The sequence below is a fragment of the Heterocephalus glaber genome, unplaced genomic scaffold (assembly GCF_053883595.1).
Source record: "Heterocephalus glaber isolate CG9 unplaced genomic scaffold, H.glaber_assembly_v1.0 deba00000281, whole genome shotgun sequence".
Classification (NCBI taxonomy): Eukaryota; Metazoa; Chordata; class Mammalia; order Rodentia; family Bathyergidae; genus Heterocephalus; species Heterocephalus glaber.
The window spans coordinates 30,572,068-30,631,246 of NW_028258139.1; the positions used below are offsets into that span (position 1 = coordinate 30,572,068).

General features: G+C 40.1%; 1 protein-coding gene across 5 annotated transcripts; it reads right to left on the reverse strand.

Moving 5' to 3' along the window:
* Positions 1 to 5,220: 5,220 nt before the first annotated feature.
* Fam91a1 (family with sequence similarity 91 member A1) lies at positions 5,221 to 55,155 on the reverse strand. 5 transcript variants are annotated; one of them, XR_015441618.1, is made up of 25 exons: positions 54,852 to 55,154; positions 43,711 to 43,795; positions 42,569 to 42,720; positions 40,957 to 41,014; positions 40,202 to 40,269; positions 39,464 to 39,577; positions 37,909 to 37,999; positions 37,452 to 37,514; positions 35,122 to 35,228; positions 34,381 to 34,419; positions 33,788 to 33,900; positions 33,259 to 33,374; positions 32,183 to 32,295; positions 31,448 to 31,534; positions 29,470 to 29,602; positions 26,531 to 26,679; positions 25,175 to 25,309; positions 24,803 to 24,916; positions 22,145 to 22,217; positions 19,328 to 19,477; positions 17,362 to 17,466; positions 16,731 to 16,854; positions 15,033 to 15,102; positions 9,681 to 13,003; positions 5,221 to 8,624 (listed from the first exon to the last, which is right to left on the reverse strand). XR_015441618.1 is itself a non-coding variant. In XM_004837990.4 (24 exons), the coding sequence occupies exons 1-24, from the start codon at positions 54,921 to 54,923 to the stop codon at positions 12,818 to 12,820; spliced, it is 2,517 nt and encodes an 838-aa protein (XP_004838047.1). In that variant the 5' UTR covers positions 54,924 to 55,154; the 3' UTR covers positions 5,221 to 12,817. The 5 variants fall into 5 exon arrangements, 3 of the variants coding, with proteins under 3 accessions (XP_004838047.1, XP_021108051.1, XP_087044315.1); XR_015441623.1 differs by having other exon boundaries at positions 5,221 to 13,003; positions 16,731 to 17,107; positions 54,852 to 55,155; XM_004837990.4 differs by having other exon boundaries at positions 5,221 to 13,003.
* Between the last annotated feature and the right edge of the window lie 4,024 nt (positions 55,156 to 59,179).

The following is a 59,179-nucleotide window of genomic DNA, read 5'->3' on the forward strand; positions in this document are numbered from 1 at the left end:
TAAAATAATCTAGGGGTGGGGAAAACAGTCTGGTGTATGTGTAAGTTTGTGTACATGCAACAAGAGGGTTAAACATTGCTCCTATTCTCCCTATTTTTGCATGTTCCTTAATAGAAACGAAATTTGAGGCTGAAGGATTTCTGATGTGGAAATCTTTTAAGAACATTTTGCTCTTCTCTTCTTGGCAACTACCCACTAAAACGACAAGGAGAGTGAGAGGCAGAAACAATCACTGATAAAACTAGAGAAGTTTGTGACCCAAACCACAATACATGAAGAAGGAAAGCAGATATCTGGGACTGGCAATGGCTCTGCAAAGCAGAGGAGGGGAATCCTGCAGACACAGAGTTCATTTTGAAGAGCTTTTACTCAGCCGAATCTCACCTCTCCATCGTCCAGCCAGGACACCAAGGGGAATCAACCAGAGACAGAAGTGAGGATGGTGGATGCCTGGGTAATGTTTTAGCTTTTCCTTCTCTGGGACAAACTACCTGACACCTGCAACTTAAAGGAGGGGAGGTTTATTTGGCTCATGGTTTCGGAGTTCAGTCCATGGTCGCTGGCTCCAAGGTGGGAACATCATGGCAGAAGGGGGTGGCAAGGACAAAGCTCCTCACTTCATAGTCAGGAAGCAGAGCAGGCGAACAGTGCCAGAGAGGAAGGAAGGAGTCGGGAACGAGCTATAGACCCCAAGGTCAAACCTGCATGACCCACCCAGAGACACCCAGAAGTGGGCTTTACTAACCCTTAGGAGCCCCCAGGCTGATCAAGTTGATGATTAAACTTAACCATCAGAAATATCAATTGGAAGACCACCCGCTTCCAGCTCCCAGGTTTGATACTGTACCTATGCCTGTGCTGGAAACTGAGGTTTCTTCCCTAGGCCACTCCCTAAGCTAGGGAAAGCACAAGCACCCCACTACACCATTATCACTGACATTTGTTTGGACACCTCCAGATCCTGACAGTGGGGAGCACCCCCGTGAAATGTGATTCCCACACTCAATACATCCCACCCAGGGCCACCACCCTTCTGCTGACCCGGGAGATAGGCACTCTCACCTACATGATTGCCAGGGTGTGGAGAAAACTCCAAGGAACCCAACAGGGAAAAAGAACCCAGAGAAAACAGTAATAGTGCACAGCTGGCAGAAACTTCAAAGCTGCAATAACACACTCATGGTGATACTAGACAATACTGCATCCATACATAAACAGATGCTGGTTTTTGTTTTTTTGGTTTTTTGTTTTGCAGCACTGGGGATTGAACTCAGGACCTTGTGCTTATGAGGCAGGCACGGTGACATTGAGCTAACTCCACGGCCCTAGATGCTGTAATTTAAAAAGTACGCACTGCTGGGGATTTAGCTCAGTGGTTCCGCCGCCTGCCTCCCAAGTGCAAGGTCCCAAGTTCGATTCCTGTTACCAAAAAAAAAAACAAAAAAAACCCCCACAAAATGGTACAGTAATATAACCACGTTAACTTCAGGAATACATCTGAATATCAATATGTGAATGTAAATATTCATTCATGGGTTTTGGGGAAGAGCCAGACCTCCCATGGTGCCAGATCAGGGAACAAGATGGGTGAGGACACAGTGTAATATTCTTATGAGCTGCCTTTCTGTTGGATAGCCACAGCAGCAGCATTCACTGTATTTTTTTAACTTTATTTGTACATGTGTGTAGTACCTACCATTTACATTCTTTGTAGGAACTTGGTCCATGTACGTAATACATTTTAATTCCTTTTTTCATTCCCTTCCCTTTCTCTCCACCCCCCTCCACCAGTATCGCGATACCCTTCCCTTTGTGTATACAAGTTTCCCATAAGGTTTACACTCCCTGTGGGGAGTTGGTACATGTGCATAATGCATCCCACTTCCTTTCATCCCTTATATCTTCCCTCTCCTCCCTCTCTCTCCATGTCTTCATCCCCTTCCCCTTCCAGACCTGCCTCCCTACTTCCTATTATCATTTATTTTGCTATTTATTTTTACTCTGGGTTTCTCATATACGAGAAACCATGTGATATCTAAGCTTCTACATTCACATTTTTATCACACCTCATAAATACACTCATGTTAAGAGGACTTCCAGAACTATTTCAGTAAGTAGCAAGAATGATGGAGTGTTGGAAGGGAGGGGAGTTTTTTGAGGGGATTAATGGCAATGTGTCTTACTGATTGTGTTACTTTGCTCTCGTCGTTGAGACAAAATATCAGACACCCAAAGTTAACGGGGGAAAGGTTTACTTGACTCACAGTTAGAGGTTTCAGTCCATAATTGGCCGGCTCCAAGGCAGGGTGGCACAGGGGCAACTGTTCATGGTAGACAGAGGGTAGTGGAAGCAGCAAGGGACCTTAGCAGTGTCCTTCTGCCCCTTTCACCTTATTCAGACTGCTGAGGGCAGGCAGCACTCACACCCTTAATCCTAGCACCCTCGGGCCCAGCCCCTCCATGAATCAGTCACACACTCTACCCTCAGCCACCTTTGAAAAAGCATGGGGCTTTGGGGGGACATCTAAACACAAGCCATCACACTAATATAATATTTTAAAACAACAGTCACTGTATTTTTGATCACCATTTGTATTTTGATACCTAGTTCTTCTATCTCCTCCTCTTCTGATGGGATTATGTCCCAATATAACCATCCATGACAAACAGAAAATATTGAAAGTTAAAAATGCATTGAATACACCCACCCTAGGGAACCTCTTGGTTTAGCAACACAACACACTAGATTATTGGCTGCTTTCCCCTGTGATCTCCGTGGCTGACTCGGGGCTGCGGCTGTCCCTGCACAGCATCAAGTAAGGATCACACCACACATTGCTAGCTCAAGAAAAAACCAAAGTACAGTTTCTACTAAATGGATATCACTTTAGTGCCACCATAAGGTAAAAAACCCTGAATTAAACAAACCATTGTAAGGTGGGAGCTGTTTGTTTTCACTCATAACTTTTTCAGTTTTTGGTTTCACGCGTGTCTTCTATGACCTTCAAGTTGAGAGATTTGTGGGGACCATGAGAGGTAGAATTCAACCTAACAATCTTTTTTCTTAACTTAGTTTACTTTAATTTCATAACTATTTGAACTGTTTTACCATATACTTTTTGCTTTCCACTTGTCCTGTGTTTTTTAATTCACCCCTTCCCATACACACACACACACATTTCTTTTCTTATTTCCTCATTCCATTTTCTTTCCTCCTACTTGTTTGGAAGTTGTATCTTAATGGTACCTTTTTATTTATCATGCATAATCCAATTGACTTCTAGCCATTTCTATGGCTAATCATCTTCACCTTGTTCTTCATAGAGAGTTTTGGGGGATTCATAATTCTAGGCCAACAGTCACCAGGTACTTTGATAATATAATGCAATTGTTTTCTGAATTCATTATTGATATGCACTGGGGTCCTTATATCCCTGGATTCCTATTTTTCATTTGCTCTGAACTACTCCCAGACATTTCCTTTAAACTTCTCTCACTTCATCTTTTTCTTATTCTGATTAAACAGAATAAAAGGACAATAAGAGAATACTATGAAAAATAAATGCCCATAAATTCAAAAATCTAGATGAGATGGACCAATTCCTTGAAAGTCACAAACTACTAATACTTACTCAAGAAGAAATAGTTCTATCTACTAAAGAAATTTAATTTCTACTTTAAAACCTTCCAAAAAGGTTGGATCCAGGTGATTTCTCTAAGCAAATTCTATCAAATATACTGTATGAGGAAGAAATATAGGTCCAGACAGAACCAAATTTGCATTTAATTAGTATATCACACCAGTATTTAGCACATTCACAAGGCTCCAATCTGTATGCCCCACTGCTAGGTGGCTCTGATTTAATTTTATTGTAAAAAGACCAATAAAAGTGATTAGATATGTTTATAAAGCCAGTGGTTCAAGTCGCCCGAAGGGACAGTCACGGAGGTACTACCAGTAATTCAAGCTGGTGGTAACATGTTAAGGAACAATACTTAAGTTCATAATCTTTCTCAAAAAGTAGAAGAGGGGACAATTTCCAACTTGTAAGGCCTGAACTGCCTTATTACCAAAACTAGATCAAGATATCACAAGAAGCTGGGGATTTAGCTCAGTGGTTCTGGCATCTGCCTCACAAGCACAAGGACCCAAGTTCGATCCCCGGTACCAAAAAAAAAAGATATCACAAGAAAACTACAGACCAGTATCCCTCATGAATATTGACCAAAAAAACCCTTCAGTATTCAGAAATAAAACCTAGCAATACATAAAAAGGATGAGCCATCATGAACAGGTGGGGTTCAAACCAAGAATGCAAGGCTGATTCAACATTCAAAAATTAATCAATGTGCAGTGATCACCTAGCATGCAGGAAGCCCTGGGTTCAAGCCCTGGTGCCACAGAAAAAAACCAAACCAATTACATTTACAATGTTAACAGACTAAACAGAAAAATCTGCATGCTCATTTCAATGTGGAGTGAAAGAATTTGACAAGATCAACACCCACCATGATCAGCTCTCAGCAATCAGAAACAGAAGAGAGGCTCCTAACTACAGGTTGTCTGTTTTTTAAAAGCCTACAGTTTATACTTACTGGTATATGTCTGCTTTCAACTCCTAGTCAGTACTGTACTGGCAGTGCTAGCCAGTGTAACAGCGTAAGAGAAAGAATAAAACACAAGTAGATTGGAAGGAAGGATACAATGTCTCATTCACAGACAGCAGGACTATGTAAAAAATCCCCAAGATATAGAAGCTCACCAGTGAGTGAGTCTAGTATGGCTGAAATACACAAGTGGCAATTATACTCTTACATATCAGCAACAAACTATTTCAATTTTAAATTTTAAAAAACATTTCCAATACCATACAAAAAAATGAAGTACTTCAGTGTAAACTGAACAAAATATGTGCAGCATATGTATGCTGAAACCTGCAAAAACAGTGACAAATCACAGAAATTACAAATAAATGCAGATCTATTAAGAATAAATTTAATACAATTTTGATCAAAATCCTTGCAAACTTCTGCATATATACAAGCTGATTCTAAAACTTATATGGAAAGACAAAGGGACTAAAAGAGCCAAAATCTATTCTGAAAAAGAACAAAGTTGAGACTTCACACTACCCAATCTCATGTGGCCTTGAAAAGGGGACAAACACTGCTCAGTGCAACCGAACTCGGAGCCCAGAAGTAGACCCACGTAAACACTGCTAACCGGTGCTTAAAACAGCTTTATTTAAGTATAATTTACACACAGTAGTGTCTTAGTTACTTTTCTCACTGCTGGACAAAATACCTAACACTTAAAGTTAAAGGAGGAAAGGTTTATTCTGGCTCAATCTGTAGAGGTTTCATTCCAAAATCAGCTGGCTCCAAGGCGGGGTGGCACAGCAAAGGGGCATTGCTCAGAGGGCAGGAGGCGGCAGAAGCTAAGCAGCAGCCCTCTTTCCTCCTTTATACTCCATCCAGGCTACCTGCCCGCTGGGTGGTGCCACCCACACCCAGGTGGGCCTTCCCATTATCCATACCCAGAGCTTTGCCAAACCAATCCCAATCCGCCAAACCAATCCCAATCAGTGGACTCATTTAGTAATCACACACCCTTAATCCCAGCATCACACACTTAATCCCAGCATCACATACATCTCTGAAAAGCCCCACCTATGACCACATGAGGCTTTGAGGGGACATCTAGATACAAGCCATAACAGGATAAATTCCCATGAACAGTGCAATGATTCTTCGTAAATTTAGAGGTGGATATCATCACAACCCAACTGTAGAAAAGGTCCATCACTCCAAGTAACGTTTTATGCCCCATCTGCTGTCATTCCCCATTCACACTGAGGCAACCACCAGACTACTCTGTCTCTACAGATTTGTCAAATGAGCTTTGATAATAGTGTAAAGACAATTCTATGAAGAAGGACACCTTTACAAGAAACAGTGCCATGTCGATTGGATGTCCATATGCAGAAAAATATCTCAACACACACTTCACTTGATATACAAAAATTAGCTCAAAATGATCAAAGACCTAAACATAAAATTGTAAGAACTTTACAGAAGAAAACAGGAAATATGCATGATCTTGAGTTTGGTGATGAGTTTTAAATAACAGTATAAAAACACATCCATTTAAAAAATTAATAAATTGGATTTAATCACAATTAAATATATTCTTTAGAAGACACCATATGACTACAGGACTATTAAGAAAATGAAAAGACAATCTAGACTGGGGAAAATATTGGAAAGGTGTATAACCAATAAAGGTCTCATATTCAGAACATACTGAATTCCTAAATATCAAAAACAGCCAAATTTTTAAAATATGGGCAAAAGATCTGATCAGACAATTTCAAAGAAGATACATGAATAGCAAAAAAGCAGATGAAAAGACTCTCAGTATCATTTTTCACTATGGAAACGAGTATTTCAATCACAACCAGATAACAATGCAATAGGAATTCTTATTCATTGCTGATGAGAGGCAAAATGATAGTCACTTTGGAGAACAGTTAGCAGTTTCTTACAAATATACAGTACACCTCCAAATGACTGCAATCACACTCCTAGGCATTTACCCAAGCAAAATAAATTACATTTAAAGATCTATATATGATTGTCACATGATAAACTTTGAAAACATCCTTGACACATAGGTTGGAGAACTCCGCAATACAAAGGAACGACTACCAACTTCTGTAATGTGAATGAACTTAAAATCCATTTCAGTAAGAAAGAGGCCAGACTCAAAAGGCTACATATAATACATTTATATGGTATTCTGGAAAAGCCAGAATTGTAGAATGGAGAAACAGATGAGTGGCTCCCAGGAGCGGGGTGAGGTCTGGGGGAGTCTGTGAGGCCATACACTGTCCTGTCCTGGGGGTCTGGATGCATGGTTCCATGCACTGATCAAAGCCCACCCAGCGTGCATGCTACTCTATGAATAAATAAAACAACTGTCAGGGAGCCCTAAAAGAATGGTGACCAATGAATCTGTTTTGCAAATGTGTGACCTACCTCAATGAAGGGAGTGGAAATACAAGTGACCGAGCTAAGTTACTTTCGAAAACGGTGTTCTACCCTTCCCATCAAGCAAAGTACTGAACACTGTATCTGATCAACTTTCTCACGGGAGTACAAGTTAAAATACAAGTTATGTATTCTAGACCCACTTTTTAAGTATATTACATAAGTGTAAGTCCAAGTCCAAAGCCTCCTCTGAGATTTAAGGCAAACTCTGAGCTGCAAGCCCCTGTACAAATGAAAAGAAACTTCCAACTTTCAATGGCACAAGACAGACATTTCCATTCCACAGGTTACAAACGGGGACACAAAGGAATGGGAACAAAGTCCAAAACCCAGCAGGGCAACATTAAGTCTCACAGTTCCACTTCCAGCATCATAGGCAATCTGTGGCAAATTGTGAACAATTGCGCTTTGGTGGTTGTGGCTCCCACAGCTTCTCCCTTGGGCCAGCTCTGCTCCCTCCCTGCAGTTTTCCTCAGATGATCCGATCCATGCTCCTGGCTTCTCAGACTTCCAGGGTCTCCACTGCACCTTCAGCTTCACACACTGCCTTCTCAGGGGCACACTCCCGGCCTCCAGGCCTTCTTCTGAAATCTGGGTGGAGCCTTCCTGACTCACAACTCTTGCATTCTGCATGCACATAAAACCAGCGCCACATGGATGATGCCAAGGTCTGCCACCAGCTGGAGCAGTACACAGCCTTCCCTCTCTCTTGGCTGTAGGGGTTGAGTGCCTGATCGCTGAGCACGCTGAATCCAATCCCAAGGAACAAATTCTCTAGGTGGCTGCCATTCTGGAACATGGTGCGCTGGGGCTTTCTTCTCAAAGCAAAGTCTTTCACTTTTGAAATTTTGAGACTGCAAAGGATGAAGTCCTGCTGGTTCCTGTGATGTCCTTAGGCCATCTTTTCTATTCTCCTTTTCCTTCTCAGCAATCAAGATCTCCTCTGCTCTATCTTCGCAGGCCCCAATTTTATTGGAGCTTCCTTTCTGGCCAATCTCAAAACGTTCTACATCATTCTGCTGGGCTCTTTGCTCTTCAGTCTCAACATAAACCTAGCTAAAAGCCCCAAATAGCAGTCATAACACGCCCTCAACATTAGACTGTCTTGAAATTTCTTCTGTGAGATTAGTCCACTACCCTTAATCTCAGTCTCAGGCAAAGTCTCTGGACATGAGGAAAATGCAGACAAACTTCCTGCCAAGCCATAACACACATGTCTGGAATCCAGCACCCAGTGCAGTCCCTCTTCTCAGCAGAAACCTCTCGTGCCCGGCCTTAACTGGCTTTCTGGTCTTCTGAGGTCTGACCAGAATCTCCTATGCAGAACAGCCCAAGGCATTCCAGCTCTGCTTCTGTAGCTGACATCTCTGAATCTTTCCTATCTCTTCCCCTTCCCACTCTTGAGCCACATGACCAGGTAATGTCACAACAAGGACCCTACTTTGCTGGTACCAAATTTTTGTGTTAGTCACTCCTCTCTTGTTGCTGAGACAAAATACCCAACACTCAAAGTCAGACAGAAAGGGGTTTATTTGGCGTATAGTTCATAGAGGTTTCAGTCCATAACTGACCAGCTGCAAGGCAGGGTGGCAGAGGGGCCACAGTTCACAGCAGCAGTGGAAGCAACAACAACAACAAAAGCAACAAGAGCCCTCATCAGCACCCTTCTGCCCCTTTTATCTTATTCAGGTTACTTAGGGGGGTAGCGCTCATGCCCTTAATCCTAGTGCCTTCAGGCCTAACCCAATCATGAATCAATCACACACTCTATGAAAAAGCATGAGACTTTGGAGGGACATCTAATCACAAGCCATAAGAGTGTATCAACTAGCTAAAAGGAGCCAAACTTCTCACTGTCAAGAAAGAAGCCACAAATAAGCAAAGGCAGAATGAACCTTAAGGTGATGGTCAGTATAATCTCATGATTAATTTATACATATCGATACTGAAATGACTATATAGAGATGTGCACCGATATACTGGCTAACAGTTGTCTCCTAGGTCAGTCACCAAAGAGGCCTAGAAGCCATGATCCTCCATCAGCACTAAGCATACCCTGCTAAATACCATTCTCCAGTAAAAAGAACCACTGGTCCTTAGAGAAATGGCTCATTCTATGGCTACTTCCAAAAGAAGGAAGATGGTCTTAAAAAAAATTGGGGAGCCTACATCAAAGAACTCTCAATGGCAAAAGCTCAAACAATTTGCACAACACATTAAATGGCAACAGCACTGCATTTTAAACCAAAGGACAAAAATAAAAAGTAAGGAGTTCACACTAATATAAATGATCAAATAAATTTTAAAATGGGAGAAAAGGACACATTTTCTTTAAAGAAGAATTCTAAGTGCATGTAAATACTCACTCCTCTGGAAAGTGGAGCTAAATTTTCCTCCCCTTGAATGTGGGCCTGACTTAGTGACTCTCTACCCAATAGAGTATAAGGGGGCAGGGGGACAACTTACAGGGGCAAAACTCAGCAGATACCACCTTCACCAATGACAGAACAGCATGGCAACACATGTTAACATCATGTGCCCCACCATACGGTACACCGAGAAGGGCACAGTCCTCTCAGTCTATTGCGAGGAAAACTCACACTGAGGAACAGCCTATGAATTTAACTCACCTGTACTCTTCAGGGTCACGGTCATGAAAAGACGGAGATACTATCACATGGTGGAGAAGACTGGAGGCGTGGAGAACTAAGTAAGCCCAATGTGATACTCTGGCTTGGGTCCTGGAACAAAAGGATGTTAGTGGAGAAACTCGCAAAAGCCCAATGATGTCTGTAGTTTAGTAAATAATATAGTGTCCAAAATTAATTTCTGAATTTTGACAGATGGCCACTGTATATAAAAGGTGGTAACATTAGTAAATGATCAATACTGGGTATTAAGAATATCTCTGATCTTTCAACTTACCTATACAAAATTAGTACAAAATTTAAGTTATTTAGAAAAGTACAGAAAAACCATAGCACTGAAAGTGTAGCTGTATTTAAAACTAAGAAAGGAACATTCAGAGGACCATATACATCTTCTCAGCAACTTGATCAACACCAGTTTATTTGTAAACATGTTATATGTCAATAATCAAATTGACAACACTTTATACATTTCATTGTATCATGTTAACATTATAACAGAAAATAATCCACTGTACTGTTAGTTTTGATATTTTAAAATGTTTAACACAAACTGTATTGGAAACACTGACCACAAAAAGGAAATATGAATGGCAGAGAAAGGAAAACATCAAAACAATATTCCCCCCCAAAATCAAACACAAAATCATCTGATTACATGTTTAAAAAAGGACAAGGAAATCAGATAATCATATTTCTTAAATGATATGAAGGTGCACTTCTTTAGATAACCATCTGAAAGGTGAAATTGTATCCCTACTCAATTCTACACCCTTTTATCTATTTCTCTTTTTTTTCTTATTTCTAAAGAATGTTTGCCATGGTTTAAGCTATGGTAAGGGGAAAGAACAGAGAGAAGCCAAATTAAATTAGTTTAAACATCTGCAAAAAATGTATAAATTTTCCAAGAATCTTCTTTGGCAAATAACAGTGTCTATATTTTACATTTACAGTTTTGATGAATTGGCTCGACACTTTTAAGACTTAAGAGATACATCTTTACATGAGTTAATGTACAAATGAAACAAAGACACATTCAGAAAGCAAAGCACGAACATCAGCGTTTCACACTTTGCTAACAGCTCAAAAACACCAATCTTTCCTCCTTGAGAGCATAAGAGGTCTTCAGGTGGGAATCGGGTGATTACTCTTTCCTCATGGAGCATCAGAAACCAGAGTTGACCCCAGGCCTTTTCTTTACTTGGCCTGAAGTGCATGATCATTATGTTCCATTTCTTCCTCTGCTGTCTCTCAAAGGAAATAGCAGCAAATCACTCCCATATTTTAAGCTTTAAACTCACCAACAACTGAGTTCACTGCCAACAACTACAAATGTTCGATTCTTTATTAGTATACATGTCATGACAATTGGCTTAGATGGTTAATATAAGAATAAATAAACTATAGTTAATTCAAAAAAGCATAATAAAATGAGATTAAAGAGCCCTGATCAAAAGGGATACTTATAACTTTCAGCTGAAAACCTGTAAAAGTTACATACATACATAACTAATAGCACTAGGAATGTACAATATCAATTACTGGAAAAAAATGAGTGATTCACAGTCATAAGAAAGTATTTTAATATTAGTATGTACTTTTCCTTTTATAGACACACACAACATACACATGGTTTCTACCTTATATAAAACAAAGTAGAAAACTAAACGTTGCTGCATTTACCCCAAACACAGTACTGATTGTGCCCTGGGTAACCTGGTCCAAAGTATTCAGTTCTACAGATAGGCCATGGTATTAAATGCATGGTTATGTTAATAGTTTTAAGAAAGGCATACATTTCCAGAAATATGTTAAAACACAAATATTAATTCTATAAATAACAAAAATTCTCGCAAAAATGTTAGGTTATAACATTCCCAAATTTTCTAATGTTTTAAGTGTTTTAGATATGTGTTGTTTGACCAGTTAGTTTGGTTACAGTTTTAAACTAGCAAACTGATACCCTACAAGAGCTAAACTAAACGACACCACTGCGCAAACTTCCCAAGAAGGTAATCTGAAAAGTTTACAGAGTGATTTCACTTATTCTAATTAAGATTTGAGATACTAAAAGAATCAGTGACTCAAACACTTTGAAATAATTCATTTTCCATACTTCCTCCAAAACTATTAACATAAGTTTAAGATCCACACTGCTTAAGAGTATGTCTCCAAAGGAGGTTTATCATGGAAGTTTTCTGATCTGAAGACACAGCCTTAATACTTTAATATGTAACTCTAATCTAAAATCACAATCCTTGGTTTGGAAACATTAAATTCAACTTCTGCAACAATTTACTCGTAAAGCCACCAAACAAAACAAAAAAATAAACTGGGGTGAAAACATGCAGCAGCCTCAGCTATACATGAAAAATAAGTTCTATTTTCCCATAAAGACTCTATGAAAATATAAAGCCCAGAGTGAGTGACAACAGAAGTCCACATATAAACACTATCCGAAAATAGAATGTTTCCCAAAGCTCATCCCATGAGGTGTCAATGAACAGTCGCAGTCTGAGTGCAGAGTCTATAAATCTAGGTTAAGATACATGGAACTATGCTCATTTACAGACCTTCAACAATGTTTGATTGATATACATAATTTACAGACACCCAAGGAAACTCTTAATGCCCTATCACATTACCTCTTAATACTAGATGTTCACTGTTTTACAGTTTCACTACCAAGAAGCCTTTTTAGAGGAAGGATTCCATCTCTTCCCTTGATGCCCTAAAGCATAGGTCACAAAATATAAAATTAAACAAGATTTATGTCTAATAAACTAACATATAAAATCACCATTGCAATATTCATAGTGACTGCTTAGAAACATAACAGTCATCATAAAGCCTATAAAGGATATTCTTAGTTTTATAAAAGAAATGCAGATTGTCTCAAGGTAAAAAATACAGTGCTGGCTGCTAAAAAGCACTTTGTTGCAGTAAGCTGTGCAATAACGAACACACCCCAGAAAACATGAACATGTTCCCCAAACTTAGTATCAGTGAAGCAAGAACTGCACTGCAGCAGCAGGAGGCTTTTTAGTGGCTGAGACTATAAAGCTAACATCAAGAAAGGAAAAAGGCAGGATGTGAGAGCAACAAATGGTGTAATCAAATTACTGCAAATGGAGATTAGCAATACGAAGTGAGGCAAGTGACCGTCCACTCCACTCTGACAAGACGCCATCTTTAAATATTAAGTTTTTCGCAGGAAGTGGAACTCCTGTATCAGCATAAGATGACTGTGAAAACAAACTTGAAAAGCTGGGCTCTGTGTGAATATCCTGTGTTGAAGCACCTTCCTAAAAGATCAAGAAACGAGAGAAATATGGAATATTCAATTTTATCAAACCACTTAGCCAAAACAAAACTACTTAAAGTAACTTGTGAGAAATCTGGATCTTGATATCCATGGAATACAAAGCACTACAGGAGATACAAAGATCTATCTCACAAGCCCAAAATCATCAATGACAGGGAGTAATATATGCAAAAATGATAATACAAATCAGACTGTAAGAAGTGCTTTGAAATAGAACAGACTATGAGACAATGGGATAAGGAAAGGTTAATTCTTATAAGAATGAAGCTACCTCAAAGTATTTTCTAACAGGCGGCCACCTCTAAATGCCTGTCACAACACTAGGCACTGGGACAGATTCCTTCATTCAACAGCCACCTGCTAACTCTCGGCTCCAGCTGCGGTCTCGCTGACTGACCTCTGCTCTCACTCACACAGAGCCCGTCCATAACTGAACCCCACCCTGCTTCCCCAGCTGTCCCTACTGCACACAACCGGCTAATCAAGAAAGATGAGAAGAGCCGGGGCACAGCAGTGCATGTCTGTGATCCCACCAGACTGGGTGGCGGAAACAGTAGGATCATGAGTTCGAGCCCAGCCTGGGTAACTTAGCCAAACTCTGTCTCAAAAAAATTTTAAAAAGGGTTGGGGATACAGCTCAGTGCAAAGGCCCTCGGTTCAATCCCTAGGGCCAAAGAAGGTGGGGATTGTTCTTGGTTCCTCCCTTCCTCCACATCCTCAATCTTTTTCTCACATCAAATTACCATTCGTCATCAAGTTTTACCAGTCTGTCTCCAGAACACAGCCCAAATTAGTTTATTCATTCACCACCGCCAAGACCAATGGTCTCCAAAGTGGGTTGAGTATTGAGAGAATTTTAGAAACTCTCCATCTACTTACTGCATCTTTATAAAATTTTTGTGTATTTCTACAGCATACTTAATTTACTGGCACGAGAGTATGTACTATACATGGAAAAACAAACCTTTATTAGGGATACATGCAAAATTTGTATGAAAAGGTGAAACAGCTGAGCAACTGCCAGCTCTCATGCAAGTGCTTCTGCCCTCACACCTCTGCAGCCTACTCTTCAAACATTAATTCACATTTAAAACAATCAGGAGCACGGCCTCTGCCCAGCTTAACATGCAGCACAAAATGCAAATCCTTACCACACTCCAGAAGGCACTGCCTGTCATCTCGCTCCCTGGCTTCTCCCATCCCAGGGGTTTCTGCCACCTTCGCCTTCTGTCTGCTCCCTGTGCACCGAGCACTCTCCTGACCCAGGACCTCTGCTTGGAATACTCTTCCATCCTATAGGTTTCGGCTTATCTACTATTTCTCACTACTTAAGTAGGACCACCTTCAGAGTGTGTCATAGCCTGGCTCCTTCAAAGAACTTACTGAAATCTGTAATCACTTACCTATCTTAGGGTTTGTTTGGCTACACAACATTAAAAGCTCCATGAGTGTTTGCACAGCACTGTTTCCCGAGCGCCTGGATTTACCAGTGAATACTGAATTCACAATACTGAATCAGATACTCTGAATACAAATCTCCCATCCTGAAAGTTTATCTATAACTCAAGGGCTGATTAGTCTTCCCTTGCCTGCGGTGCTGTGAGAGGGTTCACTGCAGGTATGCAGAGGTGACGGCAGCCACAACCCAGCACCCCGCACGGTGCTCTGACCTCGCAGACGCTAACTTGGTCCTGCTGAGTGACGCTCTGACACCAGAGAAAGCACACGCTTCGGGCCCTAAAGACCTGGCTAGGGAAACGTGCAAGTCACTTCACATCCCAAATCAAAGGAGTTCTCATCTATAAAGTAACAGCAGTGGTTATTTCACGTCTTGCTGCTGTGGAGACTCAAAAACCTGGAAATAGGGCCGGGGATTTAGCTCAGTGGTTCTGCCGCCTGCCTCAAAAGCGCAAGATCCTAAGTTCGATCGCTGGTACCAAAAAACCTGGAAATGCTCCAAATACTATAAAGCTCTACATAAACAATATGGAGTTTTAAATCTTTGTTACCTGGAATGAATGAACAAAATTAAGGACTTGTAGAGAGAGTTTTCTGCTGGAATGTAGAAGGTTTTGAAGGCTGAAAAAAGGGGAAAAAATAATTAAATGTAATGACAAGAACTAACATCTCATAAGACTTTAGTTTTAGCAATTTAAATGCGTTTATGTGAGTATATACGTTCTGATTTGTCAGATAAAAATTTTTAAGAAATGATTTCAATTCTTTGTATTAATAAAATGTTTTCTTGTTTTAATAGGTAGTAGCATTATACAAAAAGGCAATTTTCAAATATAATTCAATATATAAACCAAAATAGAAGTTATCATTTCAAAAATACATTTAAACTGCTAATAAATACTAAGGTTAAACGAACAAAATTTTTTTTTTTGTTTTGTTTTTTTGAGGCAGGGTCTCCCTTTGTAGTTCAGGTTGGCCTTGTACTCACTATGTAGGCCAGCCTGGGCTCGACCTCTTGGTGATCCTCCTGCCTCAGCCTCCCAAGTGCTGGGATTACAGGCATGCACCACCACACCAGGATGAACAAAACTTTTAAAACGAAGGTTTAGGCACTCCGAGGGATGGGAACTATGACACAAACTTCAAATTTCCAAAGTAATTTTTTTTTTTGGTACCAGGGATCAAACTCGGGACCTTCTGATTGGCAAGGCAGGTAGCAGAACCACTGAGCTAAATCCCTGGTCCTTCCAAATTTTAAAGACAACCTAAGAAAAACTCTATTTAACACAAACCATCCTCCATACATAAAGCAGTAAAAATGACAGTGGCAATCTTTACAATCTTACAATATTTCCACTTCTGACTTACACGTTATTTTATTTTCAGAGGACAGTCATTCAAATGATCACCTTCAATTTTCTGAAGAAGCTACAGTGAGCCAATCACATGATTCACTCCTCAGTAAAATGCCCAGAAGACAGTGGGCCATGCCCTGCAAGCCGCCCCAGCACAGCTGGAGACACTCATGCTCTTTTCTCAATAACCCACAGCCCAGAGACTTTCCAGCACTGCTTCTCAGTAGCCACCCGCAAGGGCCAGAGTGCAGCATGAGATGAAACCTGGCTGTCTCTGAAAAGCAGCACCTGCTCATTTTAGAGGAGGCAGAAAGTGGGGACATTTGATAAAGTCACCATAATCCCACCACATGACACAAACATTGATATAATGTGTGCATGTGCTGGGAGAAAGAGAAAGCTTGCACGGCGGTGCACACCTGTAACACCAGCACTCCAGGAGGCTGAGGCAAGAGGATCACAGTTCAAGCCCAGCCTGGGCAGCTTAGCGAGACCCTGTCTCAGAAACTAAAAGGGGCTGGGGCTGTAAAGGCCCCGAGTTCAGTCCCCAGCACCACAAAAGGAGGGAGCCACAAGATAATCATCAATGTTTAAAGCTAGGTCCATATACCACATAAGCACACCAATTTTTCACACCCCACCAAACCTGGGTGACTAAGTAAATGTAATCATCCAAAACATGCCCCCAACATGTCTGCTGTGACCAGTTTCCGAAATTTAATTTTAAAAATACAGCAAAACCTTTAAATTAGCATTCTTTACTCAATCAACAAATATACATAAGGAAATAACTATGTTCATGTGTAGAACAAAAGAAAAGCAAGGCTGAGTAACTATTCACTGACAGCTTAGCACCAAGCAGACGAAAAGATGTTAGGGAGTCTGAGCCCGTACCTCTCTTTTCTGCAAAGGCCGTGAGTGGCGATTTTCCTGCAAACTTTGTGGTTTAATTCAGAACTGAACAGCGGAATTCCAAAGCAGAGCTCCAGCGGAGCCCACTCTGCTTCTGTTGTGGCACCTAGAAAAGGACAAACAACTTACCTCCCACTCAGACTCACTGACAGGCAGCATCTGAGCGGCACAGCTGCCGAACCTGAGGTTCCCACCCCCACCCCAGAGGCCCGACAGGGAAGGCGGGGTCTCCAGCAGGGCCCCTCACTCCCTCAGCAGAAGTGTGTCTCTGAGTGTGCACAAAGGTCTGGACAATGGGCACACAACTTTCATCCAATGTTCAAAGTAGTCATGTGCCAGAACAGGGTGCTGCCAGACATCTGCAAGATGAAGAGAATGAACCAAAATACTGGCCACCAGAGGGTGGTGGCACCTGAAGGCATTATTCTCAGACACTAATTTTATAATGCTTAAATCACTATTTTAAGTATATAACAATTTTTTTTTAGAAAATTCATATTAAAAAGTCCATTATGGATTCGAAGAACAGAGAAATAACATGCAAATAACTTAGCAGAAAAGGTAAGCCTCAGAGATTGGTCTAAAACTTTTTGAGGAATTTTTAACATCTTACCAGAGTTTTGTTTTGTTGCTGAGTCTATAGTTGCTTCCTCAATGACCATTTCAAATGACTCTGTACTTCCATTTACATCCGAGCCAGACGCCAAATCAGGTTCTCCTGATAATGAAGGGACATACACAGCATTTGGGTTCTAGTACAGCACTCAGCAGAAGCTGTTAATAACTCAGTCCTGACACTAAGGAGACTTCAGGCAACAGTGCTGATGATGAGAGGAAATGAGTAATTTGGGGCCTCAAGCAGTGGTTCTAAACCAGAGGACCAATTTTTTCCCCCAAAGACATTTAGCAATGTAGAGAAACACGTTTGGTTGTCATAAATAGAAACAAGATGCTCCTGATTTCCAGGAATCTTAAGCCTCTTACTAGATACAATCCCTACAACAAAGAACTACCTAGCTTGAAATGCAAATAGTGCTGAGGGTGAGAAACACTGGCCCAAAGGTGAAATTCAGAAAGTAGAGTATGAGTTTAGACCACGACTAAAGCCATTTCTGGCCCTGTGGGACGCAGCCTGAGCACATTACTCCTCAGAACTTTCTGTGATTCTACTTATGTTTCAACCTTAAACCTCAGATCTCCTAGAGCTTACCCACTTTCTCTACTTTCATCTTCTACTCTCCAAAAATCTTCTCTTTTGGCTAAAATGAGCTACTCTGTTTCCTAATTCCCTCTGCCTGAAAGGCTCCCACCCTCAAAAAAGAAAGCCTGAAAGGCTCCCACCCTCAAAAAAGAAAACCCTCCACAATCCTCCTAACTATTTTTCACAGCTCAGTAAACGGCCTTCTCCAGGAAGCCCCCTGGGCTGGAAGTGTGCTCTGTCCTGTCAGCACACCAAACAGTCCCCGTCAGGTTCCCCACATCTCCCTGCAGGCTGACTCACCTGTCTGCCTCCCCTACCAGGGTTTTACCCCTTGGAATAAAATGCGGTCTTACCAATTTTCTCCAGCACTTAAACAGGTATTTGTTATTTAAATGTTTGTGGAATGAATGACATGAAAATGACAGCTATGGTAGAAATGCCCTCTTCTCCAGAAAACGCTCCTGTAATATCTGACAGTCAGCTGTGAAAAGCTACCTAACACCTTTGGACAAAACTCAATGACCAGGATTAAATATCTAACTCAAAGTGAGTCAACCCAATCCATGAGGTGGCTCATGTTAATCACATTTTCTCAGGATTTCAAGTAAGAGGCTCATGGGGTAACAGTCAAGCAGTGACAGGCATCTGAACTGAAAGGTCTCCCACAGGCTCAGAGCTGGCATCACATCAACAAAAGCCACATGCAAGCAAATATTACGGCAAAGCAGAAACAATCAGTAAGCACGCAAAGGTGATCTGAAAATGGAATTAGACAAGAAAGAACGGGGCATAATAAGCCACTGTTAATGTGCAGGACAGACTGGAGAGAAGAAAAAGAAGACAGGAAAGCCAAGTAGAAAATGGGGGCAACTGTGCATGTTTCAGATAGAAGATCCAGGCTAGATCAGCAGTTATACAGAATCAAAAACTAGTACCAGGGATCAAACTCAGGACCTGGCACTTGTGAGGCAGGCACAGGGCCACTGAGCTAGACCCCCGGCCCTTGGGAAACAATAGCCAGGAGAGGCTTTTCTAACTAATTTCACAGAGCATGGAAAGCAACTGTTAAGTTCACTTTGGAAGCATTTTTACAAAGACGACCTGAGTTCTGAAACCATCACTCCACAAGGCTAACTTAATTCAAAGCCTGAAAACATGGAGGTGACAGGAAAGGCGGATGCTCAGCAGCCACTCTGTATGACAACCCGAGGTCATCACATTCCCCACGCACAACTGACATCTGCCCAATACTGTCTCATCCTTCGATAAAAAAATTAATTATAATATTCCCACAAAGGTCTACTGCTTTTTATATATTAAGACTATTTTAAACTAAAAACCAGGTATCTTATTTCAAAGAACCCAGCAGCTGGCTAACCTTTCTCATCAGAAGCATCGCTGAGTTTTCTACTTGCGAGTTGGCTGGAAGCATTCAACATGGTGACGTAGCCACAGAAATGCTGCAAATCCACCTTGTCCCTTAGTGTCTGCAATGCTTTATGAACGCCCATGCTGACCCGGCTGAACTCTGGAGCAAAGGGAGGACAACACATCAGTGAGAACTTTTATAACGCAACAGCAGCAACCTGAATACAGAGCCGCAAAGCTGGGCACAGCGGTACGCACGCCTGTAATCCCAGCACTCTGGGAGGCTGAGGCAGAAGGACTGCTGGGAATTTTCACGCTTCCTTTTTATCCTTCAGTACTGAGCAATCCAGTGAGACCTTGTCCCAAAACTTAAAAGGGGTGCGGGGGTCACTCAGTGAGAAGGCCTTGGGTTCAGTCTCTCCAGCAGTCAGGGGTGGGGTGGCTGCATATGCTTTTCTTTACTAAATAATTCTTTGAATTACTTTTATGCTTTAATCTATCAACAATGAATCCAATGAAAAAATATATGTGAATGCAAAAAAGAAAGAAACCTATTCACATCTAACATACATAGTCTTCTGCAGCCATCACCTGCTGAGAGAGTAAACTAGGCCAATCTGGCCAGGTCTCTAGGCTTCTCTTTGTGCTGGCTGCTATTCTGTTTTGCATACTTACTTGGCAGGCTTCTGTAAGGAAATGTATTAAAACTTTGAGTAGTTATTCATGTTAACACTGACACTAACAATGGGCCTGAAATCATATGCTGATAAATTACTTAGATATTAGCTAGAATTTTCATAAATATGTGAATGTGTGAGAAAGATGCTCTATATCCTAATACAAAGACACCTCTTTTTTTTTCCTTTTCTTTCCAGTGTTGGGTATTGAACTCAGGCCCTTTGCACTGACCTACATCCCCAGACCTTTATTTTTTGGTATCAAGGATCAAACTCAGGACCTTACACTTGCAAAGGCAGACACGGTGCCACTGAGTTAAATAAATCCCCGGCCACCCCAGACCTTTTCTTATTTTTTATTTTGAGAGGAGTCTCATTAAGTTACTAAGTCCCCCAGGCTGGGCTCTGCCTCCCAGAGGGGTGGGATTACAGGTGTGCACCATCACATCTGGCTTCTTTCTTATAATTCATAAATAATCTTCCAAGGCAATCAATGCCCATTAGTTCTTAATATTTTATAAAACTTAAGACCTTGCCATCACTATCCTGTACAGTATATTCAAGTAAACAATTATTTGTTCCTTAGAATTTAACAAAAAAAGGTATTAGAGGATTAAACACCAAATTAGGTTGGGGGAAGTATACATTTCTGAATAGGGGCATATTTATTCACAACAGGCAGGAAAAAATATCTTAATTTCAAACATGAGGCTTCAGCAGTCTAGCCATGTAAAAAGGAAAATGATATTTATAAAATACACTTTCCTCTACTTTGGGAAAGAAAGAAAAGTAGTGGTTAACATTTTGGATGAACAGTAACTATCTGAAATAGTTACTATTCTCTAAAATCCATTAATATGGCTCTAAACATCAGAAAAATACATTATCGTGAAGTGGTCTGTGCACTAAGCAGGAAGCAGACGTGTTATATAAATATAAGTAAATGTTAATCAAACAGTACTTTTCTTCTGCATATAAAATCAGCCCACTGTAACTGTAGGGTTCACATCCACAGAGGCAACCAACCACAGATCTAAAATATTTGAAAAAAATATGTACTGAACACACACAGACTTTTTATCATTATTCCCTAAATAATACAGTATGACAACTATTTACATAGCAGTTACATAACATGTATTAGGTATAAGTCATCTGGAGAGGATGTTTAAGCATACTGGAGGATAAATACATATAGGCTGTATGCAAATATATGCAGCTATCGTACCAATTTATGTAAGGAACTTGAGCATCTGTAGAGTTTGATATTCCCTGTGTAGGGAGACTCTTGGAACCAATTTCCATGATACCAAGGGACAACTATATAGAACTTGTTAATATTTAGAGAAAAGTTATCTTCTGTATTAGAAAAGGACAAAAGATTTGCTTCCACAGAAATTCTTTGAGCATCCTGCATCCAATGTACCACAGCTCACACCCAGTGCAGAAAATGATGACACTAACAGCACCCCCACCCCTCGTCCTCACTCTTGTGATTCGGCACAAGGCCTGTAGACACTCAAATGCCCCTAATAACAAAACTAAACTTCACGGCAAAAACAAATGCTGAAACATGAAATATATGCAAGGGCTCTGTGAGCTATAAGATAGTAATGAAAATGTTCATCAGCATTTACTTTTAAATTACATAAATTTTTTTAAAGTTGACTAAAAATTAAAATATAAGCCATTAAAACTCCAGCAGCAGCCTATGTGTACATGCATGCACATACAGATTGAGTAATCTGCAAACGACACTGAAAACTGCACTGAATACTCTGAAAAGCCTCTGAAATGGAATGTATACAACACAGAGGAAAAATATAAAATTTTCTAAGTATAAAATCTTCCCTATGGCTTATTTTCTCCCTTAACCTTCAAGTAAACAAACAATAAAAGAAGCTAAAGGCCTAAACATACAGAAAATTTAGTCTTCCATCTAGCCAAGTATCTATTCTCTTCACCTTCACAATGTTCTTTCAAAGGTGCTAAATGGGTATTGGTCTACCAGTTCTTGGGAGAAAGGCAAATAACAGAATATACCCTCTGCCAATATTCTGTAACTGTCAAGAATTTACTCCTGTCATGTTTTCCACTAAATTGTTGATATAATTAATGATAAAGTCAAATGGATACAATTCAAAAAGTACCTCCTTGTAGTTCTGTTTCATCAAATGGAAATGGTACATGGACAGTTTCTCCTATCCCATACAAACCATGTCCCTAAACATAAAGAAACAAAAGTTGAAAAGTATACAAGAAATCCACATTTCCAGTAACTGATATGCAAACAATAAATAAGGTTGTGCCACTTAATGGTACATTTTACATTAACACTCCACCAAAATGTCTTCAACAATTTTCTAGTTTTCTACAGCCAGCAACGATGAACTTACCTGTGTATTAACCTACAAGACGATGCATCTCAAATTGAGCATATGAAAAACATGGAGGCTGCCAGATAACAGGTAAGTCAGGGAAGGGTGAGCCAAGCAAAGACCGAGCGGATAAGGTCAAAGGGCCCATGACAAGGCTTAGCTGCAGCTGAGAGAGGAACGCGTAGAAGAATCCCTACAATCACACCGCACACCACAGACAGGGATGTGGAGCCCACGCATGTCCCAAGACGGCACAGAGAGTATTCAGAGATATTTGCTACAACAGGATAACGACATACACTGTAACTGGAAAAAGCCAAAACACTCACCAATACCTGCAAAGGACTGGTTAAACAAATTATGGTGCATATTTTCAACACAGCTGCATTTTACAAATAAAATGTAAAGATCTCCAACTTATAAGTGGCAACAGCATGGAGAACTTCAGTGTATAACCACTTACATTTGCATAAATGGAAACTAATAAACATGATTCTCATTTGGGGGTGAGGTGAGGAGTGGGATCTGGATACAGTCTTGGAACAATGTGGCTGTACTAGTACACGAAAAATGAAGTTTAAAGAATCTGAGTCCCACTCAACTCCCTTTTTACAAATAATTCGCTTTCATCCATCACCTTCAATTAATATTCATTTGAATTTGTTTTAAAAGGTTTGCATACATTTAATTCCAAATTTGGTTTGGGCTTACAGTTGTGTAAGAATAAGCATGGAGAATTTAATTTTGTGTTTACATGTATTTAGTACCATTATGATAGAAAATGTAACACTGCAAGAGACCTATATACCGTATTATGCAAATTCAAGACATACTGGTATATCCAAGAGAAATCATACTCATAAAACACTGTGAATATATTTCTCAAGCTCGAAGAAATGAAGGGCTGACCCAAGCCAGCGACAGGAAGGGGAAGTCAGTCACCACTGCTCCCTCCCCGCCTTCCTCTCCTCTACCACCACCACCACCAGTGCCACATCCCTCACCAGCTCTGCCTGTGCACTAGCAGCTTCCCTCAATGACCTCTTTCAGCCATTCTTTTCATCAGCCTAAGGAGACCGCTGACAGGTGAAGACATGCGGTTCATTAAAATCTCTATCGAGAAACTACTGTGCACCAGACAGTATGCTACACATACCTCACACAAACATTCTCATTTCACTCTCAAGTATACATTTCCAGCCAGGGATTTAGCTCAGTGGTTCCGCCACCTGCCTTGCAAGTGCAAGGACACGAGTTCAATCCCCGGTACCAAAAAAAAGAAAAACAAAAAACTGAATTGTGTACACTCAAGTATACATTTCCTACCTCATCATCAGGTGCTATCATTTTTGTCATTTTACAGCAGATACTGCAATCTCCATTTTTCAGATGGGAAACAAAGAAGTATCACAAAAATATCACACAGCCCAATAAGCCATAAAAAGAGGCTCAACATTATTAATTACCAGGAAAATGTAAATCAAGACTGTAATAGATGCCACATCATACTAAGTTGGCTATAATCAAAAAGTTAGGTAATATCAAGTACTGGTAGGAAAGTCAAATGGTACAGACACTTTGGAAGACAGCCTGGCTGTTTTTCAATAGTTACAGGCAGAGTCACAATCTGACTCAGCAATACTAACCCTTGGTATCTACCCAAGAAAAATAAAAATACATGGTTACACAAAATTCACACATGCATGTGCATAGCAATACTACTCACAGTACCAAAAAGGTGCCCATCAACTAATGAATGGATAAACAAAATGTGGTTTATCCAAACAATGAACTACTATTTGGTCATAAAAAGGAATAAAGAACTGATATATGCTACAATATGATGAATCTTTCATTATGTTAAATGAAGGAAAACAATCACAAAAAACAACAAAAAATATCCATACGTTTTATATGATTTCATGTACATGAAAGGCTCAGAACGGGCAAACCTACAGAGACAACAGCATTGTTTAGGGATGGGGGAATGAACAGCAGAGGGAAAAAGGTGTGAGTGTGTTAACTAAATAGTACAGTTTGTTTTGAGGTGTTAAAAATGTTCTACAATTGAGTATGACAACAACTATACAAATCTGTAAATACACTAACACCTACTGAACTATATAAATTGGTAAACTGCAGTTTATGAATAATGTCTCAACAAAAATATTATTTTAAGAATAAAATACCAGCCACCTAGCTAGTAAAAGCTGAGGCTGCACTTCGAACTTGTGTCACGTTCAAAGTCTATGTCACTCCTACCACCCCCATGCTGCCAAAGGCCCAGGACTTAAAAGCCCAGAGCTCTTGATTTCTTACATTTCCACTTTATAAATAAATGACAACAGATTACAACTCAGAGAAAGCTAGACAAAGTATGCTCTTAATGGTAAAAATCTAATTATGATTTTTTTAATGAAATAAGTATACCTGAATTAAAACCGCAGCATGTGTTAAAGCATCATTCAACATCGTGAGGACGTTTGATGTGGGAACTACACCAGGATCATGACCCCAAGATGTTATGAGCAAGCGATCGTACCCCTATCGGAAAGAGATGAGTAACAGAAAGGCATTTAGCAATAAGAACAAAATTAAGAAAGTTATCTATAATATTACTCACCAGTTTCTAACCTCTTCAAAAGTAAAAACAATTTTAAAAAATAAAAAGTCCTGGGCTAGGGGCGTAGCTCAGTGGTATAAACCTTGCATAGCATGTGTAAGACCATTGGGGTCCATTCCCAGCATCACACACACACAAAAATAAAATAAATAAATAATGGAAAGGGCCCTCATACATACCTGGAATATGTCTGGCAGTTTTCGAAGTCTTGTACCTTTCGATAGTAAAAGAGATGGTGGTCCTTGCCCGGTGATATGGTAAATATACAGTTTAAACCAAACAGAGCTGACTTCTGGGATAGCTGGTCCAATATGCTGCAGTCATAACACAGGTAAGATACAGCTGTAACACTTATCTAGAGAAGGCAAATTTCAAAAGTGACCAAGTACAGTCTTCTAAGTAGCAAATGCCCCACAAATTTTAAATGCCATTATCCTTATGAAAATAAATGTTATGTGCTCCACCAAAATCCTTTTGGCTTTATTTGGAATTAAGGCGGGGCACCATACCACTGCAATTAGGAAACTAGGCTTGGGAACAGACGGCCTGGGTCTGAGCCGGGCATCATCCTTTTATCACCTGGGCCTCATTTTGCTCAATCTAAAAAGACCAATAAAATATGTATTTCATGAAGATGATGTAAAATTGTTCAAAAAGGTCTAAAACAGCACCTGATGCCTAATAAGCTCTGTATTACAGAGCTGTCACTATCATTAATCAGATGTAATGTTCCAGAAGGGTACTATCATCCCTGCATCCACTTCACTATTTATTCAGACAGTTCAGGGATTCCCACCATGCCTACAGGTTGTGCTAACAAGGGTGTCTGTGTGTGTGCGTGCATGTGTGTGTGTGTTTGTGCATACAGAATAATACAAAAAGTTGGCTAACTGCAAATCTAGCACCATTCCCATTAAGCACTGTATGAAGCCAAACTGTGACGTGGATACAGGTCCTCCCTGAGGCAACTAGACCAGCACAGACTCCATCAACAACTTTACGGGAGACACCACTGCCTCCTTTCTACACCATGAAACCCAGAGACACTGAGCAGCAACATAATCAGCATACTCTGAAAACGGTACCTGCCACAGCTTCCTTGCTAAATACACACAAAATAATTGCAATTGATTTATTTTTTTAAAGTAACAGACCAGAAATAATTCTCACATATAAATTCTACAGCTAGAGTTCTAACTTTCAAACACCACAGCCTTGCTTCTAAACTTAGCCCTCAAAGTGATCTAGGCTTCCTTCTAGAACACCCCAAAAAATTTCTCTTTCAAATACTTTGTATGTGAATAAAATGTTAATCTAATGTGTCACAAGTCACTAAATGATACATAAATACACCCATTACACGTCACAATTTGAACACAACATCGCCTTACAGGAGCATAAAACACAATACTGCTTTCTGAGCCAAAGTTTTAAATACTTGGTATCTGCAAGTTAAGAATGAGGAAAATAAAACCCTTCATTTTTCTCAGTGAAGGGATGGCACTTCCAAGAGGATCTTCCAGGTGGGCCCTTACCTGAGGGGTGCAGCTGCTGATGGGCCGGATCTCATTGGTGAGAGGAGCCATGGAAACCAGCAGCATGTAATTTTTGTTTAGAACTCTGCTGCAAGTGGCAGGATCCAAACCAAGAAGGCTTTCACAGCGTAAGAGATCCAGAGGAAAACCTGAGTTGTGATTGAGCACACAGAGAATAAAGGAATGACCATGTGAAACAAAAACATGGAAGATAAACTGTTGTAAGTACCTTGAGATTTTAAATATTGTTAAATGGTAGGATGACTCTATCAAGAAGTACCAAATGTCCTAAGGAAGCCATCACGACACATTCAGATTTAAAGTTAACACTTTTAGTCACTTTAACAAACATGACTATTTCACCTCTCTCTCACTCTCCATCCCCAGCCATGTGGCATACTGCGGCACCCTAAACGCCAGGGAAGCCCTGTCCTTTCTCGTTTCCAGTAGAAAAAGAATTACAGCCCAGTTCTGATTTTACATAGGGACAAATGTCCTCATTTAGGGACCTGGTGCTCTAGACAGCTGGTCTATAAGGCATGAGCTCAGTGTGCATTTTGAGCATTCCTCCCCTTAATCCTCTAGGAAAACACCAAATCCCATGGCTCTCTAAAAAAGAGACATTTAAGTTGGAAAGAAATGTCAGATCAGGTGGCCACCTCTTCCTTCAAATAAGAATGCATCTAAAAAAAGTGGCCTGCTCAAAGGGCCTAAAACCACTGTGCCCAACTAGCACCAGGATCTTTTTTGTCTCAAACTATCTCCCAGGAAAGAAACTTGCTAATAAGTACAAGGGAAATGGCCTAGTAAGTACAAGATCACATCAGGTCTTTTTGTTTTGCCAGGAAATAAGAAATGGCGCAAAAACAAAAGGAAAGAAAGTCTCAGCACATCACAAAGAGATAGCAGCCAGTTGGAACACAAAAATAACAGAGACTATAATGACTAATTAGAAACCACTGAAAAAACAGGAATTCAAAATCCATACTGAGGAAGAGAATGCCTCACCTCAGTTGTTAAATACGGAAGAAATGCTGACGTCTGGGGGAAAAATTACCAATTTGCAGCCACCAGAGTGCAGGCCAAGAGCGATCAATGGATGCTAATTTGAGGGTGAAAAATTGCTGCAGAGGAGACTACTTACATGGTTTAAAAGTATCTTCCCATTAACTGATCAAAATGAACATCACCATATTCTGGATTCTCTTCAGATCGTATAAATCTTTCACCTTTACAAAACTAACATCACCAGTGGCAGGAAGAAAAGTATCACACTCGTCGAGATGCTACAACCATAGAAAGACATGGCATGCTGTGTCTATTCCTGTCTGTGTGGTGCGCTAGACAGGAATACGTAACCTGAGTCTAATCATGGCAAACACCACGCTCCTCCACAATGAGAAACTTTCCAGAAAGACCATCAAAAGATGGAGATTACTCTCTAAATTAGGAATGTCATAAAAGAAAAAAAAAGGGCTATGGATTTATTGTAGAATCAAGAGGATAAAAGAGGCATGATGACCGAATCCTAAACTAGGTCCTGTACTTGAGAGAGAAAAATGGTAACATTGGGCCAAATGACAAACTAGAATGCAATAATAATATCAGTATTAAATCTTGTGAAGTTGGTGAAGAAATACACCCTGATCAACTCAGGGGGCAAAAGGCCATGACATACAACTTACTCCCAAATTCTGGGTCAAAAGTAGTCAGATTATTCTTATTCTTACAATGATTCTATAAATATAAACTGATGAAGAGGCTGGAGTCTGTGACTGAATGGAAGAGAAAGAGTCCTACAGTAGGCGGCAGGAAGACCACCTGATCTACACCTCAAGAACATGTGCAGGCCAGCAGAGAAGTGGCTTCTACAAAATGACATGTCTGGCTGGAGCAGAGGGTGCAGCCCAAAATTAAATGACAAGAGGTGGGTGGCCGAGGAAAGAAGGAAAACACAATCTAGAAGACCAGAGAAAACTATGTTTGATAAAGTACACTGAGACATACCCAACAGTCATGAGTGGAAAAGGGGTATCCTATAAAAACTCCAGAATCACTGGATATGCAATGGGTCCAGCCTCACTCATCTTTGTTCCCCCTTACTCTACTCTGGTTAAGTGCCAGTAGATTCCTCCATGTGTTAAACTGAATTGAAAAGAGAGCCAGATGCTGTGAAAAAAATGAAATGAAAATGAACATGACTTAAGAATCTGATAGCTCTTGGTCAAAAAAAGAATTTTTAGGTAAATGAGTAGGTGACTGAAATTTTATGTCATAGGAGCCTGAAGGTTTTACACAGTCCCAAGGTGCAGCTCTTGCAAATGCCCAGACACGAGTCAGCTATTCCATCAGGAGGGCTCAAGCCCAGATGATCACTGGAATCATCTACCTCTAAGCAGAGACTCCAGTACCATTAGTTCAACTGAAGTCTGGGAACCCATGTCTGTCACAAAATTAAGGGGCTATGAGGGCAACAACCACATTAGAGTCCATCAACACATTAAAATTGGAGATTATGTTTCCTTTAAGTAAAATACTTTAGTGCATATTACAGTAACATATGAACAGATGTTCCTGCCTATTATTTTCACACAACAGAGTGTGTCATTCTTAAACTACTATGCTCCCTATATTAACTAAATTTGGGCATCTGTTCACCTCAGAGCTTATACTGTTTCTAAATTCCACCTAGCTACGTAATCTCTCCAACCCTTTTCTGTAGGTACTAAACATTAAAAACCACAAATATTAGTGGCACACAAGAATAAACAAATGACAAGCAAAGAAATTCACAAGGCATGCCTCTAATTATTAACTGAGTATGCTCTCTACAGAAAAACTATTAAACAACTAATAACTAAGTGACCATGATCCGTTTAATGTCTTAGAAAAAAAGCTCCATGCAATTGTGTCTTCAAAACTAAGGACACTTGTCATACCGTAATTGGGTTGGTCTGGCTGAGCAGTTTGGGCAACTAGATCTTTATTATGACGCAGAAACAGTATTGTGTTTCGCAGAGTAAGGGCATGATCAAAGTATCTCTGTGCTTCTCCTTCACCAGTGCTCTGAACCTAAACCAAGAGAAAACAGATTTTACAACAAACATCAATTTTATGCCGTTCTAATAAAAAATCATGTGATAGAGCTACTAGGACATTATTAAAAATCAACAGATTAAATATACATTTAGACAACAATGAAACAATCTTAATCTCAGTTGAGTTTCCAATTTTACTATCTTTGATGATGACAGAAGTTACTCCAGTGAGTAAAACTATAGCAACTGAATACTACTAAATTACATCATTATTTAAGTTATATGCCCCATTTATGATTTCATTGGAATACTTAACAAATTCTAAAACCATATCTTGCTTTATCCACAGAAGTCGCCAATCCATCAATTACACTTCTAAAATTTTTACTTTGTTCACAATTTTTAATCATCAGTTACATACAAGGTACACTGGACTATGTGATTCAATATAGCTTTTACCACTGCTGAACACACAGCTTAAATTCATTCAACCAGGATTTACTGAGTGTCTCCTATGTACTATGACCTGTCGAGGAGATAAGGAAAGAGTTACAGACCAGACAGGCAAAACCTCCGACTTCAGTACCCTTATACTTAACACATGCTCTTTGGACAGTGAGTCAGTAACCTGTTTAGTGTGTAAAAACATTTATGTCCCAGGTATAAACACAGAAATGGTCTATAGCGGGAAATAATTAGATTTGCATTAAATTAACAAGATCAAACATGTTCAATCAAGATCATGCTTCTTACATTTTTGGATTTTTTTGAGACAGTGTCTTGCTATGTAGCTAAGGCTGGCCTTGAACTCATGATCCTCCTGCCTCAGCCTATCGAGTGCTGGGATTACAGGCACGTGCCACCATGCCCAGCTAAGAAAACATATGCGAACTAAACTTCAGCCTAAAAGGCTTTCCCAACAATGACTATATGGTTAAAAAAAGAAAGATATATGAATGAGTAAAAGTGCAGAAATGATCTTGGAATTGGAATTGACAACTGATAAAAGTCTAACTGATGTAAGAAAGATAAAAATCAGGAAACCACAACTTAAAATGTGCAGGAACACAGTAAAACATTAATAGCAAGAATTATCTTAGATCTATTTCGCACTAATGAAAGAATAATTCTATGAAGAAATAGCAATGAAAAAATGTTTCCGTTTTTTTCAAAAGATAAAAACTACCAAATCATCACAAATTCTCTAAATAGCACATTTTTTAATACATAGAATTCATTACTAAAGCACAAAAGGCACTAAAAATTATGAGTGAAGGGACAGATCTGGACACAAACTGTCTGCATACAAAGAAGGGCAAAGGACAGAATAAGATACCCAAGGAATAAAAACACCAATCACGCGTACAAGTTTTAGAGCTAAGGAAAACTAGGGCTGTACTCACAGGAAAAGGTGGTTAAGAGCAATTATGGCTAAAGTCTTCAAGACGCTAACAGGGACAGTGAGAGTGGACATAAACCTGATACCCAGGGACACTGACCCAGATCCAAGGCAAATGAAAGAAAGACTTCAAATAAGACTGCATAAGGGCTGATCTTGTGGGTCATACCAGAAAAAATGAGAGGTTGTTTTAGAAAAATTTCACTTTAAAAAATTTACACACAGACTAAGATTTCCATGCCCCATTTCTCTTTATATTGTTACAAAGTTAGATGAGGTACACACATCACTTTACAAAAAAATCATAAAATTCATTCATCCACTCACTTAATTCTAAACATCTACCACAGTATTAAGGCAGGGAATGAGATAGGAATGAGCAAGAATACACCAAAAATTCATAAGATCACCAAAACCAATGTCTTATCAAGCCTGGAAAGGTTCCGAATGCCGTTATCCCGATATGCAATTTAAATTTACCTTTTCTAGTTCTATAAGAAAGCTGTCTAGAGACTCATCTGAGAGTTTGCCGACTTCAAACATTGTGACTGCATGACTTTTCAAGTTCTGCAAAAAAAGTATAGATATATATTAAAGTTCTAGCTTTCCTTTTTCACACTAAACATAATAGATTTGTTATACTTTCCAATATATTTAAACTTAAAGGGAGTGAGATAAGGGTCTGGTTTTTCCAATTACAAAAACAATCCTCACTAAAAGTAACAACATGCCTCTATGGAATACAGAACAGTCATGGTTGTGTTTTCAGGAATAAATCTAGTATTTAAAAAGATATAAAAGCATTAAATTATTGGTGTTATGGTTTGGGTCTCGATGTCCCCCAAAGCCTTATGAGGTCAGAGGTGGCTAAATCTAGAGCGTGTGATGCTGGGATTAGAGCGTGTGGCTACTAAATCAGTCCACTGCCTGGTTTGGCACCACCCGAATCCCGGTAGCCTAAATACAACATAAGGCACAGAAAGGCTTGGCTCCTCCCTTGTTGCCTTTGCTGTCTTCCACTATGAACTGTTGCCCTCTGCAATGTGCCACCCTGCCTGGGGAAAATTCTACAAACTGTGAGCTAAATAAACCTTTCCCCCTTTAACTTTGGGTGTTGGGTATTTTGTTTCAGAAACGAGAGAAAAGTAACTAAGACAATTGGATAGCTAATTTTTACTTTAAACATCTTTGTACTTAAACAAGCATTTGACTTACTGGTGAAAGATTTCCCATCATTAAGAAAGCAGTAAGAGTTGAGTCAAATAGGAATGCAATACGCTTTGTATATCCTGTAGACAGACTCAAACTGTTTATACTGGCTGTATCAGCTGAAAAAGATAATGTAAAGTCGTATCAATGAAAACTATTCTCTGTGTATCATTCGGAATGAGGAAGTATTTCATTTCAGCTTTATTGGGTAGCCAGAAAGTATACAATCAAACATAAGCAATATTGCAGTCATAAGAAGTCCCATCATAACTATCTTAAACACAAAGAAAAATGGTTTTCAATGTTTAAGGCAATTACTCTTGCAATAAATTTCTTGAAGACCAATAATAAGAACTTGAGAAATGTCAGGCCAGTAAGACTAAGAGGCCTAACCCTCTAGATGTCAGTGGGCACGGCAGCAGGTAGAGACAGGAGAAGGCTATGTCATGCTCCTCTTCCCTCCCTAAATGAAGCCGGGGAAGCCACCTTGTGCACCACGCTGTGCCCCTTCGGGGTTCAGCCCACATCCTTCTCTTGGGCGAAATGGCCTTCCTGCACTGAGAATCAACCAACATCTTCACCATGAAGACTCTCAAACCCTCCAGCCTTATTGGGGCTCTTCCTCTTTGTATCCTACAAGCAACATAACTGGTGCTCTCGATAGTTTTTTTGGTTGCACCCCCCCTTTCTCCCTGGACTTAATTCTTAAAAAGCTGGGCTCGGTGGCCTGCAATCCCAGAACTCTGGGAGACCAAGGCAGGAGGACCACAAGTTCAAGCCCAGTCTAGGCAATTTACTGACTCCATAACGCCCTGTCACAAAATAAAAAATAAAGAGGGCTTGGGGTTGTACCTCGGTGGAAGGAACCCAGATTCAATCCCCAATATCAAAAGAAAAAGAAAGGCGGTAACATTTTCTGCTGATTTTATATCCCAAGACAGCACAGTGCCCGACATACAGGTCAGTATGCAAAGACTGCACACTGCAGAAAATCCAACACGAAAAATGAACTGTGAGGATGTAGTCCTGGACAGATGCTGTGCCTGCAGACTGACTCCAAATTAAACAGAGCCACTGCTCACCTGGGTCTTCCTGACTATTTGTATCCGTGTCGGTAGCCGAAGAAACTTCTTGCACGGGACTCCTACTCTCCCCACCATCCCACGACAAGAGCATCTTCTGAGGATCCAAAGTACTCCTATTAATGAAGAATACATTCACTTTGTTTAAAAAAATCACAGAAATGATCTTACTTTAAAATAGCCACTGAGGGCAGTACATTATCAACAATCCATCTGAATCCAGTCTTACACCCAAGTCTGAAACCAGACACATCCCCAGAAATGCTCTGCCCACAGACACCACAGCTTCGTAGCCAAGATCAATGATCAGGCTTAAGGAAATCCAAAAACTCTATGTAAAATACTGTATATGCTCTTTTCGGGATAAAGAGTTCTTAGCTTTCATCAGATGCTAAAAAAGATTCATATATAAAAAATTTTTAAAACACTAATATAGAGTTTACCTCAACTGAAAGACTGAATAAATTTATGTAAAACTAAATTTCTTTTCAAAAGAAAATTCTAATGTCATACTGAATAAATGAGTTACTTTAATCTGTTTACAGATGGAACATTCTTCCACGATGAATGAAGTTGATCCAAATTTATTACTTGTCCTTTCTTATGGGCAAAGCCCAATCGGCAATACATTGAAACAGCATTCTGAAAGTAAGATAAAGAAAATTAGCATCTCAAATAATCTAGATATTACAAAAATATTTGAAGACAAAAAATACCATAATACCTCTAGCAATTCTCAAACATGGCCTGATCAGAAAAGCAGTTTTCTGCAGGTCTGCTCACCCTTCAGGTCTTCACCTGGTTGGGAGTAGGGTGCTCCCCCTTCTCTGGCCCTGCCCTCCCCAGAGCTGCTCCGATGAGTTGGTGGTGTGGCTTTAACTGAGCTCACTACAAGATCCTGCTCAGGCCACCCTGCTGCAGGCCCTGCTATGCATGTCTGCATGAGTGCTTTCATTTCATCAGTGCCCTATCCTTTGGATTCTCTGCAAACATCCCTTTAAGGTGCACCCTCCCTCAAGCAATTAGTAAGAATTTCAAAGCCTCTGTCACGTGAAGATAAAAACAACTAGTAAAATCCATTCGGTACTTGCATTACAAATGAAGAGTATAATCATAACGTACCTTAACCAGAGATAAATCTATCTCAAGGACATTGGCAAGCTAGAAAATAAAATTAAAATTTATCTTTTCATTCTTAGAATTATCAGCACATTACACAGGTGTAATAGACATATGTAATCATAATCAGCAAAATTTTAGTTATGAATACCTGAAAGGCTGAATAAATTTTAAATTCAGAATTTTCTTCTTTATTTCTAAGATTCGTAAAGTATTACAAACTTAGGTAGTAACCATAACAATTTAAGATTCCTCACTCTAATTTTGTGTCATTTAAAATAAAAATTCCTAAACAGATCAATATACTTGACAATTCTTTTTTCTTTTGGTACTGGGGATTGAACTCACAACTTTGCGCTTGCCAGGCAGGCACAGTGCCACTGAGCTAAATCCCTGGCCCAACAAAACTCCTCAACTTTTTTTTGGGGGGGGGGGTTACTGGGGATCGAATTCAGGACCTTGTGCTTGCAAGGCAGATATGGTGCCACAACAATTCTTTACATGAAGAATCATATAAAAGCTATTTAACCAAATTATAAATTATTAATGCAAAGAAAAACTGTATTAGGTATATGCAAGAATTAACTTACAAACAGTGACATTCAGGTAACTAGTGGTCTCTAATCTCACTCTGTATAGACTCTGAGAATATTCTAACCATAACATTAAGTAATTTTACTTATTCTACATAAACTTATTTTGTAACCTTGAGATTATTCTTTCATAAGCTCTTGCCACACTTACCTCTGCAACATTAGTGTGCTCATCTATTGAAACAAATATTTTATAAAGTAGAGTTTCAAAATAATCACCCTGCACTCGATTCATTACAAAGCCTTCCAGGGGAGGAACTAAAATAAACAAAATAGACTTTTCTCAGTGATACAATTTTATAAAACAAGAAAGTATAATTTAAATATTGGTTCAAAAATATAGGCCTTTCACTTAGGCACTGAACACAACTTTTGATTTATTTTATCCACTCCACAGCAAGTTTTCTAAAACTCCGAAAGTTAAGGAACTTGGAAGGGAGATCACAAAATCTGCAGAGAACAAAGTAACTCCCCATGGAATTCTCAGCATTCAGAGGCAGAGGAAGTGCTGGAAGACAAGACTTGGTGCATGCAGCCCACTTTAGAATGGGGAAGTTTGCAAGGGATCCTGGTACATGTGCTTAATGCCTCACAGGCAGCAGGAGTGACCGGGCCAAACCAGAAAAGCAAAGAGCTTCAAGGAAGCCACCAGGCGGATGGAAAGCACTGGCTCTCTGCCTTTCTCCATGATGCCCACTTAAGGCTGAAAGTGGAGAAATTCACGTGCAGGACTGCCACATTTCCAGTAGTAATGCTTACTGGAAAAAAAAACCTGATTGCATTTATCTAAATGCTTTTCACCATCCAAATAAAACACCAAGTTAAGCCCGTATCTCACATCAAATACAAAAGTTCCAGACTACCGATTTGGATATAATATATACCAATCACAGATGTAGCCCTTTCAAGCATAGCAGAAGTCAAACAGCAATAAAAGGGAGGATATAAAATACATGGTTACAAAGTATGATGAATGGTGGAATACATTTCATTTCAAGATCATTCCCTTCAGTGGTGAAGATAGGGTGAATTCAGCAGTTAGTTTCCTGGATCTGCCCCAGTAATTGCCAGTTACTAAGTCTAGCTTGGCAGAATGCATCACTGTAGTATAGCAGCCATCCATTCAGCCTTTGTTTCTTTCAAATGAGCTTAGAGTCAGGGTGAGTCAATTTTCAAATGGCCAGTCAAAATGGACAAAAAGAACAAACCAAAGACTGATCTTTTCAAGCAGACCTCAAATGAGCCAATGTCAGTTCATCAGGTAAGAACATGGACTAGAGTAATGATTTCATAGTTTTCAGGTAAGAACATGGACTAGAGTAATGCTTTCATAGTTTTCAAATGTGACAAGAAACCACTACCACTTCTGTTTTGCTAAAAAGTTTTCAAATTTTAAATCTAGTGTGCTATGTTGTTACATAATCAACTATACAAACGCAATTACTCTTCCAACTTTCCAAGCTTAAAACAGAACTCACGTATGTACATGCATCAAAACACCTTACTAGGGCCGGGGATTTAGCTCAGTGGTTCCGCCGCCTGCCTTGCAAGTGCAAGGTCCCAAGTTCGATCTCCAGTACCAAAAAAAAAAAACCACCTCACTAAAAAGCCAGAGACTCGTGCTCACGCCAATAAGGTCAGGACACACTACAGTGCGCTACCCTGTCAAGATCAACACTGACAGGGTTAAGAATATCTGTAACAAGCTCTGGCACCACACATTTGGTAACATAAGGCTATTGCTTGTAATCTGACACTTTATATTTGATTATAAAAATATTAAATATCTTAGTATGATTTTGTTTTAATTATCACATTCAAGAGCAGTAGCTAAAAAACATTCTGGAAAGCATACTTGTAAAACACACTTGAGTGCTTTACAAACTGGTAAGAAATATAAACTATAGGAAAAAAGCATCACTCTGTTCAAGGACATTAACTCCATCACTACTACAGTATCAAAAAACTGGAAGTAACCTAAATAACCAGGAACGGGGGAGTGGCTTAATAAACTGATACATCCATTAGGTGTAGAAGAAGATACACAGGCTCCTAATACTGGCTTAACCTGAAGAGGTGGGTAGGAGAGAGGAGGAGGAAATAAGGACAAAAAGGACTGCAGCAACATAAGACACAGGTATATTAAGAGAAAATGAAGAACATACAGTTCCATATTACGAAATATGCACGAGAATTGCTATGCACTGAACAAAGGATCAAAAGGTGACAGGAATGTATAAAAATGCTGATTTGATTTGCAAATGTGAGAAATCCCATTATTTCCATATAGTGAGTATACCAAAATAACATAAAAATAAAAATAACAAATTTAAGTAAAACCAATATAATAAGGAATAAATATTTTTCTTTGAAAAACCCTAAACCCTAAGACCTTAGAATGTCTAAGTCCCTGGGGTGATAGGCAGTCCCTCCACTGAGTGCTGCTCAGCACTGAGCTGCTGGAAGGTAGCCCAGACTTACCTGCTATACAGCTGTCATCAGATATTGGTACATCCAGATAAACAAATCCTTTGTTATATAAACCTACAGGGGTAAAAGCATTTTGCTTTAGATGGAACACTACCTGATAGTAATTTTAAAAAACAATTCTTGCACTTCTACAAAGATTCTTACAACTGAATCTTATGTAAAGAAAAAAAGGAAAGTAGAAGACAAAAAGAATTAAAGCTTTAAATCTTAGTTTCCTACAAATGCTTAGAACTATGAAATCTGTCTTCCCATTCATTTGTAGAAACTTCTAGTGCGTGTAACTGATTACAGCCGCACTGGACAAGAAAGGCCGACAACCGCACCTCAGACAACAGCATGTCTTACAAACAGTGCTATTTGTGCCTAACTGACAAGTAATGGAGATTAATTACTGATGCTTTCAAACAAATTTTTATGTTGACAAAAACCATTTCTACTAACCACTTACTATGTACTACACTGTAATCTAGTGACCCGGAGAGCTGAGGGCCTGAATCGATGATCTTATCAATCGCACATTTCTCAGGCAAAGTGCATATCTAAAAAAAAGCAAAATATTCCGTTAAGTTCTGTCCAGGTTAACTAACCCAGTTAGCCTCCTCAAATCTATTCAGGTTGAACTCAACGATTAGAGGTTATTAGTTGAATAACTATACTTTTTTTAACTTATCACTACAGAATTCAAACCTAACAAGCCATGCATATAAGCATGACCTGAGACCAAACTATGCCACCAAAAGAATTTCAGGAGCAAAGTCTGCAGGCAGGTGCCTATCTGTGAGTAACAAGTGCTTACTAAGGAACGCCACTATTTAGTCTTTGAATTGGAGTCACAGCCATTAGCAACTGATTCCAAATCTTTCAAATGAGACATTCACTCAAACTCAACATGAATATTATCAGTAACATGAAGACTCATCAGCTTGTGACAGTTTGACAGCTCCATAAGGAAGTATGTACTTGTACTGAAGCAAAATTTCTAATTCCACTCATTGATTTTAGTAGACCCTCCAAAGAAAAATCCAGAACAAACCCAAAAAAGCTCATGCACACATTTACATTCCTTCAACCACACATAGATGTGCCCTGGTCTCCAGGTGTCCTTGTCACCTGTCCCCCCTTCCCTCTGAACCATCATCCCTTCCAAAATGTACCAAGTTTTTATCAAATATAGCTAGACTATACTTTATTTCCCTTGAAGATCTTAACACCATCAACCCAGCAAAGCATCAATCATTTTAGTACAGTGATTAACACACTGCCTGGCAAACTGCCTCGTCAGTGATAACAAACCTTCTAGAGACAAATGCCCAAACTCCAATTAAACCTGAATACTGAGGTTTCAGCTTAGAAAAAACAACTCATACATTATCATTTTTTTTCGTAAATAAAAAACAAGTGGGCCGGGGATTTAGCTCAGTGGTTCCGGCACCTGCCTTGCAAGCGCAAGGTCCCGAGTTTGATCCCCAGTACCAAAAAAAGAAAGAAAAGCAGGCTCTTAAATAAAAAACAAGCAACACACGTGCCACAGGTTCGTCACCACTGCCCATGAAAGTACTTGACCACTACACTACCACTATGATCTGAGCTGTTAAATAACTGCTCCATGCACATTTCCTCATCTGTGAACTGGAGAACCAAATCATAGTTTCCCGTTGGGCTGTTATGAGAATTACATGAGACAATATTAAAAGCACTGGCAATAGCCATATCCCTGCTGTTGGCAGCTGTGGCACCACATGTCACTTTACGTGAAATGTCTATCTCATCAGCACCCCAGACTGCTGTACCTGAGCCAAGTCAAATCTCCCTCATCATTACAGAGCATCCTGGAAGCTCCGCCAATATTCCAGCCTAAAAGATCACTTCTCACTTTTAGTTAGTTCAGTTTTCTACAGGAGAACCACTGGCATTACCTTCTAAAGTATCACATAACTGTATTTAAAGGCTTCAAACTAAGTTCCCCATTCAAAGCTCTATGAGTAGCTCTCACAGGCCTCTACCTTGATGTCATCTTCGGTGATATATCCAGCCTGCACCACCCACCACGCCTCCATGGCGATCCCCACCGGCTTTACTGGTAGAAGATCACGAGCCGTTTTCCTCCTGAAGAATTTCTGCCATGGGACAAACATTTGAGCATTTGCAGTCCATCTAAATGATTACTTTCTTTTTTAAATCAGTCACATAATAAGATTGTTTCTTACAAGCCAAGTATATTATTTAAAATCTTTTTTTTTTTTTTGGTACCAGGGATCGAACTCAGGACCTTGCGCTTGCCAGGCAGGCAGCAGCACCATTGAGCTAAATCCCCAGCCCTCAAAATCTTAACTATCACAGATATATTCAATGGAGAAAGTCATTCTTAACCTGTTTCAAAGAAATTACTCAAAACATGAATCACTAAGTCTAGATCAAAATCCAGAAACTCAAATGAATCACAAGAGCTGAAAAATGCATTTGAAAATATGTACTTATATCACCCATTAAGTGAATTCTGGGACTAAAATGGACAAGTAAAAAGGCAAGCAGATCAAAATTAATTTAAAAAAATAAACATTTCCTGCTGTAGATATTTTAATTCAATAATGATTTACACTAAAACCTAGAAAATACTGACTTGTATTAAGTATATTTTATTAGGTCAAAGAAATTATAATTCATTATTACTACTGCTTTTTAAAAAAAAAATCAAACTGTATAATAAGAAAGCCAAACAATGAAAAAGGGAAACGACTTACTTTTGATGACCTACACTGATTCATAAGATCAATGTACTGGTTTCTTCCTATGCCAAGAAGCCTTAGACCTGAAATAAAAGTCTTTCCTTTAAAAATATATAATACTTCTTGAAATGTTAGTATAATCAAGTGATATTAGGAAAAACCCTCAGCTTGTGTTCATCTTTTGATTACTGACTGGCATGACCTATCAATATCAAATTTTAAAAAGAATTCTTGAAACAAAACATAAAAGAAAATTGAACTTCAGGAGAAATGAGTGCGAACTGATATTTCTGACAATTCTAAATAAGCACATTTTTAAAAAGCAGAAGTCCTAATTTCAAGAAGTAAAAATGTACTGCTCAGCAAAAACTTCTTACATGCAGAACCGTTACATTTCAAATATATTCAGAGTACCTCATTAAAATAAGCATAATAAAACACTAACAAATTATGTTAGTTAAAAACTGTGCAGCAAGGTGTAAAAATACTCTGCCTAAGTTTTCTTCCTTCATTTGGTATTCACATAACCCAAATATCAAAAAGAACTTCATTCTCTAGAAATGGTATAAATTTTATTCTTCTGATTCTATCATCTAAAATAACATTTAGACTAAATCTGAATTTTCTTATTTCTATTCCTATTAATGTTGTTCCCTGTTCTCATTTTTCACTTATTGCAGGTTAAAAACAAAATAATACAGAAAGAGAACAGCATGCATGCACAAAGACACTATCTAAACATTACCTCCTTCAGCATCATCAGTACTTACAGTCAGCAGCAGTAAAATTGGGCAATGAGTCATAACTTTTCTCACTGTTCATAATGTCCTTTGAAAAAGAAAAATTCAAAATGTAAAAGAATATAAGTACCTTAGGCAAAAGAATATAAGTACCTATTGCTCCAGACAAATTGAATAACAGTAAGTATTACAAGCAGCACTGAGAGCAGAGTTTGCCATCCTAAAGGACACATGCCACACTGACACAGTGGTTTTTACCCACAACCCCAACCTAGTGTTGAAGGGCAGACTTTCAGGTCTGGTTTTCTCGTAACACTATGAACCCCAGAAAGTGGCCCTACGACCTCTGCCCTGAGGAAGCTATGCAAGGAATGCCTCTCCTACAGCTCAGCCATCCAGCTTCCCCACTCAAACCTGATCCCCAATTCCTACACAGAGAAGGCCAAACAATGTGCGCAGCTCCATCAACATGCACCACAACATGTCCTATCAACAAATCTTCTACCCATTTAGCAGCCTTTGCGCCTGTGAATCTCAGCGATGAGAGTCAAACCCAGTATCTTGCTTTTGCCAACCTCTATCTGTTTCTCCAATAATAAGCCAACTGTTTATCCCAGGGTTAGACCCATTTTCAACCCAGGAGCTAGACACAATGGCTTAACAGAAATCACACAGCAGCAAGCACCTGGGTAAGACTGGCATGAAACCTGGTAGAAGGACTAGAAGGACAAAAACTCCATCTATCTTGTCAAGCTTGTAGACAACACCAGAAAAGTAAAGAGGCAGCAACAACTATTCTGCGTACTGACTCACTGCCACCTTCTTTCTTCATCAGGCTACTCTGGCTATCAGACCTCAAAGGGAAGGACATGGGACATGGGACTGTGGACCTGCTGGTGGAAAGGGGCTTACGGAGCTGCACAAAAGGACCTTTGTGCATAGGGAGTGGCCCTCGCCTTGCAGCAGGTTCCCAGCTGCTCTGGCTCTCGGCTTCTCTCTGCTCTTCCTAGGGCTAGTGAGCTCAAAACAGCGACACTGGGACTTAAATAGCAAACCAGTAATAGATAAATACTGCCAATCTATACATAAAGCTGACTTAAAAACAGTATGTGTATGTAGCTAGTTAAATTTATTCAACACAAGCCAAATACAAGCTGTCTTTGGAAAAGGATAAAAACCAAAGGCTAGTAATTATAAAAAGAGACACACAGTCAGGACTCCTAACACATTTCTTTCTTGAAGCGTGTATTATAAAATGTTATGTCTACGTCACGATTTATACAGTTAGTGAATAAGGACATTAAGTTTCTCTGCACTTAATGATTATGTCACCCATACGTTCAACCTCAATTATACATTAAAAGCAGTATTTTACATAGATCTGCATAAACGACTGATTAGTATTATAATACCACACAGGGTCAACAATACCTTCAACAACACACAGTAGAAAAACAGGCACCTTTCCAATGTGAAAACATCAATAATGACGACTATTGTGCGAGTGCGGCTCTAGCAGCCAACATGTACCAGCCATCCTTTTATGCTCCAACTTCACAATGTCTGCTGGAGCCGCAGAGCTGCAGCGTCCTGCCGTGCTCATCCACCCCATCCTCGCCAGCTCACTCATGGGGAAGCTCACCTCCATGATCCCAGTGTAGTAGGAGAAGGGTGTGATCCGCAGGCCCTTCACCATGATATCTGACAGATGGTATGGGTACAGCATGAGATGATCGCGACTGTACTTCAGCAGCTCCTCATAGTATTTCCGCTCATCTTTCTTGACATGTTTAACTACAGGAGGGCAAGACATTTGCAGTTTCTCCAGGTTTCTTACAGTTACATTAACTGTGAATGTACTAAGAAATACTTTACAAACCAATTTAATTTTATAAGTTAGGAAAGAACCAACAAAATATTCTAAGTTAGAAGAAAGGAATAATTGTAGCACAAGGAACAGTTTCAGAATATATAAGTAAAAATACATAATAAGATAGATAAGTAGAGAAATAATTCTTACCAAATTAGAAAATAAGCATGAAATGGTAACATGCTCTCTCAAAGGTACAAAGCACAGGCTATTAAGTCATCCAATCTCTTTGTGTATAACTTTACAAGATAGCCAAATACATGATAGTTTTCAATAGGTCAAGTATATTTTTTAAAACTGCTGGCTTTTTGTTTTGCTTTGTTTTTTAAAAACAAACAAAAAACCCTTTGACTTCCATGGAAAATGTTTATACAGAAAAACCATCACTTACATATTATGCTTAAAACTGACAAATGAGAGAGGAAAGACTAAGGCAATAGAACAGAATACCAAAGTAATCTGACAACTCAAAAGCAAATTGTTTTAAATGGAGTAAAAAAATATCATGGAACTAACTGGGTTTAAAATTTGTTCCAATTAATATAGGAAGTATTTTTCATTCAAATTATATTATTTACATAATGTATAGCGACAAAACAAAATTCAAAGTTGAAAATTATTAAGAACTCATGTACTTTCCCTTTTCTGGTATATTTTTAGGCAAAAGAGGGCATTGAATTAAAATTAATATTCTCTAGGAAAAAAACTATAAACAGTACTCTAAAAGATAATTTTAATCAGAATTAGAAAGAAAAAATCTACTTGCTAATACAAATTGTTGTTAAGTTTCTTAGATTCTGTACATGAAATAACTCCAGTACCCTGAAACATGTATTGAAAAGATAGGTTAGATTTATGAAAATGTTAAGTTAGAAAAAGTCATTTCCACCCAATGGAAAAATGCCTGTACATACCTAAGTTATTTCTGTATCTTAACTGATTGCGGATACTGTACAGAACAACTTGCTTTTCATAGTCTCTCTGTGAATTTCCAAGACTCTAAAAGAAATTTCAGATAGTTATTCAACAGCTTCTAAAATCAATGGTACTTTTTCCCACACAAAATTTCAAAGCCATTATCCCCAATTTTATCCTACCTCTAATTTCCAAAACTAAATAAAGAATATTTTCTTAAGTTTCCTTACCTCAACTTTTTTGCTGTGGTATTAGCACAAATATCCAATGTATTTTCTTTCCTGCCTGCCTTTCTAAAATGACTTACTGAAATTATCTAACCCAAATAAAAGAGAAGTTTTACTTACAACAATTTGCTTCCTGAATGCCCCCAATCTGCAAGTGTTAAATGGATATAAAGTGGCTGTCTACACCATATAAGAATGGCAACTAAGGACAGACCCCTGACTCAAAGTTATTTGTAACTGAGGACTGTGACTATTCAAGTTTGATATCTAGAGGCCATACATTTCAAATGTACATTAAGACTGCTTCTCTAAAATGTCATTTCTCTATGACTTCAATAGGAAACGGAGAGAATTGTAGAATCCTGACAGAGTCATTCCTTAGTGTCCACTGGCACTGGTCCCACAACTCCAAGGGTACCCAATCTGTGATGCTCAAGTCCCTCAATAAAAAGGCATAGTATTCGCATTAACCCTACACATTTCCTCCTGTATACTTCAAATCTTCTCTAGATTAAATACCTAATACGATATAAATGCTACGTAAATAGATGGTATACTGTACTGTCTAGGGATAATGGTAAGAAAACAGTCTACATGTTTGTATAGGCACAAATTTTTGCATTTTCAGTCAGTAGTTGGTTGAATCCACAGATGTACATCCATGAATACAGAGAGCCATCTGTATTTTTTTTTTTTTTTGCAGTACCGGGGATCAAACTCAGGACCTTGCACTTACGAGGCAGGCGTGGTGCCACTGAGCTAAATCTCCAGCCTGCCATCTGTATTTTTTAACAAGCAAAACACTTTCTAGCTGTGCATTTAGTGTTTTAACTTCCAAGATGATATGTTCATGAAAGCAAAGAATAAGTATGCTTGACCATCAACATCTAAGGCAATGTGTGTCCATAAACTTAATTTATGACTACTACCTACTTTCTAATTACTAGGCATAGTGTTTCCAATATACTATAAAGTGAACTTAGTTATCTCACGAAATCAATGTCAGAAAGATTCACTGTATTTCTTATAGGTTTTTGAAAGCCAAAGAAAAATCCATGCACATCTTTTATTTAAGAAACTCTTCTAACGAGACAGACAAAACTCCTATCTAAATAAACTGGCCCCAAACTGGACATAGTGGTGAGCAGTATTTTAAGAAATAACGGGATGTGTAAGAAAACTGTCTTTCCTCTTGCATCTAGAAGTTTTTCACAGAATAAACAGAACTCACACTACTACCAGAATGTGCTTATCCTGTTTGCATGTTTTAACATTCCAAGTGGTTAGAAGTAGATTCACTGTGAAGAAACCACTCATAGCCCTGAAGCCTGGGTCCGGAGTGGAGATACTTAGGAGATTCAGAATGACACACTTTCTGTCAAATTTTAAGGTTTTCTCCAGTTCTACTGCCAAAAAGGCTCTTCCTTAGAGAACGCAAAACATACATACACACAAACACACACACAGGCAAAGTTACACAAGCACAGAACTTTGCTAAAACATCAGTTCCAAACATCAGCTTTTCCGGGGATTTAGCTCAGTGGTTCTGCCACCTGCCTTGCAAGCACAAGGTCCCAAGTTCAGTCCCCTGTACCCGCCCCCCCCCCCAAAAGCCAAACATCAGCTTTTGTTTTCCTGTTTCAAAATAAGTCTTTGAATTTACTCAACCATTTTATTCCTTTCAACCTTTATTTCTAGTAAGCCCAGAATATTTTATTTCAAAAAATATTTCAATAAAATATTTTATTTCAAAAAATATTTCAATAAAATATTTTATTTCAATAAAATATTTTATTTATAAATGGATCAAGATTTATTTTATTTATAAAGCAAGTTACACAAATATAAGGGCCCATTATTTGTAAGCCTCACTGGAGAATGCAAAATCTATGAAACATGTGAGTTTTTGTACCAGGTATCAAATGATGACTAGTCCTAATCAATCAATATGTGTGCGCAGACAAATACCAAAAACTTCTTCCCTAGCCAAGTATGTAAAATAAAATGTCTTTGCTCGGAGATTATTTGCCCTACCCACCACCACCCATACCCAAATCTCCCACCATTCACATTTTAAAACACTGTTGCCAATCACAAATGTAGTGGGTTCAGGAGTCCTTTGCAGAATAGGAACAAGCCCTGACAAATGAAGTCAGGCTGCACACACAGGGAATTACAACAGATGAAAGGGTGATAGAGGTATTCTGTCCTAGCTATAAAGCATTCATTGTTTAGAAAGTCTGCCTAAAAGCATAGACTTCCCAAAGCCACCGCTCCCAGACAAACTAACACCAATGGGTAGCTCCCAAAGTGCCCCTCCTCCCAAAAATCATACCTTTTTTCAATTGACCTTTCTTGGATTACAGGGAACCTCATCATAAGATTTACCTTAAAATAAATGGACTGGTTACTTTATTACAAATTGTTTTAAACGAGATAGGCAAACCGCCGAGTCACACGGAACACGCCGAATCAGCCCGCTGGACCCCCGGCCCCTGCTCCTCTGTACAGCCACCTGGTTCCACACTACAAAGACGCAGAGAACACCGGACCACCAGACCACGGTACTGAGTCCCGCTCCTCCCGGCACAGAGGAAGGGGCTTCTGAGCCGCCATCCCACTGCTCCTGGACCAGAGGAAGGGGCTTTCCTGCCACCATCCCACTGCTCCTGGACCAGAGGAAGGGGCTTCCCTGCCACCATCCCACTGCTCCTGGACCAGAGGAAGGGGCTTCCCTGCCACCATTCCTCCCGCTGCTCCCAGCCCACAGGAAAGGGCTTTTGGGCCACCATCCCTACCACTGCTCCCGGCCCCTGTCCCACCTCTCCCAGCTCAGAGGAGGTAATCTGTGCAGGCGCCAACAGCCCCCCCGCCAGTCGAAATGAGAAAACACGTAAATAAGTCTCAAAACCAGACTTCCAGATCACCTACAGCAACCCCAAAGGGAAATGAGATGGAACACTCTGATACTCAACCACCTGGACCCACTGAACTGGCAACAAAAGGGGATCGGGAAAAAATGAAATCAGAAATAATTTCTCAGATAACAGGAGAAATTGTGCCCCTAGTGCAAGACATGATTAATAAATCTAGAGAGGAGCTCAGGAACATGATGGAATCCCAACATAGGAAACAAATGGAATCCATAAAACAGATGCAAATAGATTTCCAGGACTTGAAAAACTCCACTGAAAGTCTACACAGCAGAATGAGCCAATGTGAGGACAGAATTTCAGATATAGAAGATAAGATTGCAATTAATGACCAGGAAAAGAAAAATTGCTTCAAAATTATAAGGGAACATGAGAAATCAATCCAACAGCTGCTAGATGATGCAAAGAAGAATAACATAAGACTGACTGGAGTCAATGAAGAAACAGGAGAGAGTGTAGATAACATAAAAAATCTCTTCACAGAAATAATGGCAGAAAACTTCCCAAGCAGGGGAAAACAGCTTGACATACAGGTAAGTGAGGCATATAGGACTCCAAATAGCCTTGATCAAAAAAAAATCTAGACATAGGCATATAATTGTTAAGATTCCAGAAACTCAACAGAAGAACAGAGTTCTACAAGCAGTTAAGAGAAAAGAAACAAATCACATACAAAGGAAAGCCCATCAGAATCACAGCAGACTTCTCAACACAAACCATCAAGGCAAGAAGAGCTTGGAATGACATATTCCAAGCCCTAAAAGAAAACAGCCTCCAACCCAGATTGATGTACCCTGCAAAACTATCTTTCAAAATTGATGGAGAAATAAGATACTTTCATGACAAAGAGCACCTTAGGAACTTCGTGAATGCCAAACCAGCACTCCAAAGAATTTTACACAATATCCTAGGAACAGACATGGAGGATCACAACCCCAGGAAGCAAAGCAGAATGAACCCATCTGGCATGACAAGAAATTAAATGTAAAGGGGGAGACCCCAACAAAAAGAAAAAGTCATGCCAATGACAAGTCAATACGTTTCAGTTATAACCATCAATGTTAATGGTCTCAATTCACCAATCAAAAGAAATAGACTAGCAGAATGGGTCAAGAAGCAAAATCCAACAATATGCTGCATACAAGAAACACACCTAATTCAAAAGGAAACTCACAGACTGAAAGTTAAAGGGTGGAAAACAATACTCCATGTGATGGGAACCCGAAAAAAAGCAGGAGTAGCTATCCTCTTGGCAGATCAAGTAGATTTCAAACCAACACTGATTAAGAGAGACAAAGAAGGACACTACATCCTTGTAAAGGGAAGAATCCAAGAGGAAGAGATGACAATCATAAATATCTATGCACCAAACACTAGTGCACCCAACTATACAAAACAAATACTAACGGACATGAAAAGTCATATATACACTAATACAATTGTAGTGGGGGACCTCAACACCCCACTGTCACAAATAGATAGATCAACTAGACAAAAAATAAGTAATGAAATACTAGAACTCAATTGAACTCTTGAACAAATGAACTTAACAGATGTTTACAGAGTCTTCCACCCCACAAAATCAGAATACACATTCTTCTCAGCTGCACATGGGACATCCTCAAAAATAGACCACATACTCACACATAGAACATGTTTAAGTAAGTGCAAAGGAACTGAAGTTCTCCCCTATATATTATCAGACCACAGTGCGATGAAATTGGAGATCCATAGCAAAAGAAACTCAAAAAATTTCATAAACACTTGGAAATTGAACTACACACTTCTGAATAACCAATGGGTCACAGAGGAAATTAAAGAAGAAATCAGACAGTTCCTTCAATTAAATGACAATGACAATACAACATATTGGAATCTATGGGACACAATGAAAGCAGTCTTACAAGGGAAATTCATAGCAGTGAATACGCATATTAGGAAAACAGAACAAGCCCAATTAAACAACCTGATGCTACACCTCAAGCTTCTAAAAAAGAAGAACAGGACAACCCCAGAGCTCATACAAGGCAGGAAACTATAAAGATCAGAGGAGAAATTAATGAAATGGAGACTAAGAGAACGATACAAAAAAATCAATGAAGCCAAGAGTTCGTTCTTCAAAAGAATCAACAAAATTGACAAACCCTTAGCCAACCTTGTCAAAAAAAGGAAAGAAAAGGCCCAAATTCATGCAATTAGGAATGAAAAGGGTGAAATGACAACAGACCCAGCAGAAATCCAGAGGATCATCAATACCTACTTCCAGAACCTATACACCAATAAGATGGACAACACAGAAGAAATGGACAGATTCCTAGATACATATGAATTACCAAAGTTGAACAAAGAAGACCTAAAAATTCTGAACAACCCAATATCAACCAATGAAATTGCAAATGTAATTAAAAACTTATCAACTAAGAAAAGCCCGGGCCCTGATGGCTTCACTGCTGAATTCTACAAGGCATTTAGACAGGAACTGCTGCCACTACTGTTTAAACTCTTCAATGAAATTGAAAGGGAAGCAATACTCCCAAATTCATTCCTGGAAGCAAGCATCACCTTGATCCCCAAAGCAGAGAAAGACCCAACCAAAAAGGAGAACTATAGGCCAATCTCACTAATGAACATAGATGCAAACATCCTTAAAAAGATCCTGGCAAACAGAATGCAGAAGATCATCAAGAAGATCATACACCCTGATCAAGTGGGATTCATCCCAGGGATGCAGGGATGGTTCAATATACACAAATCAATCAATGTAATACACTATATCAATAGGGCCAAAACCATATGATTATCTCCATAGATGCAGAAAAAGCATTTGACAAAATCCAACATGCATTTATGATAAAAACCCTACAAAAAATTGGAATAGATGGTCTCTACCTCAAACTGATAGAAGCCATCTATGAAAAACCAACAGCCAATATCATACTAAATGGTCAAAAACTGAAATCCTTAACACTAAAATCAGGAACAAGACAAGGATGTCCACTATCACCACTCTTGTTCAATATAGTTCTGGAAACGTTAGCCACGGCAATTAGACAAGAGAAAAAAGTAAAAGGAATAAAGATAGGAAATGAAGAAGTCAAATTGTCATTATCTGCAGATGACATGATACTCTATATAGAAGACCTCAAGAACTCCACCAAAAATCTTCTAGACTTAATAACCAAATTCAGTCAAGTAGCTGGTTACAAGGTCAACACACAAAAATCAATAACTTTCCTCTACATGAACAACAGACTCACTGAGACAGAAATAGGGCAAACAATTCCTTTCCCAATAGCATTCAAAAAACAGAAATACCTAGGAATCAACCTAACAAAAGAAATCAAAGACCTCTTCTCTGAAAACTATGGCACGCTGAAAAGAGAAATTGAAGATATCAGAAAATGGACAGACATCCCCTGCTCCTGGGTAGGAAGGATTAATATAGTGAAAATGGCCATACTTCCAAAACTGCTATATAGATTTAATGCAATTCCAATTGAGATCCCAGCAGCATACTTCATGTACCTTGAGAAAACAATCCAAAAATTCTTTTGGAACAAGAAGAGACCCAGAATAGCAAAAGCAATTCTAGGTAACAGAGACATGGCAGGGGGTATCACAATCCCCAACCTGCAACTCTACTACAAAGCTACTGTGATAAAAACAGCATGGTACTGGCAAAGAAACAGACCTGAGGACCAGTGGAACAGATTAGAAGATGCAGAAACAATGCCAGACACACTCAGCCATCTCATCTTCGATAAAGGAGCCAAACACCCTCACTGGAGGAAAGATAGCCTCTTTAATAAATGGTGCTGGAAAAATTGGGCTTCAACTTGCCAAAGATTAAAACTAGACCTATATCTCTCACCATGCACTAAACTAAAATCAAAATGGATTAAAGATCTAAATATTAAAATAGAAATTCTGAACCAGGTGGAACAGAGGTTAGATAGAACCCTTGAAGACATCGGTGTAGGAAAAGATTTTATGAACAAAGCCTCAGTTGCCCGTGAACTAGCACAAACAATCAACAAGTGGGATCTCTTCTTATTAAAAGGCTTCTGCACAGCAAGAGAAACCATCAGCAGTGTGAAGAGACAACCCACAATGTGGGAAAAATCTTCACCTGCTCTTCCTCAGACAAAGGTCTACTATCTAGAATCTTTAAAGAACTTAAAAAGATCAGATCTCCCAAATTTAAAGACCCAATCCAAAAATGGGCATCTGAAATGAACAGACATTTCTCAGACAAAGAAGTAGAAATAGCAAATAAATACATGAAAAAATGTTCAACATCACTGGTCATTCGAGAGATGCAAATGAAAACAACGCTGAGATTCCACTTCACTCCAGAAAGAATGGCTGCTATCATGAAATCAACCAATAACAAATGCTGGCCGGGCTGTGGGGAAAGAGAAACCCTGCTCCACTGCTGGTGGGAGTCTAGACTGGTGCAACCACTGTGGAAATCAGTATGGAGATACCTCAAAGAACTAGGACTGGAAGTCCCATTTGACCCCGCTATTCCACTGCTGGGGATCTTCCCCAAAGAATTAAAAGAATCATACCACAGTGATGTATGTGCGCCCATGTTCATAGCAGCGCAGTTTGTGATAGCTAAAACTTGGAAACAGCCCAAATGCCCACCAACTGGAGACTGGATAAAGAAAATGTGGGTTTTTTTATAAAAAGGAGTACTACTCAGCCATAAAAAATGAGAAATTAGAGACATTTATAGCTAAGTGGATGCACATTGAGGCGATACTCTTAAGTGAAATAAATAGGACACACATGTATAAACACCAATTAGTTTCTCTGCTGTGAGAAACTGAAAGTGTAAATAAGGACTAAAATGTATAATAGGTAATGTGAAACAGGAAGAAAAGGGGCAAAGGGGAAGGAAGTGGGAGGGCTAGGGGAAAGGATAGAAGGGAATGGGATTAATATGAGAAAATGGAAAAATAGGAACAAAATCTTTGTAAATAGGGAGGACTGGAGGGGTTGAAGGGAGGGCTGGGCAAGGGTGGAAAATAAGAACCAAGAGAGACTATGTAAAGGTGCAAATTTCCAATGATGAATGTCGTTATATTGTATACCTAAAATGTACCAATGATTCGAATGAATAATCGATAATGCAAAATAGGAAGAAAAGGTCCAAAGGGGTAGGGGTAGTGGGAGGGGCAGGGGAAAGGAAAGAAGGGAAAGGAAAAATGATGAGAAATGGAAAAAATGGAAATAAAGTCTTTGCAAATAGGGAAAGGTGGAGGGCGTGAAGGGAGGGCTAGGAATGGGGAAACAATAAGAACCAAGATGCATTATGTAAAGGTACAATTCCCAATGAGAAATGTAATTGTGTTATATACCTACAATGTACCAATAAAAGAATTTAATAAAGTGAAAAAAAAGTACAGATAAACTTAATGAAAAAATAAAATAAAATATTAGATATAATTTTATAATTATCAATAAAACTGGAGAAAACTCTTTCAAGTACCTTTCAGGTATAATCTAGAAGAACACTGCGCCTGCCTGGCAAGTGCAAGGTCTTGAGTTTGATTCCCAGTGCCAAAATACTAATACCAATACTAATACTAATAATTTTAAAATTAAAAAAAATCATTTTCCACAAAACAAAAAGATAGGCAGGCCACAGAAAAATCCTAAAAATGATGGCCCATTCACAACTTTTAATGTATTTTTAAAGTCTAACTCAACCCATCTATCACAGTAAAAATATTTTATCTCCTCTACGTAAAAGTAATTGGCTTGAACTACATTTTTAAAAAAATCTGAATCTTCTTCCTCTAGCTTTCAGAACTAGGAAATATGAGTTATTTCCAAATTAAGCCTATCAAAACTTACTGGAAATGACATCATCAGAACTTACAGTATCTACCAATGCCAAAAGATAAGTTCTTTCCATATAAAGAATATTCCCCACTTTTAAACGGACTGAGCCTTGCCTGCCCAGGAAATAGCTCAGGCTGATGCCATCATTCATTCATGCCATGAATATTCATTGAAAACAAACTATGTGCCTGGTGCTCAGGACACAAAAGCCCAACAAGCAATGTAACCAGAAAATGCACCATGGTGACTATGTTACAATGAAACACAGTGCTAGGGGAGGCTATCCACCTGCAACTCTTCCAGATCTAGGAGGTCAGGACAATCTCACAGTAGATGGGAATTCCTGAATTCAAAAAGACGCCACAAGTAATATAAAAGAGACAGATAGTGGTAGGACTACGTTGCCTTTTAGAAACCTGATCACAAGCAGTGTGAAGAATAGAGGGGAGCATCCTATTCTGACTATGGGCAAGAAACCAGACAGAAAGCTGCTGTAGTGATCTAAGATAGAGCCTGACCAGATGAGTTTTTCAACATCTACCAGTGACCAAGCTTATCCTATGCTAAAACAGCTGATGCTAACCAATCTTGCAAAATAAATTTTTTTTAATTTAATTTGGTATTTGGACCTAATCTTAACATGGCCCTGTGATTATTTTTAATAATCATAAGCAAGTTTTAGAAAGCCTTTTGCCAGGACTAATTAAAATCAAACATTCATGTTGAGCACAACCTAATCGCTTATCTTTCATTATGCTACATTAATTTTGGTAAAATAGTAGAGAAAAATGGTAAGGAGGATTGTTGGTCTCCCAGCTGTCTTCAGATATGTCACAGAACTCCAAACAAAAGTGTCCACCTGAGCCCTCATTCAAACTTAGCAAGAGAACCTGTTCCTTCAGGCTTAGGGCTTTGCTTTTCCAGTTTCAAATAAATGGAACTTGAAAGCTACTGACACCCAAGAATTCTAAGTCCCTGAAATTTATCTTTCCACTTCCCTGAGCTTTGGTATCTTTAAGTAAAAGCATTTTCTTTGCCATGTGATGCATCACCAGACCCCTTATTATTCATTACTGCTGCGGGGGCCGGGGGTCGGACTACAATAATCTTTACACCATCACCACCAACATTTCAAGCTTTCCAAAATACCAATCTCCAGACAAACAATTTTACTCTCAAACAAGTAGGAGGAACAGCAGATCAGAGAAAGTGCTTTACGTGCCGCACGTATCACTACCTTCATAAGATTTAACACCACCCGCCGTGCTACGTATTTATTCATTTATTGGTTTACTGCTTATCTTTCTATACCAAAATACAAGCTCCATGAAGGCAGGATCTCTGTCTTGTTGAGTGCTGCAAATTACCTGCACCCAGAACAAGGCACGAGTCCTTAATAAATATGTCAAACATCGGAGTAAAGCTGCCGCTCAGAAATTTGAGCATCAACCCTCAGAAACCCTCAGGCACTCTTGCTGACAGCTAGCTAACAAACTCCTCTGGTCTAGAGGCTGAAGTCCAGTGAAACGAAGCAGGCGAGGCCCTATCAAAACCAGGTCCTGACCGCTCCTTCCGCCTCATCCACTCCCACCTCCAAATGAAGCAATACACAGCTTCAAACTTGGCGACAGTGAGTTGCGCGCTATTCTGGAGACTTGTTCTTTCACTCGGCCAGGTTTTTCAAACTGATGTTCCAACCCTGGGAAAAATCTTTATTTCTTCTGGCTTACTAACCCTCACTAGTCCTCCAAGGCTCAACTTTAATGCCTTCTGCACACAACCTCGCCAAGCCTCGTTGGACGACAACTTACTCCCATACACACAATAGCGAAGGTATGCCTGGGCTGCTGGCGCCCTATACCTCATTCGTTTCTCGTCTTATTCCCACCAGCCTGCAGCTCTGGGGGCCAAGACCGGGTCCCAAATCTCGGCACCCCAGGCGCCGGTAGAGTGGAGGCTGCGGACACCACTCCATCCCTCCGAGCGACGGCCGTCAGGAGGCGCCCCGGACCCGAAGCGTCCCCTCCGCGCCCCGGGCCGCGGGCCGCTGTCGCCGAGACGCCAGGGAGGGCAGGATCGCGAAGGCCGGGCCGAGACAGGCGGGCTGGCCTGCGGTTCTCCCCGTACCTGCCTCACGTTGGCCGGCAGTTTGCTCCAAGGGTAGTTGTGGCGGATGTGGAACTCCACGTCTATGTTCATGGTGCCTGAACCGGGCAGCGGCGACCGCGACAGAGCCGACGCCTCCCGCCCGCAGCTTGTCAGACGACCTGCGCCTCACACCGCAGAAGACTCGAAATGTCCCATGGCCAGGCCTCCCGACTGCCAGCTCGGGCCCGGCCGCTGGGCACAGCAGCGGCGGCGGCGACAGACAGCTGGCACCTCGGAAGCGCCAAGTTTCTTCCTAGTTTCTGCCCACCGGAAATGGCTCCGGGCTGACGTCACTTCCGTACTCTACAGCCCGGTCAGGGGGCGGGGCTCCGACTGGCCTGTCCCGCCCCCACGCGCTGGTGGGCGGGGAAACGCAGCGGTTCCCAGAGATCCTCGGGAGCTGGGCCGCGGCCGCGCCTGCTCTCCGGCTCCTTGGCGCGGGTTGGTCGGAGTGGAGGAGGTTCCTCAGTGCTTGAGGGCGCGTGGCGTTGCTGGTGACCCAGTGTGCCGGAGGTGTGGCCCTGGCCGGCTCAAAGTGGGCGGTTACAGGCAGTGGGGCCGGTCGTCTGAGGGAGGAGGAGCCGGGAGCCCTGGGCCCGGGAGGCCCAGCCCGCGGGGCCAGGCCGTGGGCGGACCGGTCCCGGCGAGCCTGCCCCTCACGGGAGGCTGCCGCGCCTTTGTCGAAGGAGAACTCTGCCCACCTTCGGAGATCCAGGCTCTTAAAACGAAGGGGTTCGGGAGCAGCGTTGTTAAACAGCTGGTGCAGCAAATCCCAGAGCCTCGAGACAGTCGGGCGCTGGCCCTGGCCAGCTTCGACGTGAGCCACTCGTTTCTCCTTCGGCACCTGCCGAGTTTCTGCTCCGCGCAGACTCCTCCACATTGTAAAGGCAGAAATCCAGCATATCTTCATTTTAGGTCTACAGGGGTCCTTGGCACAGTTTCCTGCAGAATTTGTTACATCGCCTTAGTAATCCCATGATCATTATTACTGGCAGAAACTAGAAACAAGTTCAGAATTTTTGTAACAATTTTTGAGTTTCAAACAGTGGCTTTAAGTGTTTTCCTATGTACTCACTGATTCATACTGCCTAGTTGATGCATAGCAGAAACCCCACTGTATGTGATTATCTAAAACAAATGTGGTACACACCCCTTGCCTAGGTGTGTTGGCCTCCTGTTACCCAACTATAGTAGCTTTGAATCTTATCTCTACAGACCCTTGTCAGCATTGCTAAAGTTAACTCCAACTGTAAGACATGAACTCAGCAAATACTGATTGCGGACCTATGAAGCCCTTGACTTAGAACAGATCTTTCTCATAACCCTGTTACTCTCCTAGTTTAACAAGAGTAAGATGAGACTTGGCAGGGCAGCATGAAGTGCTCACACGATCTCTCACGTAGCAGCGACAGAGCCCAGGGCACACTCTAGAGGCATCCTTTTAATTCCCAGAATCCAACTATCATGGAGCCATTCTGCCTCCTGTTCCAATTTAGATAATGTTCATTTGAAGAGAACATCATAAATCCCTTCAAGATAATTTTTCATAATTCTACATGTAGAAAAGCCCGTATTCTTCCAAAGTCCAACTTTGATCTAATGCAAGGTAACAATGAAAATTAAAGAAAACTTAATTTTAAAATCTCTAAGGCATTATTTTAGTGAGTTACAGCAATAAAGCAGGAGTGTGCCTGTTAAATTCATTATTTAACAACAAATATTAAATGTAGCCTGGACACATCAAAAGTTACAAAAGATAAGCAGAGGCCAGTGGGGGTGAACATATATGAGCATTAGATCAGCAAGGCAGGCATCTTTGGAAGCTTGACCAGAGTAGTCAGAAAAGATCCTAACTTGGTAAGTAGCCAAAAAAAGCAAAATATGAAGGAGGAAATGATAATGAGTTAAAGCTGTGTGAACAGGAGCAACAATTTCTTCAGAGTAGGAACTGGTGAGAGTTTGGTTTATGAAAAATACAGGGTACTAATTATGGTACTGAGCTGTCTCCTTTTTCCCCAAAGTGACCGGTTTTTAAGAGATGGAAACAAAGCAGTTCAGATAGTTCTTAGTTTAACCCACAGGGCCCAGTCCTCACTTCTGGAAAGTTCAGGAACAGGACTGCTCCCCAAATGCCAGGAAGCCAAAAACACCTGCTCCTCAGACTCTTGTGTGCAGTGCTCATTATGCCATGGCGCTCTCTTAGCAATAATGTCCATCCCTTTAGGATCAGTACTGGGGCCTCTGCTGTTTCTGCTTTACTAGACCTTAGCTTTTCAAATGCCAGAGAGGTCCAACTGCAGAGTGTCAGAAGCCCTGTCCCAGAAGATGCTACTCAACTTAACCTTGTGAACAAACAACATGTTCAAAGCAACAAGTGCAATAAGATGCCCACTAATCTGGCTTTACCAGATTGGATCAAGAACAATTACCCCACTGGTCTGAGAACATAGCCTTTAGTGCCATTACGTCCCAAAATTTCACAGGAAATAGTAAGCAGAAACAACCCTGAAACAAAAAAGCTCTCTGACATCCCCACTCACAGACACAGAACATCATCCCACAGCAGGAAGAAAAGTGGCCCCCAAAGAGTCCACTCTAATCCCTAACAAACCTGTGAATGTCACCTTACCTGGCAAAAGGAGCTTTGCAGATGTGATTAAATTAAGGATCCTGCGATGAGGTGATTGTCTGGGATTATCTAAGTGAGTTCAGAGGGAGACAGGACGATCAGAGTTAGAGGACATGGCCTGGAAGAAGTAGAGGTCAGAGTGATGCAGGACCACAAGCCAAGGAATGTGGGCAGCTTCTAGGAGCTGAAAAAGGAAATGGATTCTCCCAACCAGTTGATGTCCTGAACTGCGAGGTAATAAATTGGTATTGTTGATGTCACTAAGTTTGTAGTAGTTTGTTACAACAGCAATAGGAAATTATATAACCCCTCACCAATAAAATACTACCTAAACCACTGATGCATCACATTTTATAATTAAAGCCATGTAATTCAAATGCAAATGTCCTTAGGAGGAACAATCCCTTTTTAGCTTTAGGTTTTTTGGTATACATGAGTTAGCACATCCTTTTCTAAAGACAACTTGGAAAGAGAAAGAGCTTAGGGATTAAATGAGGTCAGGAAATAGTTTCTAGAAAAAGAAAGAGGAGAAAGTCACTGTAACCTTTTTTTTTTTTTTTGGTACCAGGGATCGAACTCAGGACCTTGCACTTGCCAGGCAGGTGCTGGAACCACTGAGCTAAATCCCTGGCCCACTGAAAACCTTTTTTATCTTGCAATTTTGTCAGACCATTTCGTTGTGAGTTTCCATCCAAAATGTGCTTTTCTGTGTCCCATGAACCAGCTCACCTGGGACACACAATGCCTTTCCCAGCATGGTCCTGCCTCCCATTTCCTCCTCCCTCCTCACTGTGGATGCAGTTCCACAGACCTTTGCACAACAGGCCTCCCATCACCTAGCGTGGCCTCTCCAACCGCCCCACCCAGCCATCCACTTCTCCCCTTCTCTGACACATTACCTTGGTTTATGTCCTTTGTTGCAAGGAACCACGATCTGACATTCTCTTACTTGGTTCTTCATTATTATCTTTCTTTCCTTAGAAGAAAGGACTTTGTTCATTCATCGGTTTGTTTATCTCCAGTACCTAGTATCATGCATTACACATAAGTTTTCAGTATCATTGAATACACTGAACGGACCCCTATGTGATATCTGAGATCCCAAATGTCACCACCTCCGTTAAGCCTTCCTTGATCTCCTTCTTCAAAAGTGCAGTACATCTTGGACTTCTGCATCCTTCTCGCCTGCGTTGTCTTTCTCTCAGAGGGGCGACGGCCGGTATGGAAAGTCCTGCATCATTGTGCCCCTTTCTTGCGCTTACCCACAGCCAATCTCCTCGCCTCCGTCCTGCTCCCTGCTGAGGACGCGGGCCGTTGTGAAGGTCATCATGCTTGCGCTGTGTCTGTTTCGGAGTGGAGAAATGTTTCTGCACCCGTGTCCATGTCACAGGAAAAGAACCTGCAATCGGGCGGGAAAGGTCAGCCATTTGCCCTCTCCTGCCTCTTCCACTTCGGAAATACACTGTTGCGACTCCTGTGACGTGCTCTACGTCGAATCCCTTCGGGTCTTCGCGTGTAGAAAACCATCCCTGCAACGCTCCCTGCTTCTCTACCTGGAGCACTGTGCGCCCTGTCACTGCGGATGGGACTCTGAAGAATCTAAATGTGAGGATGGGCGTGGGAAGGGGCAGCATAACCTGGGACTGTTTCTCTTTCTGTTGAGTTTCTGCAAGTGATG

Coding starts and splice junctions, on each gene's coding strand:
- Fam91a1 (XM_004837990.4), bottom strand. CDS start 54,923: ATGAACATAGACGTGGAGTTCCACATCCGCCACAACTACCCTTGGAGC. Junction 22,218..24,802: donor ATGCTGCGGTTTTAATTCAG/GTATACTTATTT, acceptor CTTTATGTTTAG/GGACATGGTTTGTATGGGAT. Junction 15,103..16,730: donor GGCCTTTGCAGAAAAGAGAG/GTACGGGCTCAG, acceptor CCCTTTTTTCAG/CCTTCAAAACCTTCTACATT.